General features: G+C 46.4%; 6 protein-coding genes, 1 long non-coding RNA gene, 2 other non-coding genes and 4 pseudogenes across 10 annotated transcripts in view; 4 read left to right on the top strand and 9 right to left on the bottom strand.

The window, feature by feature from the left end:
* The first annotated feature begins 14,283 nt into the window (after window positions 1-14,283).
* LOC124675125 lies at window positions 14,284-15,377 on the top strand (annotated as a pseudogene).
* A 5,329-nt stretch (window positions 15,378-20,706) lies between these two features.
* LOC124675119 (cytosolic sulfotransferase 5-like) lies at window positions 20,707-21,747 on the top strand. Its single transcript, XM_047211192.1, has one exon. The coding sequence runs from the start codon at window positions 20,707-20,709 to the stop codon at window positions 21,745-21,747; it is 1,041 nt and encodes a 346-aa protein (XP_047067148.1).
* A 46-nt stretch (window positions 21,748-21,793) lies between these two features.
* Window positions 21,794-22,411, bottom strand: LOC124675132 (annotated as a pseudogene).
* A 6,812-nt stretch (window positions 22,412-29,223) lies between these two features.
* On the bottom strand, window positions 29,224-29,912 carry LOC124675141 (16.0 kDa heat shock protein, peroxisomal-like). Its single transcript, XM_047211210.1, has one exon. It carries the CDS (start codon window positions 29,767-29,769, stop codon window positions 29,368-29,370), a length of 402 nt encoding a protein of 133 aa, XP_047067166.1. The 5' UTR covers window positions 29,770-29,912; the 3' UTR covers window positions 29,224-29,367.
* A 1,358-nt stretch (window positions 29,913-31,270) lies between these two features.
* Window positions 31,271-31,663, top strand: LOC124646635 (cytosolic sulfotransferase 1-like). Its single transcript, XM_047186731.1, has one exon. The coding sequence runs from the start codon at window positions 31,271-31,273 to the stop codon at window positions 31,661-31,663; it is 393 nt and encodes a 130-aa protein (XP_047042687.1).
* Window positions 31,664-39,731: 8,068 nt separating this feature from the next.
* On the bottom strand, window positions 39,732-39,823 carry LOC124685526. Its single transcript, XR_006997513.1, has one exon. It is a non-coding gene; the product is annotated as a small nucleolar RNA Z266 (small nucleolar RNA).
* A 149-nt stretch (window positions 39,824-39,972) lies between these two features.
* LOC124685525 lies at window positions 39,973-40,064 on the bottom strand. Its single transcript, XR_006997512.1, has one exon. It is a non-coding gene; the product is annotated as a small nucleolar RNA Z266 (small nucleolar RNA).
* Window positions 40,065-40,236: 172 nt separating this feature from the next.
* LOC124685507 lies at window positions 40,237-40,376 on the bottom strand (annotated as a pseudogene).
* A 5,313-nt stretch (window positions 40,377-45,689) lies between these two features.
* Window positions 45,690-49,059, bottom strand: LOC124680803. Of its 2 annotated transcripts, XR_006996337.1 has the most exons (5): window positions 48,985-49,059; window positions 48,495-48,758; window positions 47,376-47,522; window positions 46,709-46,981; window positions 45,690-45,946 (listed from the first exon to the last, which is right to left on the bottom strand). It is a non-coding gene; the product is annotated as an uncharacterized LOC124680803 (long non-coding RNA). The 2 variants fall into 2 exon arrangements; XR_006996490.1 differs by lacking the exons at window positions 48,495-48,758; window positions 48,985-49,059 and adding an exon at window positions 48,043-48,104 and having other exon boundaries at window positions 45,695-45,946.
* A 5,712-nt stretch (window positions 49,060-54,771) lies between these two features.
* On the bottom strand, window positions 54,772-55,287 carry LOC124675107 (16.0 kDa heat shock protein, peroxisomal-like). The gene has a single exon (XM_047211181.1). It carries the CDS (start codon window positions 55,171-55,173, stop codon window positions 54,772-54,774), a length of 402 nt encoding a protein of 133 aa, XP_047067137.1. The 5' UTR covers window positions 55,174-55,287.
* Window positions 55,288-57,191: 1,904 nt separating this feature from the next.
* LOC124675097 lies at window positions 57,192-57,904 on the top strand (annotated as a pseudogene).
* A 67-nt stretch (window positions 57,905-57,971) lies between these two features.
* On the bottom strand, window positions 57,972-58,585 carry LOC124675087 (16.0 kDa heat shock protein, peroxisomal-like). The gene has a single exon (XM_047211161.1). It carries the CDS (start codon window positions 58,423-58,425, stop codon window positions 58,015-58,017), a length of 411 nt encoding a protein of 136 aa, XP_047067117.1. The 5' UTR covers window positions 58,426-58,585; the 3' UTR covers window positions 57,972-58,014.
* An 11,232-nt stretch (window positions 58,586-69,817) lies between these two features.
* LOC124675079 (plasmodesmata-located protein 6-like) overlaps window positions 69,818-70,889 on the bottom strand; it is a 2,883-nt gene continuing 1,811 nt past the window's right edge. The window contains exons 2-3 of the mRNA XM_047211148.1: window positions 70,164-70,265; window positions 69,818-70,061 (exon numbers count right to left, since the gene is read on the bottom strand). Coding sequence (XP_047067104.1) covers window positions 70,051-70,061; window positions 70,164-70,265 — 113 coding nt within the window. The 3' untranslated portion in view covers window positions 69,818-70,050. The remainder of the gene's footprint in view (window positions 70,062-70,163; window positions 70,266-70,889) is intronic.

Genomic DNA, 70,889 nt, shown 5'->3' with positions numbered 1-70,889 from the left:
CTATATTAACGCAACTGGTGAAACATATGAATGAAAAACAATATTATTGCAACCCAATTAATTTAAATAGTGTACATCCAAATAAACAACATAGTCCACATGAAATTTACTTCACCAAATAAACAATATAGCCCACAATAAAACAAAAACAAACAAAAGGTGGTGACATGACTACTCTTGGCCTGCCAATAACCATGGATGCTCAATCAGATCAGTTCGAAGTTGATGTGAATGTGGCAATCACGGTGCTCATGATGCATATGAAGGAACTCCTCAAACAATGATGCACCAAGCTACGACTCAACCAACTCACCTTGAAACTGTCATCCTTGATCATGGAGGCCTTCATCGTGTTCATCATCAACGATAATGTTTTGCATGACCACACAAGTGCTCATCACGTTCGACATGGTCTCAACGATCCATGTTCTAGCAGGGTGACGAACGATAGCCCATCAAGATTAGAACATACCAAATGTTTACTCACATATTTTCTACAAGCCTCTTGGTGTTTGGCAAGCCTCTTCTTGTTCTCTTCTTCAGGTGCACAGATTGTCTTCATAGGTGTCGACACGACGTTCTTGTAAAAAAACTCGATCGATTTGCCGAGGTCCATCCATTCACAACATGGATGTGTCAATGCCCAATATCTTTGGCGCAAATGGCCGAAAATGTACATGTTTGTACCTCAAAATCGGCTGCACAAATGGCCGAACAGGTCCCGGGCGTCCATCCTTGTAGGCGGTGTCGAGGCGACAGGCGACGTACATGGACCATGGGTCGTTGTCAGCAAGTGCGCGCGAGGATGCCAGTAGAGGAATTGTGGCCTTCGGCGAGCAGTGCTCGAAAAGGTGGCACCAACAATGCGACCGGGGTGGCAAGTAGCTTGCGTACCACTTGCGAGCGGCCCCCCAGGAGTACAAGAGGGGCACACACGCAGTCTGCGCTGTGTCCGCTGATGCATCTAAAATGCATCTATGGTCTTTGTAGTTTATTGTGCTAGATTTCATCATATGTGCATCATATATAAGGTTTATAATAATGTTTTAGAATGATTTTGGGGATTTCCATATGAGATCCCTAGAAGTGCAAAGTCTCCTCTTAGAGTTATGTGTGTTTGATACTTTGATAACAATAATAGAATATAATTTTACCATGTGCATAGTTGTGTTGACTACATGTACGTGCACAAGACGGTTGTTGGCCCTCCAAAAGCAGAAAGATCAAAGACCAAAGTCTTAGTCTAGGCTATGACCTAGGTGATAGTTTTTTTTGGTTCTTTTGGTGCGTGTCTTGAGGCTTTGGTTGGAGAGGATTTGAAATTTTATATGATGCAATATATGATGGAATATAGTAAAATAAACTACAAAGAACGTAGATGCATTTTTTATGCATCAGCATCCCCAAGCTTAAACTATGCTCGTCCTCGAGCATAAATGTGGTAATTAGATGGGATTTATAGTTCATTATCAAAAGATACAGATTATATAATTCATGATTATTACTATTTAAAGTATAATGATTAATTAAAAATTAAATGACATCAAACAATCATCATATGAAGTAGGAGTAAACATAATAAAAATCAACTATACATGAGAGTAAAGAAATATTGCGTGATATATAGTAAATGAACAAGTACTATGGACCAATAAGCAAACTTGTATGCAAGATTAAATGATTCATAAGCAAGCTTATGCATTGAGAAGTGATCCTAACATTTGGTCATAGAATAGAACTTTTAATAACTTCATTTCTTTGAATCATAAAGAAGTAGAATGTAGAAATTTGAAAGTCCCTTCGTAGAGTGAAGCAGAGATTAACACATGTAAAACAATGCAGCTTCCAAACCACATTACATAAGGGAATTCATAACAAATATTTTCAATCAGCAAAGGAAAATAATCAACTTTCATGCTAACTTTGTTTAGAGTTTTGAGAGTGGCTCCCATATTTAGGGTCCGTCCCCTTTTTAGGTCCTTAGACATCTTGAGGAGTAGTTCACCTATTCATTTCTTCATTACTTTGGGGTTAGCACCCCGTTGCCAACTCTCTTGAAATTTTAGTATTAAGCACATTATGCATGCTCATCATCTTGAGCATGCAGGGGAAACTTATTCAGCATGAAAGATAAAGACTCAACTCACCACTTCCCCATGTAAACATAGACAATAGAACTAAAGTGTGGAATCAAAATAAATAGCGTATGATAAATTTACTTGGAATGGCTTTGTTAGCCACATATAGGCAGATATAAGGAACACAACTGGAATATAACTTTGCTCAAGGTGATTGGATGCACAAATACTTCATCATGTTCAATACGTTAAAGGCTATCAATAGGGAGAAATTTGACCACTAAGAATAAGCATGCAAAAGTGTCCATAGTACTGCTCATCTCCTAACAATGAATGATGCACTTAAAGTTAAACATAAAAGAGGTGAGTACTATTAATACATATGACACTTGCAAGATATCATAAACCAAAGAACAAATCATCACACAAAGTTTAGAAAAAATCATAAGTTTCTCATACGTAACTATCCATCCCTTTACCTTTGTTGTATAGCACAAACATTTACTTGATTTTCTTCTAGTATTCACATGATAAACAATCAGCACATGTTACAGTGGTGATATTTTTTATTCAATATAAATATTGCATGACAAAATAAAAAATGAAAACTAAATTACTAGATGCTCCAATCTTTAACGACAATCATATGTTGCTAAAAAATGAAGTTAAGACGTTCGCAAACAAAAAGTGTGTTTTCTCCAGTGGGTGCCTTAGGCATCACAAGCTTATGGTTTTCATCATTGTTGGATTTCTCCTCTTTAGTTGTTCCTCCTTTTTCTACCAAAAACTTAAAAACAAAAAAAAAATTCCCATTTTACTACGGGGTGACATTAGTGACACAAAGATATACAGCAAGATGCAATACAAACTCCAAATAAATTTTGATATTGTATGTTCATGGAGTTTCTTAAGTTTCTAACATCCCAAATATTCAAAATTACTCAGAAAGAATCCAAAATAAACTCAAAAGAGCCACCCTTACATCATAGGACAGAATCTGTCCAAAAAAACAACTGCCGAAAGTTGATTTTTAAAACGCAAATTGACTGATTCAGAAAAATTTATAAAAACTATGTGCATGAAGGGGATGAAAGTTTCCATTGCGATGAAGAGTATATACCATTTTAATCTACGTGAATTTCTGCAGAAATTTCCTGGTGAAAGTGTCAAAAATAAAACTGCAACTCAAGTATTTGCATGCAACCTTTAAAAATCCATATGGGTAAAACTTAGTACTTTATTTAGAACTCCAGACAAAACTAAATGAAAAAATTCATTGCTACAATAGTTAGTCAAAACAAAAGATCAAAAGAAAAACAACCGCACTGCCTTCCATAAAGCACTTTCTTTGTACCCATATATCTAGGTTGCATACCTTGTTTTTCAAGAGGGATGGAATTGATGGTGCTCCACCTTGGCCGCCTCCTTTTTTCTTGAAAAGTGATCCATGCATTTCTGGTATGGGAAATACAATTTCACATTGCCCTCCTCTGCACGAATGATAGCACTCTCATATCCATGCACTTCTAAAAATGTTCTACTAAGAATTATAGAACTAGTGGAATTGGTTCTCATATCCATTATAATGTAATCAGCAGGCACATCAGCCATATGTAACTCAACCATTAGATTATTCACTCTATCTAATCATGCTTGGTAGAGGTATCAACAAGTAAGAGATTAATACCACACTTTTCCATGGAACCTATAACTAGTTGATTATAAAGTTCTTCAGAAAGAGCGCTAGCTCTAGAACCCAAATCTGCAAATAGCATATCAAGTTACTTTTCCAATAGTTGTTTGTATTTTTGGGATCCATAGATCGCCAAGATTAGGTGGGATCATGGCTTAACAATATAAGAACAAAAACTTGCTTCATGCACATTAATAGAAGGGTCATTAGTAAATTTATGTAAGATAGATATTAGTTCATGGAAGATACATTTATCAAGATCAAGCAAATGATCCCTAAAGAGGAAAGAGGAGCACAATTCTCTCCGTAGTTTCCCTAAGATTTTGATATAAACCTCCGAGTCACCTTTGTGGAGAAAAGGCTCTTGCTACATCACTTTGCACTTGGAGTCACAACAAATTGGTATCCATTTAAAGTTTGGGGCCACCATGTGCAGCGACGCATTTAATGACCAAATTTGGGCTACAAATTGGTCTCCGCAGACACGTCGGTCCCTGGCGTTAGCTGGCGTTTTTGTGTCCTCCTTTCCTCACGGATCAAAATGAAAAGCCACTGCATGTTTGGGTCGGGTTGTTGGAGATGCCCCTAGCCCGTCTGAAATGATCCACGGGCCAAAATTAGCACTTTGTTTGATGGCCTAGGCTGCATTCATGGGTACCCAAGTGCCACTTTATTTGTATGGAAAATCCTTTGTCAGTTGAGCTGAGTCACTACACAAATGTTTGGTTGCCACTTTGTTGCTATTTCGGGATCACAAAAATGGTATGTGCTAACCGCTTTCCAATATGGTAAGGTTACCATAGCACACATCATACACAACAAAGAGGGGAACAAAAACATATTGCACATCATATTGTCATCTAACAGGGTTCTTTGTACCTAACTACATGCATTAGAGAAGTCCTTGAGCCTATTAATTACACTATGGGCAGACGCCACTGAGACAAAAGACATGGTCTTAAGCCTCTAAACACCAACATTAACAACACGTTATCAAAAATGGGATGTTCTAAGTCTCTACATGCCAACATTATAACACAACATCATCAGCCGAGAAAAAGCAACACCAGTACTTTCACTAAAAAAACTTTGAAAAAGCATTAGGACACCCCTACTAGTGGTGTATCATTAGAACAACACACCACTAGGGAGACAGATAGGCGTGCTCTATCAAAGGGGGTTGGTGGGATGAAATAGGCAGTCACGTGTACACGCATGCCGACTCAACCAATATGTGAGGTTTTAGTGGTGCGCTCGCATTTTTCATGCCACTTATAACCAGATCATGTCTCATAATTGGATCCGAAAATACTAGCGGCATGCTCATTTGGCCAACACACCACTAGTAATGTGTTATTAGTGGCGTGTGCAGTTTTAGCATGCCAATGGTATTACTAGTGGCGTTTCACTATACTCGGACACCACGAATAATGATCGCCTGTAAGCATTTTGCACTAGTGTTATCCTTGTTTTCATTTCCCTTCTCTTTCTCTCTCTTCTCCTTCTTCCTTGAGAGTCTTTTGTTTGTCCACCTCCCCATCCCTGCTAGCTTATCCTTCGTCTACGCCGCTAGCCGAAGTAAGGATGGCTGAGGAGGGTAGCTCCTCTCAGTACATGGTAGAGGTAGGGCTAGTGGCAAACCTAGGCATCTCTGTGGTACACTCGAGCAACAACACATGGTCGTCGGCGAGGTCCTCATGTAACCCTCAATGGCAGAGTTAGAAGAGGAAGGTGGATCCAAAGAGAGATTCCTCAATAAGCTTGGTGGAGCTCAATTTCCTCTAGATCCGGCGTATCACATTCTTCTCCTTACCTTCTCAACGACGGGAATGAGAGATATTGATGGATTCACTCTGCCTAGGTATAGAGTTATTTGTGGAATCTTTGAAGCTGCACAAGCAAATTGGAGCTCATCCTGACCGGTTAGAAACAAGATGTAGTTGTTATGTCGTTGTATTCCTCTGGCTAAAAGCAACAGCTCAATGTTTTAACACCTCTGCTTCATCTGCTTGTCAACTGTCCCCACCTGGCTACATTAGAGACCTTTCATCTAGTTTAACATGGAGTTTCTGTTTTGCACTATCCCAAGTTACGAAGTCGCGGCCAAATGCAGCACGGTAGACCATGATGGAAGATCTAGCTCAAGTAGGCTAGAGAAGGATACAATGGTAGCTGTATCTTCTAATTGGAGTCCCTTTTGTAAATTTACACACAACTTCTTATTTTATTGTTCTTTTGAGGTCCTTCTTATACTTTGTAATCCCACCGCTCGTAATTAAAGCAATTTTTAGGCACGATGCCAGTCTTTTTATAGTATTTAGACGTTTTAAACTAAAAAAATCCTAGATATAGATAATGTTCTACATTACAACCTTTTTATACACTACAACCTTTTGAGAGCTTTGAAATTTTGCAGTTTCCACCATTTTAGACGTCAGATTTTTTCATTTATTTTAAGCCACAGACATAAGGTATTTTGAGTTAAGGTTTTACATGTTGCTAATGTACAACATAATAGACATTTAAACATATTCTTTGATTTTCTTTTTAATTCAATTTTTAAAAAGGAGATCCATGGAGCCCGAGCTGCATTTGTCACCCTTTTTTTTACGAAACACAGTACAAACAAGACGCTCACACATACGCACATACACTCACACCTATAAACGCACACACACACCCTATCCCTATGAATACCTCCGAAGAAACTTCGGGTCTTGAGATAGACAAATCACCACATACGTATCATTGTGGACGAAAATGTCGCCTCCAACTGAAAAGTATTACGCCTTTTTATGAAACACCTAAAAGTGTCAAACCTAGTATTTGAACCCTCATAGGCTGAGAATGCAATAATCCTAGAGCTATAGAAAGATTCTCACGGGAAAGACATTCGGGATTAGGTGTAAATCTGCTTCTCTTCAGTGAATTAAAACTCTTTCGGGAAAGACTCGTGGCCTTGCCCTTAAACAGAGTTTGGGGGTCCGAGAAACTCGACGGCAGTCCCGTATTAAAACTGGCCGCGAAGGGGAGTTCGGTTTCCAAAACCTACTCCCCTCCGCCGCCAGCACCCACCTTCTCCGACAGGCAATCCACCGCGTTGAAGCGCCGCTTCGCACTAGCTACGCCAGCCGATGGCCTCGCGCGGTAGCTCTGCAAGGGGTGGCGCAGGTTGCGCCGGCGAGGACTCGCCGCCGTGGCCTCCCGTGTTCCGCACGGAGGCGGGACAGAGGAAGTTCAACTGCTCGGAGGGCGCGCGCAAGCGCAGCGCCCGCTGGTGGACAAACTGGGGGATAACGCCCCATGCAAGCTCGTGAAATACGCGAACAACGACGGCGAGGGCTCCTCCTCCGGCGGTTCGAGCTGCCCCTGTGCTCTGATGTCTACGCACGCTTCTATTCCTGTAGACAGTGTTGGGCCTCCAAGAGCAGAGGTTTGTAGAACAGCAGCAAGTTTCCCTTAAGTGAATCACCCAAGCTTTATCGAACTCAGGGAGGTAGAGGTCAAAGATATCCCTCTCAAGCAACCCTGCAATTACGATACAAGAAGTCTCTTGTGTCCCCAACACACCTAATACACTTGTCAGATGTATAGGTGCACTAGTTCGGCGAAGAGATAGTAAGATGCAAGTGATATGGATGAATATGAGTGGTAATAACAATCTGAAATAAATATGGCAGCAAGTAAACATGCAGTAGAACAGTAAGTAAACGGTGATTCGATATTTGGAAACAAGGCCTAGAGATCATACTTTCACTAGTGGACACTCTCAACAATGATCACATAAATAAATAACTTCTCTTCTCTTGTGCTACTTTCTAACACTCTCTTGTTGGATAATAAACACCATTCATTGTGTAGGGCTATAAAAGCACACCTCAAGCCGGAGTAAACAAGCTCCACAACGTCATAAAGGAAACACACACGATGCACACACTGTCATCATCACACCGTGGAGAGTGAGTCCGGAGTTCATATTAAAGTAACCTCTAGAGTGCATAGTAATAGTTAACTTCATAATCTACAAGAGATCACAATCATAACCTACGCCAAGTACTACATGATGCACACACTGTCAACATTACATCATGAAGGAGGAATAGACTACTTTAATAACATCACTAGAGTAGCACATAGTAATAGTGATACAAAGCTCATGATCACATAAAGATCACATGGGAGAGAGATGAACCACATAGCTACCGGTAGAACCCTTAGCCTCGGGGGAGAACTACTCCCTCCTCATCATGGGAGACAGCAGCGGCGATGGAGATGGCGGTGGTGTCGATGGAGATGGATTCCGGGGACAATTCCCCGTCCCGGCGGCGTGCCAGAACAGAGATTCTGTCCCCCGAACTTGGCTTCGAGATGGCGGCGGCTGCGTAACTTTTCTCGTATCGTGGCTTATCTTTTTAGGGTTTTCGCGACGGAGAGACTTTATAGGCGGAAGGGCAGCCTCGGAGGGGTCCTGAGGGACCCACACCATAGGGGGCGCCCCCCCTTGGCCGCGCCGCCATGTGGGGTGGGGCCCCCTTGGCTCCCCTCTGGTCCCTCTTCGGTGCTCTGGAACGTTCCGTGGAAAATAGGAAGTATGGCTTTTATTTCGTCCAATTCCGAGAATATTTCCTGTGTAAGATTTCTGGAACCAAAAACAGCAGAAAACAGGAATTGGCACTTCTGCATCTCGTTAATAGGTTAGTTCCGGAAAATGCATCAAAACGATATAAAGTGTGAACAAAACATGTAGGTATTGTCATAAAACTAGCATGGAACATCAGAAATTATAGATACGTTGGAGACGTATCAAGCATCCCCAAGCTTAGTTCCTACTCGCCCTCGAGTAGGTAAACGATAACAAGAATAATTTCTGAAGTGACATGCTACTATCATAATCTTGATCATACTATTGTAAAGCATATGAGATGAATGAAGTGATTCAAAGCAATGTTAAAGATAATGACTAAACAACTGAATCATATAGCAAAGACTTTTCATGAATAGTACTTTCAAGACAAGCATCAATAAGACTTGCATAGGAGTTAACTCATAAAGCAATAAATTCTTAGTAGAAGGTTTTGAAGCAACACAAAGGAAGATATAAGTTTCAGCAGTTGCTTTCAACTTCAACATGTATATCTCATGGATAATTGTCAACACAAAGTAATATGATGAATGCAAATAAGCAAGTATGTAGGAATCAATGCACACAGTTGACACAAATGTTTGCTTCTACGATAGAAAGAAATAGGTAAACTGACTCAACATAAAGTAAAAGAATGGCCCTTCGCAGAGGGAATCATGGATTACTATTTTTGTGCTAGAGCTTTTCATTTTGAAAACATAGAAACAATTTTGTCAACGGTAGTAATAATTCATATGTGTTATGCATAAGACATCCTATAAGTTGCAAGCCTCATGCATAGAATACCAATAGTGCTCGCACCTTGTCCTAATTAGCTTGGATTTACATAAATTATCATTGCATAACATATGTTTCAACCAAGTGTCACAAAGGGGTACCTCTATGCCGCCTGTACAAAGGTCCAAGGAGATAGATCGCATTTGATTTCTCGTTTTTGATAGATCTCAACTAAGGACATCCATACGGGACAACATAGAAAACAAATAATGGACTCCTCTTTAATGCATAAGCATTCAACAACAGATAATATACTCATAAGAGATTGAGGATTAATGTCCAAACTGAAACTTCCACCATGATTCATGGCTTTACTTAGCGGCCCAATGTTCTTCTCTAATAATATGCATCCTCAAACCATTTAATCATGATAAATCACCCTTACTTCAGACAAGACGAACATGCATAGCAACTCACATGATATTCAACAAAGGTGTAATAGTTGATGGCGTCCCCAGAAACATGGTTACCGCTCAACAAGTAAATTATAAGAAATAAGATACATAAGCAACATATTCAATACCACAATAGTTTTTAAGCTATTTTCCCATGAGCTATGTATTGCAAAGACAAGGAATGAAATTTTAAAGGTAGCACTCAAGTAATTTACTTTGGAATGGCAGAGAAATACCATGTAGTAGGTAGGTATGGTGGACACAAATGGCATAGTTTTTGGCTCAAGGATTTGGATGCACGAGAAGAATTCCCTCTCAGTACAAGGCTTTGGCTAGCAAGGTTGTTTGAAGCAAATACAAGTATGAACCGGTACAACAAAACTTACATAAGAACATATTGCAAGCATTATATGACTCTACACTGTCTCCTTGTTGTTCAAACACTTCACCAGAAAATATCTAGACTTTAGAGAGACCAATCATGCAAACCAAATTTCAACAAGCTCTATGGTAGTTCTTCATTAATAGGTGCAAAGTACATGATGCAAGAGCTTAAACATGATCTATTTGAGCACAACAATTGCCAAGTATCGAATTATTCAAGACAATATACCAATTACCACATGAAGCATTTTCTGTTTCCAACCAAATAACAATGAACAAAGAAGTTTCAACCTTCGCCATGAACATTAAAAGTAAAGCTAAGAACACCAGTGTTCATATGAACGAGAGGAGCGTGTCTCTCTCCCACACAAGGAATGCTAGGATCCGATTTTATTCAAACACAAACAAAAATAAAAACATACAGACGCTCCAAGTAAAGCACATAAGATGTGACAGAATAAAAATATAGTTTCACTAGAGGTGACCTGATAAGTTGTCGATGAAGAAGGAGATGCCTTGGGCATCCCCAAGCTTAGATGCTTGAGTCTTCTTGAAATATGCAGGGATGAACCACGGGGGGATCCCCAAGCTTAGACTTTTCACTCTTCTTGATCATATTGTATCATCCACCTCTCTTGACCCTTGAAAACTTCCTCCACACCAAACTCAAAACAAACTCATTAGAGGGTTAGTGCCTAATCAAAAATTCACATATTCAGAGGTGACATAATCATTCTTAACACTTCTGGACATTGCACAAAGCTACTGAAAGTTAATGGAACAAAGAAATCCATTCAACATAGCAAAAGAGGCAATGCGAAATAAAAGGCAGAATCTGTCAAAATAGAACAGTCCGTAAAGACGAATTTTTTAGAGGCACTTAACTTGCTCAGATGAAAAAGCTAAAATTGAATGAAAGTTGCGTACATATCTGAGGATCACTCATGAAAATTGGCAGATTTTTCTGAGTTACCTACAGAGAGGCCTACTCAAATTCGTGACAGCAAGAAATCTGTTTCTGCGCAGTAATCCAAATCTAGTATCAACCTTACTATCAAAGAATTTACTTGGCACAACAATGCAATAAAATAAAGATAAGGAGAGGTTGCTACAGTAGTAACAACTTCCAAGACACAACAAAGCAGTAGCAAAATAAAACATGGATTATCTCCCAAGAAGTGCTTTCTTTATAGCCATTAAGATGGGCTCAGTAATTTTAATGATGCTCTCGCAAGAAATAAGTGTTGAAGCAAAAGAGAACATCAAAAAGCAAGTATGAAACAAATTTAAGCCTAACCCACTTCCTATGAAAAGGAATCTTGTAAATAAACAAGTCATGTAAGCATAATGCAACAAGCATAGAAAGGCAACACAAGCGCAACTTCAAGATTCTCAACATAAAGAGGGGAAACTTAATATTATTAAGATGCATATAACCATGTTTCCCTCTCTCATAATAACTTTCAGTAGCATCATGAACAAACTCAACAATATAACTATCACATAAAGCATTCTTATTCACATAAGCATAATTAATTTTATTAGTAATAGTGGGAGTAAAACTATCACACCATCATTGTAATCATCATAAATTGCAGGCATGGTATAATCATAATAAACTTTATCCTCCATAGTAGGTGACACCAAAATACCACTATCATTATAATCATCATAAATGGAGGCAAAGTATCATCAAAGAAAATTTTCTCCTCAAAACTTGGGGGACTAAAAATGTCACAACCAGCTTCCCCAAGCTTAAATTCTTCCATAGCATTAGCAATAATAGTATTCAAAGAGTTCATGCTAATAACATTGCTACAACTATTTTGCAAACAAAGTTCCATGGGTTTTTTAATTCTCTCTTCAAACACATCATGTCCTAATTCAATATAAAGTTCATAAAGATCTCTAATTTTTTTGTTGTTTTCCATTAAGCCTAACTAGTGAAAATAAAAACAAGAAACAAAAAGATGCAATTGCAGGATCTAAAGGAAATAGCTTCGAGCACTCACACACCGGCAACAGTGCTAGGAAATAGCTTAGTAGTCGGAGGATGTGAATACCTTTTACCTTACCTCCCCGGCAACGGCGCCAGAAAATAGCTTGATGTCTACGCACGCTTCTTTTCCTGTAGACAGTGTTGGGCCTCCAAGAGCAGAGGTTTGTAGAACAGCAGCAAGTTTCCCTTAAGTGAATCATCCAAGGTTTATCGAACTCAGGGAGGTAGAGGTCAAAGATATCCCTCTCAAGCAACCCTGCAATTACGATACAAGAAGTCTCTTGTGTTCCCAACACACCTAATACACTTGTCAGATGTATAAGTGCACTAGTTCGGCGAAGAGATAGTAAGATGCAAGTGATATGGATGAATATGAGTGGTAATAACAATCTGAAATAAATATGGCAGCAAGTAAACATGCAGTAGAACAGTAAGTAAACGGTGATTCGATATTTGGAAAGAAGGCCTAGGGATCATACTTTCACTAGTGGACACTCTCAACAATGATCACATAAATAAATAACTTCTCTTCTCTTGTGCTACTTTCTAACACTCTCTTGTTGGATAATAAACACCATTCATTGTGTAGGGCTATAAAAGCACACCTCAAGCCGGAGTAAACAAGCTCCACAACGTCATAAAGGAAACACACACAATGCACACACTGTCACCATCACACCGTGGAGAGTGAATCCGGAGTTCATATTAAAGCAACCTCTAGAGTGCATAGTAATAGTTAACTTCATAATCTACAAGAGATCACAATCATAACCTACGCCAAGTACTACATGATGCACACACTGTCAACATTACATCATGAAGGAGGAATAGACTAATTTAATAACATCACTAGAGTAGCACATAGTAATAGTGATACAAAGCTCATGATCACATAAAGATCACATGGGAGAGAGAGATGAACCACATAGCTACCGGTAGAACCCTTAGCCTCGGGGGAGAACTACTCCCTCCTCATCATGGGAGACAGCAGCGGCGATGGAGATGGCGGTGGTGTCGATGGAGATGGATTCCGGGGGCAATTCCCCGTCCCGGCGGCGTGTCGGAACAGAGATTCTGTCCCCCGAACTTGGCTTCGCTATGGCAGCAGCTGCGTAACTTTTCTCGTATCGTGGCTTATCTTTTTAGGGTTTTCGCGACGGAGAGACTTTATAGGCGGAAGGGCAGCCTCGGAGGGGTCCTGAGGGACCCACACCATAGGGGGCGCACCCCCCTTGGCCGCGCCGCCATGTTGGGTGGGGCCCCCTTGGCTCCCCTCTGGTCCCTCTTCGGTGCTCTGGAACCTTCCGTGGAAAATAGGAAGTTTGGCTTTTATTTTGTCTAATTCCAAGAATATTTCATGTGTAAGATTTCTGGAACAAAAAACAGCAGAAAACAGGAACTGGCACTTCGGCATCTCGTTAATAGGTTAGTTCCGGAAAATGCATCAAAACGATATAAAGTGTGAACAAAACATGTAGGTATTGTCATAAAACTAGCATGGAACATCGAAATTATAGATACGTTGGAGACGTATCATGCTCCGAGGTGGAAGACGCCGTCGTCGCGCGCGAACCAACATTCTCCGACGAGGATTACGTCCACGTCTCCGAGAGGACGCTGTGATCGCGCAGGTGGCGGCGATCACGGAGGCGGAGGCCCACGCTCGCTGGCGCCGGGAGGAGGCCGACGCCGTATGCCAAGTGCGGGAGTACGAGGCGGCGCGCCGGGAGGTGTGCGTCCGCCGCATCAAGCTCGAGATCGTCGAGCTTGACTCCGAGTAGGAGCTCCTCACCGTCCTTCATGTCGACGCCCTCCTCCACCACCACCGGCACTGCCGTGCGCACATGCCATCGGGGCCTCATTTTGGCCGGGATTAGCTTGTGCGGTTAGGGCTACTACTTAATTTAGGTTTAGGGTTCATATTATGTAAATTTTGATGCTCTATCGAATCATCAAAGTATCATCTATAGAACTCTCCCGTGACATTTTTATTTCATTTTTTAGTTCGTGTGTTACGATTTCTGTTCTGCGCGAGTTGTGAAATCATCCTAAGCGACGTTTTCGAGACACTGAATCCAGCTTCTTTTTTCGGTTAATGTTAGTGATGCTCTAATATGCCGGTAGATGTAGCATTGCTGCTGGGAATGCTACTAACCTCTTAACAATCCAACCGCATGTTAGTGACATATTTTAATTAAGCATGATCCGCGCACGAAATATTGCGCGCGGCTTCGGTGAAACGCACCCATCAATTGCCACAGTGGCGGAGCCACCAGTTCAGCACTCAACGAAGCGCATCCCCACTACGGTCACACGCGTACGCACCACCATCGGACGTCCACTCTGCATAGCACTTCGCCAGTCCAGCCCATGGCGACCAACGCAGCAAGTGTTCCGGCGCCGGCAGGCCCCGTCCCGTTCAAGGACGTCGAGAACAAGATGGACCTGCAGGTCACCACCGTGCCAGCGGAGAGATCTCCAGAAGAGCACGATGACGCCATGCTGGTATCCTCGCTGCCGATCAAGCAGGCAGCCGGCACCAAGCTCAAGCTCCGCTGCTACCAGGGCTTCTGGCTGCCGGAGCGCTTCGTCCCGGCGGCCGTCGCCATGCAGCGCCGCCTCGTTCCCCGTCCCGACGACGTCGTCATCGCCAGCCTGCCCAAGTGCGGCACCACGTGGCTCAACGCCCTCGCCTTCGCCACGATGGCCCGACGGTCCTACCCGCCCGCCGGCGCCGACCACCCGCTCCTCCGCCTCAACCCGCACGAGTGCGTCCCTTTCCTGGACGCCCTCTTCGCCGAAGGCGGCGGTGAGGCCAGCCTCGCCGCGCTCCCGTCCCCGCGCCTCATGTACACGCACATGCCGCACGCCGTGCTGCCGCGCGGCTTGAACAAGGTCGTGTACATCTGCAGGGAGCCCAAGGACACGGCGGTCTCGCTGTGCTGCGTTCCGCCGGAGCGCGCACCCGGAGCTCCCGTTCGGCGATACCTTCGAGTCCGTCTGCGACGGCGGCAGCACGTACGGCCCGTTCTGGGACCACGTCCTCGGGTACTGGCGCGCGAGCGCGGCGTGTCCCGAGCAGGTGCTCTTCCTGAGGTACGAGGAGCTGCTGCGCGACCCCGCCGAGAACGTGAGGAGGCTGGCGCGGTTCGTCGGCGTGCCGTTCTCCGAGGCGGAGGAGGAGGCCGGCGTCGTCCACGGCATCGTGGAGCTCTGCAGCCTCGGGAGCCTGAGGAACATGGAGGTGAACAGGACGGGGCTCATGGACGGCCTCGGGTTCCCGCGCAAGGCGCTGTTCAGGAAGGGGGTGGCCGGCGACTGGGCGAACCACATGACGCCGGAGATGGCGCGCCGCATGGACGAGGTCGTCGCCCACAAGTTCCGCGGCACGGGGCTTGCTTTCCAGTGAACCCAGAGAAATCTCCCTGTGTAATCGACCATTGATTCAGTTGTATGCTGCTTCGATGTTCATGGTACCACAAATAAAGATTCACTGTTACATTACATTGGCCACCTCATAAACAGCGCAACTTTCTTTTACGAAAATATACAGAGCAACTAAAGCTTTCCACCACCGCGCACACGGCACACAGAGAGTCCGGCGGGACGTTGATCTTGATGATGTGGGAGGTCGGGGTCTCCACCCAGTCCATGGCTGCCGTGGCCGAGGCGTACGGGCGGGCGTAGAGGAGCCGCCGGAAGGGGCTACCGAGGAAGAGGTCCGCCATTTCTTGGTTTCGGATCCGCATCCGCCGCATCGATCGCTAGCTTTCCCAAAAATCTCTAATCTTGTTTGTTGCCAAAAATCAGATTGGTTTGGTTTTGGGATCTAGCTATCCATCCAGCTGACTCGCGATGATGCACCCTTAATCGCGTCATCTCCGGCCGGCCCCCTCAACCAAAACCAAACGACGGCAAAACAAAAGACCTGGCTGGGCAGCACGAAATGAAACAGATCCAAATGGAGAAGAAAAATAAGAGCGAGCTAGCTAGCTCATCAACAGGAAACATATCCAAACCGAGAAGGACTAAACACGTGTTGCTTCGATTGAATTGGGCTGAAGAGCTCCGCATGCTGACCGGCCGACCTTCTCTTCGATCATAGGCGGCAGGGACTGCGCTCCTCGCCTCGCCTCGCCAAAATCCAAAGTCACAAGTCACGCGATAGCCGACGCGCGGCTGTGTAGCCATGACTTTCTACTTATAGAGCTAAATGTGAAGAGATGGGGTGCTAATGTTTGGATTCTCAGGTGGGAAAGATGGGGCGATCCGAGTGAGACGTTGCACGGACGGCTGGGATGCAACATGCACATGGATGGCTGGCATGGCTTGGGAAAACGAAACCAGACCGTAAAACGAGGCGTCGGTGTTGATTAACTTGTCTCATTTCCCGATGGGTCATCTGTATTCATTCTCTGACCAAGTATTCATTTTCCTTCCTAGTCCTTACTCCCTAGTAGTAGCACAGTCCATAGAATAATAGAAGTATAGAACCATCCGCATTTGCATGGACCTGATGGACCAACTATTCATTTTCCTTTCCAGCCCTTACTCCCTAGTAGTAGCACAGTTCATAAAATCATCCGCATCTCTGCATGGACAGAGATTATGTCCCCCGAATTTGGCTTTGCGATGGCGGCGGCTGCGTAACTTTTCTCGTATCGTGGCTTATCTTTTTAGGGTTTTCGCGACGGAGAGACTTTATAGGCGGAAGGGCAGCCTCGGAGGGGTCCTAAGGGACCCACACCATAGGGGGGCGCACCCCCCCTTGGCCGCACCGCCATGTGGGGTGGGGCCCCTTGGCTCCCCTCTGGTCCCTCTTCGGTGCTCTGGAACCTTCCGTGGAAAATAGGAAGTTTGGCTTTTATTTCGTCAAATTCCGAGAATATTTCCTCTGTAAGATTTCTGGAACCAAAAACAGCAGAAAACGAGAGCGGCACTTCGGCATCTCGTTAATAGGTTAGTTCCGAAAAATGCATCAAAACGATATAAAGTGTGAACAAAACATGTAGGTATTGTCATAAAACTAGCATGGAACATCAGAAATTATAGATACGTTGGAGACGTATCATGCTCCGAGGTGGAAGACGCCGTCGTCGCGCGCGAACCAACATTCTCCGACGAGGATTACGTCCACGTCTCCGAGAGGACGCTGTGATCGCGCAGGTGGCGGCGATCACGGAGGCGGAGGCCCACGCTCGCTGGCGCCGGGAGGAGGCCGACGCCATATGCCAAGTGCGGGAGTACGAGGCGGCGCGCCGGGAGGTGTGCGTCCGCCGCATCAAGCTCGAGATCGTCGAGCTTGACTCCGAGTAGGAGCTCCTCACCGTCCTTCGTGTCGACGCCCTCCTCCACCTCGACGCCTTCCTCCACCACCACCGGCACTGCCGTGCGCACAGGCCATCGGGGCCTCATTTTGGCCGGGATTAGCTTGCGCGGTTAGGGCTACTACTTAATTTAGGTTTAGGGTTCATATTATGTAAATTTTGATGCTCAATCAAATCATCAAAGTATCATCTATAGAATTCTCCCGTGACATTTTTATTTCATTTTTGTTCTGCGTGAGTTGTGAAATCATCCTAAGCGAAGTTTTCAAGACACTGAATCCAGCTTCTTTTTTCGGTTAATGTTAGTGATGCTCTAATATGCCGGTAGATGTAGCATTGCTGCTGGGAATGCTACTAACCTCTTAACAATCCAACCGCATGTTAATTCTCAGCATCTGTGGATACCGTAGTGACATATTTTAATTAGGGCATTGCTACAGAGTGCGCGGGCACGTTTAGACTTCCACGGTGCCCCTCCCCAAAACAGAAAGAAGCATGCCACCCTGTCCCACGCGATCCAAAAATAGAAAAGTCATGTTCCCACTTGCTCATCCGGTATTTCTAGTAGTAGTTTGCATCCCTACTTTGTCGTCACTTGAAAGGCACGATAAGCAGAACCGAAGCTCAACCTTGGAGCCTGGTCCCAGGTCCCAGGTCGTGCTCTCCTTCTCCGTCTCCCAGGTCGCAGCTTTTAAGTATCCCTCTCCCACGCCTTCCTTCGTCCACCTTTTTTCTTTCCACAAAAAGTTCGGAGTGAGATCAGGTGACATGCACCTTTTGCATGTCACCGTGTGACATGCGGTCTAAAATCAAATTTAAACTTTGCGAAAAAATCTGAAAAAATCATGTATGTTCACGGTACATATTAAGATAATCTCTAAAAAATTTAGATCAAAATTCGAAACATACATCGTGAAACAAAAAAGAGAAACTCAGATATGAATAGTGTACATAGAAACTCAGATTTGAATTCGGGAACTATTCATGACAGATTTCTCTTTTTTGTTTCTCGATGTATGTTTCGAATTTTGATCTAAAAATTTTAGGGGTTGTCTTAATATATGTTGTGAACATGCATGATTTTTTTCAAATTTTTTCGCAAAATTTAAATTTAGCTTTAGGCCGCATGTCACACGGTGATATGCAAAAGGTGCATGTCACCTGATCTCACTCCAAAAAGTTCATGCCCGAAAAAATAGAACAAGTTCAACCTCAACGTAAAAGCACATCTAAATGAATCTACCTCCTCTTTGTTTTCCAGTAAAATATCTCAGTAGTACACACAAAATAATAGTGTTTCACTTTAAAGACTTCCATCATTCAATCATTCTTGATGTAAGCTACAAAACTTCCATCCAGTAAAAAATAGTTTTTTTTAAGCTCCAGTAGGAATAGTTACATCTGGAATGAACGAAAATATATGAGAGTTACATCGTTTTATTGTTCTAGATGTAAAATATTTAAGAGAAAAACTTACATACAGATAACAAAACTGTTTTAGAAGTTCCACAAAAAAGATAATATTTTACATAATCGGAAAATACATCCAGAAACATAATTACTTAGTTTTTTGGAGATGTTAATTAGAAATTACATAAAAGAGGCAAGATATTACATGGAACTGCAAAAAGTTACATCTAGGGATCAGAATTGTTTTAGAAGTTTCTCGAGAGCAATAAAAGAAAAAGTACATCCCCCGATATGTCAGCAGACCTAGAAATCATACCCCATCTCCATCAAGTACAATTGGAAACAGGCTCTCATTTGGGACAGAATATGAGGTTGCCAACGTCAAATAGCAGAAAATCAGTGTATTATGTCCAATACTAATGATTTTACGTGTTACATCCATAAATAACTTTGAAAAAACTAACGTCCTACCATATGGAAAGTTTTGAGTAGAGAAATACATCCTACGAGCAGGAAATCACTACAGCCACTTTAACAGGATGTATTTATTGTTCAAAAACTACATCCTACGATAATACAGTACCCCCATTGTATAATAATATGACCAAAAACTTTAGGTATAAAATACATACATCCTGTGTATAGAAAATTACATATATATTCATGAATTTATCGGTTTGTTTCATCCATAAGCAAATTTCCAAGCATAAAATACAGCGCATGAGTACAAAGCACATTTCTTGATGAAAAATATACATGCGGCTGAGGTATGGAAACATTTGTGAGCCTGGTTTCTTCTCTTACAAACAAGCACCACCGTGACCAAACGGGAGATAAATCAAATTAGTGGTGGATCGCAGCTCAACCTTGGAGCCTGGGCAACACTGGCAAGCTGCGACTGCTGCGAGTGAATTTCAATAAAACTGGAGGTAGAACACTCATGCCGTCATGCGATTGTAGAATCAACAGAGTATTTGTCGGTGGAGCCCGGGCTGCCCAGGCTAGCTAGCGGGGCTGTGTCTCCGCGACTAAATCAAAAGCTCGTCGAGGCAAAACACGGAAGCAACAAGGGCGGGGAAGCGCCTGAGATCAAATCACTCACCAGCAAAGAAATCGACAGAAGTGCGCTACGGTTCGGACGCAGCACCACGCCGCCGACGCTCTCTCGCCGACACCTCCCAGCCCGGCCACCCGTCTCAGATCTTCACGGTAAGCAGGATCACTAAAAATGAGATCACCCAGCCTGATTCGTTAATTCTTCTGCCCGTTGCAGCTCTATCCAAACATACACCACAAGTCCACAACGCATCAAGGAAAAATAGGGAGGAGTGGTGAGAAAAATCGACCTTCTGTGGCTGACCGGAAGAAGCGCCACCAGCTCTTCCTCCCCGAACGCGAGCTTCTCTCGCCGGACGTGTTCACCAGTATTGGTCTCGGCCACCGTTGCGGCGCCCTTTCTCGGCCATAAGGGACCGCACGTGTCGCCTCCCCTGCCCTCGTATGTGGGGTACCCAACCCAATCACCACGAAGAAGGGGAGGCTGAGGAGGGGCGGCGGATATGCCAGCTCGGGATTGCGTTGGTCGCCGGGGCATGGCTGCGCCGCGCCGCCGGCCACTATCGATTGGAGACGAGGGGGCCGAACGAGAATGGGGAAATTTCGGAGCTATCTGTCTTTCTCTCCACTCGCACGTGCGCGCTGGACCCCAAAATCTGTCGGAACTCACCGCCGCTTCCATTCCACCACCCGTTTCTGATCGGACGATGCACACGCGTGAGCACCAGGGAAGACAACAAAGTGCCCAGGCAATTATTAGATTTCGCGTTTTAATTAAGCATGATCCGCGCACGAAATATTGTGCGCGGCTTCGGTGAAACGCACCCATCAATTGCCACAGTGGCGGAGCCACCAGTTCAGCACTCAACGAAGCGCATCCCCACTACGGTCACACGCGTACGCACCACCATCGTCCATCGGACGTCCACTCTGCCAGTCCAGCCCATGGCGACCAACGCAGGCAGTGTTCCGGCGCCGGCAGGCCCCGTCCCGTTCAAGGACGTCGAGAACAAGATGGACCTGCAGGTCACCACCGTGCCATCGGAGAAATCTCCAGAGGAGCACGATGACGCCATGCTGCTGGTATCCGCGCTGCCGATCAAGCTCGCAGCCGGCACCAAACTCAAGCTCCGGTGCTACCAGGGCTTCTGGCTGCCGGAGCGCTTCGTCCCGGCGGCGGTCGCCATGCAGCGCAGCCTCGTTCCCCGCCCCGACGACGTCGTCATCGCTAGCCTGCCCAAGTGCGGCACCACGTGGCTGAACGCCCTCGCGTTCGCCACGATGGCGCGCCGCTCCTACCCGCCCGCCGGCGCCGACCACCCGCTCCTCCGCCTCAACCCGCACGAATGCGTCCCTTTCCTGGACGCCCTCTTCGCCGAAGGCGGCGGTGAGGCCCGCCTTGCCGCGCTCCCGTCCCCGCGCCTCATGTACACGCACATGCCGCACGCCATGCTGCCGCGCGGCTTGAACAAGGTCGTGTACATCTGCAGGGAGCCCAAGGACACGGCGGTCTCGCTGTGGCAGTTCCGCCGGAGCGCGCACCCGGAGATCCCGTTCGGCGACACCTTCGACTCCGTCTGCGACGGTGGCAGCACGTACGGCCCGTTCTGGGACCACGTCCTCGGGTACTGGCGCGCGAGCTTGGAGTGTCCGGAGCAGGTGCTCTTCCTGAGGTACGAGGAGCTGCTGCGCGACCCCGCAGAGAACGTCAGGAGGCTGGCGCGGTTCGTGGGCGCGCCGTTCTCCGAGGCGGAGGAGGATGCCGGCGTCGTCCGCGGCATCGTGGAGCTCTGCAGCCTTGGGAGCCTGAGGAACATGGAGGTGAACAGGACGGGGCTCATGGCCGGCCTAGGGTTCCCGCGCAAGGCGCTGTTCCGGAAGGGCGTGGCCGGCGACTGGGCGAACCACATGACGCCCGAGATGGCGCGCCGCATGGACGAGGTGGTCGCCGACAAGTTCCGCGGCACGGGGCTCACGTTCCAGTGAACCCAGAGAAATCTCCCTGTGGTAATCGACCATTGATTCAGTTGTATGCTTCTTCGATGTTCATCGTACCACAAATAAAGATTCACTGTTACATTACATTGGCCACCTCATAAACAGCGAACATTTTTTTTTACCAAAATATACAGAGCAACTAAAGCTTTCCACCACCGCGCACACGGCACACAGAGAGTCCGGCGGTCTCAGAGCTTGCTGGAGACGGCGATGGGCCTGGTCCTGCGCCGGGCGGGCGCGGGCTCCTTGGGCACGACGACGGTGAGCACGCCGTTCTCCACGCCGGCCCTGATCTGCTCCACCTTCACGTGCTCCGGCAGGCGGCAGCGCCACCTCCCGCGCCAACTCCGGCTTCCCGCGCTCCGCCACGTGCCACACGGTCTCCTCCTACGATTTCTCCTTCGCCGCTGCCCTGACGGTCAGCACGTTGCCGTCCTCCACCTGCACCTTGACGTCGTCCTTGCCCAGCCCCGGGACGTTGATCTTGATGATGTGGGAGGTCCGGGTCTCCACCCAGTCCATGGCGGCCGTGGCCGAGGCGTACGGGCGGGCGTAGACGAGGCGCCGGAAGGGGCTACCGAGGAAGAGGTCCGCCATTTCTTGGATTCGTAGAGCTTGGGATTGGAGTGTCGATCGGCGTTGGCGAGTTTTTTTGGGAAGGCGAAGTAACTATAGGAAATTGGCGCAAATAAATTGGGAAGTGTTCGCGGCGTCGACGTCGGGAGATGATTCGAGAGACACGGAGAGACTGGATGATTGTGGATAATAATGGTGTAGAGCGGAGAAGGTTCTGGAGTGTGGTTTGTTGACGTCTGCACTCTTCTGGATCATTTTTCAGTTGTTTGCTACCGGTGTTTCGATTGTCCTTTCCCATCAACTGATCCAGCGTAATTCCGAGTTCCTTCCAGACCATTACGGTTCAGTGCAGTCTGCCTTCATAACCAAATTATATGTTCCAGACTGTTGCAAATGCTGAATAATGCATCACATGGTTAAGCTTTTTTCTGGACAGATGGTCCTAGCCAGGCCTTAAATTAATACATACAAATCGGTTGACGATAAAAAAATGTTAAACCAACTTATAAAAACAAACAAAGCCCCACACACTTACACACGGGATCAAGCCAAAATTTTCTACAAAGACTAATGAAGGCAGAACAAAACAGGCTGAATCTTTGCCGCAAAGACCATTTGACCCACTGAAATGCCACAAAGGACTTGTAAGCGGATTTGCTAAAAGTACAGCGGCGGCACGACAGTCAACCGATGTCGTGGGGATTGAACCTGAATGAATCTCAGAAAATCTGAGTGAAATGTACGTGGGAGAATAACATTTCTCTGGTTCCACAAATACAAAACCAGAACAAATATTGTAGCAGTTTGAAGAAGAAAGGGTGCACCCCCAACCCACTAAAGTTCAAACCCCAGGTTTGACATCTGTGTGTCTCATAAAGGCGGAATATTCATTCAGTGGGAGGGACGTTCGCGTCGACAGCGAGACGCCTATGATGACTTCGTCAATTTCAAGATCCAATCCGCTGACTCAGTCTTCCGAAGATGTTCATAGGAGTAGGGTGTGCGTGTCTGCGTTAGTAGGGATAAATGTATACGTCTGTATATGAGCGTCTGCGTTTGTACTGTATTTCTAAAAAAAAAAAAACCTCATAGTAGAAAGAAAATCTTTGCAACCAAGATCGTAGCGCTCCCTTCGGGTTTGTTTGGTAGGGGAGTATTTACGGGGATACCCACAAAAGCTCATCTCATACAATCCCTAAACCACACTGCTAAAGACAGCTCTTTAGATTTGGTTGGCAGGGATCGTTGCACGGATTGGTACATGACGGCAAATCAACAAACCTTGGCAAAGATTCAATTTTTAGGTGAAATCTCACTTAGTAGTACATGTATGTGAAACATAGGCCACACAACAGTATATATATTGTTAGAATATGTAATAGGTTTTGTTTTTTCATGTTTCTACTCTCAATATGTATGTGTATTGGAGTCCCTCTCTTGGACAACTCGATCCATGTTTGGCCCTATACTTAACACGTAACTGAGGGAAGACGAATCCACTCGTTCCAAACCTAGTCTACCGACATGGTATCACAGCTCTGGTCTCCCTCGGCAACCTGGCTGTTGCCGCCGCCATTGACCTTCAGCTGCCGCCGCCGCCAAGAAACCTTGCCACCGATGCAGTTCATCTGTTGCCGTCGCGATACATCTCAAAACCGGCCATTGTCGTCGTTAGTCTTTTAGCCACCACCACCACCATACAATCAAGATTCGGCTGCTGCCATATCCCTTCTGGTGTCGCCGTCTACAACACCTAGAAAACCTCAACCCGTCTACAACCTACACAACAATCCTGAAAACCCAATCCTCAGCCGCCATACACCAGCTCAACACCCAAAACCCTAGATCGATATGCTCTTCATCACTCCGGGCTGACTGCTGCCGTCGGTGCCCCACCCCTCCGCGCAGCAGCTAACTTGTGGAAATTTTTTGCTATGGAAGGCCCTAGTGTTCCTGCCGTTTCTCGGTGCCAACGTCATGGCACTGCTTGAAGGCACCGATGTTGCTCCTGCCAAGACCGTCGAAATTTAAGACTCAGAGAAGAAGAAGAAGATTCAAGTTGAGAATCCTACCTACATCATGTAGCTTGCTCGCGATCAGTAGCTCCTTCGGTTCCTTCTAAACACGCTGTCAGCAGACATCCTGTCGCATCTCCTTGATGTGAGTTCCACAGCTGGGGCATGGTCGGCCATCAACGCCATGTTCAAGACGGCCTCACGTACCAAAGCCCAGCACCTTTGTGCGAAACTCTACGACACAAATAAGCTCTCCATGACAGTCGTCACCTACTACACCAAGATGAAAGGTTTTGCCTCGGAACTTTCAGCTCTTGGTAAACCGGTTGAAGATGATGAGATGCTTGGTTATTTGCTGGATGGTCTAGACAAGGGTGAATATAATGCCTTAATTACTTCTGTGAATGGCAATTCTGGTACTACTCCTGATGATTTTTATGAGCAGCTGTGTTCTTATGATATGTGCAATGCATGGAGTTGAAGAAAGCGGAGAATTTGTGTCCTCCGCAAACCTTGCTCGCCATGGAGCAGGACGTGATCAACGTCCACATGGCCGCACTCTGCCGCCTAGTGGTCACACTCCACCTCCACCCCATATGTGAACACTGATTGTGATCGTCATCACTCCGATGGTGATGGTCGTCGTTTTGATTGCACCCCCACCCCATATGTGAACAATGATTGTCAGATATGCACTAAGCATGGCCATCCTGCTAGCAAGTGCTGGTGGCGCTACTCAAATGACAAGAAGAATAAAGATGATGGTGAAAAGGGTGCACACCTTGCATCATATGGTGTTGATACAAACTGGTACACTCACACAGGGGCAACCGACCAGATCACTAGCGAGCTGAACAAACTTCTCATGGCCAACAAGTACCATGGGCAAGACAGTGTTCGCACTGCTGAAGGTACAGGTATGAACATTAGTCACATTGGCAGTTCAATTTTGCGCACTCCTCATGGTTCCTTTGATCTCAAAAATATCCTTCATGTTCCTAGTGCTTCCAAAAATCTATTATATGGTCATAGCTTTACTCTTGATAATCATTTCTTTATTGAGTTTCATCATTTCTTATTTTTAATCAAGGACCAAGCAACACGAAGAGTTCTGTTTAGAGGCTCTTGCGGTGGTCTCTATCCCTTGGTGCCCATGTTCCATGAGTGCCAAGCATGCCTTCATCTCAATAAATCCATCATCCTCCACATGGCATCGCCGCTTAGGACATCCATCTTCATTTGTGGTTCAGTAAGTTCTTGGAAGAAATAAAATAGCTTACTCCCCAGAGAGTACTCCATATGTTTGTGACTCTTGTCAGTTGGCCAAGAGAAACCAGTTACCATACCCCATATCTTCTAGTGTCTCTACTGTTCCTTTGGAGCTGGTATTCTTTGATGCATGGGGTCCTGCCCCCTCTCTCTATGGGAAACATGCATACTATGTAAGCTTTATCGATGATTTTAGTAAATTCACATGGATTTATTTGCTTAAAAAGCGTTCTGATGTTTATCAAGCTTTTCTCAATTATCAGCAATATGTTGAACGCAAGTTTGATAGGAAAATTATTACTATGCAAATTGACTGGGGAGGTGAGAAAAAATGAATGGATTCTTCCAAAAGGTTGGCATCACACATCACGTCTCTTGTCCCCATGCCCATCAACAAAATGGTTCAGCTGAAAGAAAACACCGTCATATAAATGAAGTTGGTCTTGCCTTGCTTGCTAATGCTTCCATGACTCTCAAATTTTGGGATGAAGCTTTTGTCACTGCCACTTTTCTCATATATCTTCTTCCTAGCAATGTTCTTAAGTATGAAACACTCACTGAACGTGTACTTCATGTAACACGAAATTATGATGCTCTTAGAACTTTTGGTTGTGCTTGTTGGCTTAACCTTCGTCCCTACAATAAATGAAAACTCGCTTTTCGGTCAAAAAGGTGTGTGTTTCTTGGATATAGTCCACTTCACAAAGGTGTTAAATGTCTAGACATATCTACAGGACGTGTGTACATCTCTCGTGATGTTGTTTTTGATGAAAATGTCTTTCCCTTTGCCTCCCTTCATCCAAAGTCGGTGCTCTTCTCAAGAAAGAAATTTCGCTTCTTCCATCTTCCACCTCCAACTCCCATGAGAGTGTCCATAATTGCAATGAACATATTGTGCCTATTGTCGCTGGTACTAATGTGCAACAGGAAGATGCAGCTACAGAAGAAAATCTCACTGAAAACAGTGAAGAAAATGATGCAGAAAATGATGTTGAAGATGATTCAGAAACGGACGAAACGGGCGCTGGACACGAGGAAGATTTGGAGGAACATTCCCTTGGCCGAAAAGATCCTGAGGCGCGGCGGTCCGAGGCAGATCCTCCCACCCAGTCGCCCGCCCCGTCATCACATGTGCGCAGTCGGTCCCCCCGCGCAGCGAATCGCCTGCTGTTGCCACGCGTGGTGGCCACGCGCCCGATGGGGACCACGCCCATCCACCCAGTGCCTCGCCGCCACCAGGCGCTCACGGACGGAGGCCGCATGCGCATGTCCTTCCATCTAGGCTGTTGTCGCCTGCATCACAGGGATCCCCGGGAGGGTCATTTGTAGCCGGTGCCGGTGGGGGTGAGCCTGCCACAAGCTCTGAAAATTTAACCTTTTCACATTCTGAAAATTCTGATGTTGAAGCCTCTTCGCCGCCATCACCACCTGGTGTTCGTACTCGGCTGCAGAAAGGTATATGTCATCCAAAGCAATACAATGATGGTACCATTAGATATGGTATGCTCTCCTCTACAGGTGAACCATATACTCTTACAGAAGCGTTGAATGATTCAAAATTGGCGACAAGCTATAGAGGAGGAATATAATGCACTTATTGAGAACAAGACTTGGCATCTTGTTCCTCCAAGCAGTAACAAAAACTTGATTGATTGCAAATGGGTATGTCGTATAAAGAAGAAGGAAGACGGTTCTATTGATAGATACAAGGCACGACTGGTTGCAAAAGGTTTCAAGCCAAGGTATGGCATTGATTATGAAGACACTTTCAGCCCTTTGGTAAAGATTGCTACTATCAGAATTGTTTTATCTCTTTCCGTCTCTCGTGGATGGAGTCTACGGCAGCTAGATGTCAAGAACGTGTTTTTACATGGTGTTTTGGAAGAGGAGGTTTATATGAAACAATCCCCAGGTTTTGAAAATCCTCACGCTCCGCATTATAGTTGCAAACTTGAAAAAGCTCTGTATGGATTAAAACCAGCCCCTCGAGCCTGGTATTCTAGGCTGAGTTCCAAGCTGTGTGAGCCTGGATTTACACCATCAAAGGCTGATACTTCATTATTTCTCTTCAACAAGTCAGGTATTACTATGTTTGTTCTGATTTATGTTGATGACATCATAGTTACTGGTTCTTCTGATCATGCCATTACTGCTCTTCTTCGAGATTTGAATAAAAACTTTGCTATCAAAGATCTAGGTGATTTTTATTACTGCATTGGAATTGAGGTAAAGAAGGTACACAATGGTATACTTCTTACACAGGAAAAATATGCTACAGATTTACTTGACAGAGTTGGAATGCGCAGTTGTAAGTCTACCCCTACACCTCTGTCTTCCCTGAACAATTGTCTCTGACAGATGATATACCTCTTTGTTCTGAGGATAGCACTCAATGCAGAAGTATTGTTGGAGCTCTTCAGGCCTAGACATTGACACGCCCTGATTTAGCCTTCTCAGTAAACAAGGTTTGTCAGTACCTGTGGTGACCCAGCGTACCACTGCATGGTGTAGTACACAAGTCGCTGACATAACACAAGTGAAACACCGTTTCACCCATATTACATCTCTCAGAGTGGTACAACATAAACATATGCGAGTCCAAGGTATGTCTATAGAAGGATACACAATCTGTTTACATAAGCTGTTATCTGCGCTGCCGATCAAGCTCGCAGCCGGCACCAAGCTCAAGCTCCGCTGCTACCAGGGCTTCTGGCTGCCGGAGCGCTTCGTCCCGGCGGCAGTCGCCATGCAGCGCCGCCTCGTTCCCCGCCCCGACGACGTCGTCATCGCCAGCCTACCCAAGTGCGGCACCACGTGGCTCAACGCCCTCGCGTTCGCCACGATGGCGCGCCGCTCCTACCCGCCCGCCGGCGCCGACCACCCGCTCCTCCGCCTCAACCCGCACGAGTGCGTGCCTTTCCTCGACGCCCTCCTCGCCGAAGGCGGCAGCAGGGAGGCCCGCCTCGCCGCGCTCCCGTCCCCGCGCCTCATGTACACGCACATGCCGCACGCCATGCTGCCGCGCGGCTTGAACAAGGTCGTGTACATCTGCAGGGAGCCCAAGGACACGGCTGTCTCGCTGTGGCAGTTCCGCCGGAGCGCGCACCCGGAGACCCCGTTCGGCGACACCCTCGACTCCATCTGCGACGGCGGCAGCACGTACGGCCCGTTCTGGGACCACGTCCTCGGGTACTGGAGCGCGAGCGCGGCGTGTCCGGAGCAGGTGCTCTTCCTGAGGTACGAGGAGCTGCTGCGCGACCCCGCCGCGAACGTGAGGAGGCTGGCGCGGTTCGTCGGCGTGCCGTTCTCCGAGGCGGAGGAGGAGGCCGGCGCCGTCCGCGGCATCGTCGAGCTCTGCAGCCTCGGCAGTCTGAGGAACGTGGAGGTGAACAGGACGGGGCTCATGGACGGCCTCGGGTTCCCGCGCAAGGCGCTGTTCAGGAAGGGCGTGGCCGGCGACTGGGCGAACCACATGACGCCGGAGATGGCGCGCCGCATGGACGAGGTCGTGGCCGACAAGTTCCGCGGCACGGGGCTTACTTTCCAGTGAACCCAGAGAAATCTTGCTGTGTAATCGACCATTGATTCAGTTGTATTCCTCGCTGCTTCGATGTTCACATACTCAAAAATAAAGATTCACTGTTACATTGTCCACCTCATAAACAGCGCAACTTTCTTTTACGAAAATATACGGAGCAACTAAAGCTTTCCACCACCGCGCACACGGCACACAGAGAGTCCGGCGGTCTCAGAGCTTGCTGGAGACGGCGATGGGCCTGGTCCTGGGGCGGGCGGGCGCGGGCTCCTTGGGCACGACGACGGTGAGCACGCCGTTCTCCACGCCGGCCCTGATCTGCTCCACCTTCACGTGCTCCGGCAGCGCCACCTCGCGCGCGAACTCCGGCTTCCCGCGCTCCGCCACGTGCCACACGGTCTCCTCCTCCGATTTCTCCTTGGCCGCGCCCCTGACGCTCAGCACGTTGCCGTCCTCCACCTGCACCTTGACGTCGTCCTTGCCCAGCCCCGGGACGTTGATCTTGATGATGTGGGAGGTCGGAGTCTCCACCCAGTCCATGGCGGCCGTGGCCGAGGCGTACGGGCGGGCGTAGAGCAGGCGCCTGAAGGGGCTGCCGAGGAAGAGGTCCGCCATTTCTTGGATTCCGAGAGCTCGGGATTGGAGTGTCGATCGGCGTTGGCGAGTTTGGGAAGGCCAAGGAACTGGGAGATTGGCGCAAATAAATTGGCAAGTGTTCGCGGCGTCGACGTCGGGAGATGATTCGAGAGACACGGAGAGACTGGATGATAGTGGATAATAATGGTGTAGAGCGGAGAAGGTTCTGGAGTGTGGTTCGTTGACGTCTGCACTCTTCTGGCTCATTTTTCAGTTGTTTGCTACCGGTGTCTCGATTGTCCTTTCCCATCAACTGATCGAGCATAATGCAATGGTCCGAGTTCCTTCCACACCAGTAAGGTTCACTGCAGTCTGCCTTCGTAACCAAATTATATGTTCCAGACTGTTGCAAATGCTGAATCATGCACCACATGCCTAAATTAATACATACAAATCGGTTGAAGAGAAAAAATGTTAAACCAACTTACAAAAACAAACAAAGCCCCACACACTTACACACGGGATCAAGCCAAAATTTTCTACAAAGACTAATAAAGGCAGAACAAAACAGGCTGAATCTTTGCCGCAAAGACCATTTGACACACTGAAATGCCACAAAGGACTTTTTTTTTTTTGAACAGGGATAGGCCCAAGAGGGCCTAGAAGCTTCATTTATCAGCAGTGGAGATACACTTTACATCAGGGTACAACAAGATAAAGGAAATTACAACAAACCCCACCCTTTTTGCATTTTGGACCCTAGATGAAGACTGAAAAACGCAATCGGGTCCTGCTTCTTCTCCACCTCGCCAGAGCTTCTCACCATAGTCAACCGAAACATCACCGGGGACGGAACCACTTGGGATGAGCCGGCGGAAGCAAACTATGGTGAAGCAGAAGAGCCTCCTTGTTGGCAAATCAGCCTGGAGGTTGAACAACGCCATCGTCCGCCGGCCGGAAAGAACCGATGCCGACGAGCATGGTGGGAGCGGTCGCCCTACGACCATCTGCAGCGACAGCAAGCTCGGTGCTGGCGCGGATGAACTCCCGGATGCAGCTTCAGTACTCCCCAGATGCAAATCCGCCACGAAGCAATCTTGAAATTGCAGATTGTCCAACTCGAGCTCACCACGAGCAGAGAAAGAAATCTCCAGATCAAGAGCACCTGCAACGAATCTGCGAGATAAAGGCCTTTTATTTGCGGAGACTCCAGGCCCCCTTTCCATCGACTTCGGCTCCGCCCACCGGAGCACCACGACGAGCAAGAGAACCATCAGAGGGCACCAGATCCCGGCCGCAAGATCCAGCAGCCACCGCCTACCGGCATAACGCCAACGACTGGCAACTCGCCAAAGCAACCTAGATCTACAGCTATTATGTACAGCCCTATTTCCGGCGCCTTCCCTAGTCCATCTCCGGCCGGCAGCGCCGGTGGGGAGGACGTCAGGTCGGCCCGGTGGCCAACAGCAGACTCTCAAGAAAAAAGGAGTTTCCGGGGAGGAGGAAGAGAAAGGGGAACCGGTGGTGAGACAGCAGTTTGATGCGGCGCCACAAAGGACTTGTAAGTGGATTTGCTAAAAGTACAGTGGCGGCGTGTCCGGAGCGCGTGCTCTTCCTGAGGTACGAGGAGCTGCTGCGGGACCCCGCGGAGAATGTGAGGAGGCTGGCGCGGTTCGTCGGCGCGCCGTTCTCAGAGGCGGAGGAGGAGGCCGGCGTCGTCCGCGGCATCGTCGAGCTCTGCAGCCTCGGGAGCCTGAGGAACATGGAGGTGAACAGGACGGGGCTCATGGACGGCCTCGGGTTCCCGCGCAAGGCGCTGTTCAGGAAGGGGGTGGCCGGCGACTGGGCGAACCACATGACGCCGGAGATGGCGCGCCGCATGGACGAGGTCGTCGCCGACAAGTTCCGCGGCACCGGGCTTACTTTCCAGTGATTTAACCCAGAGAAATCTTTCTGTAATCGACCATTGATTCAGTTGTATTCCTCGCTGCTTCGATGTTCACATGCTCAAAGATAAAGATTCGCTGTTACAATAATGGGCTGTGGCACGGTGCTGACTGGTGAGACTCGACGCGACGACTGGAGAGTGGTTCCGCATCCGCCGCATCGATCGATCGCTATCGCTAGCTTTCCCAAAAATCTCTAATCTTGTTTGTTGCCAAAAATCAGATTGGTTTGGTTTTGGGATCTAGCTATCCATCCAGCTGACTCGCGATGATGCACCCTTAATCGCGTCATCTCCGGCCGGCCCCCTCAACCAAAACCAAACGACGGCAAAACAAAAGACCTGGCTGGGCAGCACGAAATGAAACAGATCCAAATGGAGAAGAAAAATAAGAGCGAGCTAGCTAGCTCATCAACAGGAAACATATCCAAACCGAGAAGGACTAAACACCTGTTGCTTCGATTGAATTGGGCTGAAGAGCTCCGCATGCTGACGGGCCGACCTTCTCTTCGATCATGGACGGCAGGGACTGCGCTCCTCGCCTCGCCTCGCCAAAGTCCAAAGTCACAAGTCACGCGATAGCCGACGCGCGGCTGTGTAGCCATGGCTTTCTACTTATAGAGCTAGATGTGAAGAGATGGGGTGTGCTAATGTTTGGATTCTCAGGTGGGAAAGATGGGGCGATCGCACGGCTGGGATGCAACATGCACGGATGGCTGGCATGGTTGGGAAAACGAAACCAAACCGTAAAACGAGGTGTCAGTGTTAATTAACTTGTCTCATTTCTCGATGGGTCATCTGTATTCATTCTCTGACCAAGTATTCATTTTCCTTCCCACTCCTTACTCCCTAGTAGTAGCACAGTCCATAGAATGATAGAAGTATAGAACCATCCGCATTTGCATGGACCTGATGGACCAACTATTCATTTTCCTTTCCAGCCCTTACTCCATAGTAGTAGCACAGTTCATAAAATCATCCGCATCTCTGCATGGACATGATGGATGTGTTTGTCTGTACTCTCTCGGAGAGAAAGCTACATTGTCCATTCCTTCTAGCTTACGCTTACGCCACGCTCACGACACACAACACATATTTACAAGGTTGTACATGTACCATAACTATCCATTATTTGTAATACTTCCTCCGATCCATAATACTTACCGTTGAATCACATATATATAATACACATTCTAGTGTGCCCTCTTCACTCGTTTCCGCAATAAGTATTATGGACCAAAGGGAGTAATGGTTTTCACTGATAACATGTAAATGTACCATTATTTTATTATACAGGTGAATTGAGTTCTCATGATAAGTTCTTTTGATCTTTATTCACAAAACATAGCTCTTGATGATTCGTGGGAGTAAAATGCCACGTCTATTCAAGCATCATGCAAGAAAATATTTATTGATTGTCACAGTTTACATTTGGGCGTCAAAATATTCTGCACCAACGTCGCACAGCAGAACACTTGAATTGTTCAAATCAACAGCAGGCCATATGCTGCACCGATCCAACATGCATGCTCATTTTTCAAGACAAAGGCAAATATATATCTCCACTTCAAAAAACCAACCAACAGATAGGGAGCAGCAATTCATGTAACCTGGTGTTGTGTTTCAAAAAAAATGAATGAATAAATCACCTAGACAATACAGCCCTATGTATGCATGTCCATGCTCAGGTTTTCTACTTGACTACCATGCAGCTTGCATGTCCGCACCAAGTTCCTCTCTCACAACAACACAAGCAAGTTCTCGATAAGTTATAGACCGGCCAACTCTCTATAAGTTGCAGACTGGCCAGCTCATCTCCAGGCTCGTCCTTGCTCATGCGCCACCGCCTGATCCTCCTACTACCCAAATGCCGTCTGCTGGCAGGTTCCTGGATTAGAGTGGTGCCACTGACCAAATACCATATGCCGAGCCGCTTGGCATCCGTCATCTATCAGCCACAGCAGCTACATGCAAACATCAAAGGAATGAATGCACAGTGAATACATAAGAAAAAGGAATCCTAATTCAGAAGGTAATGCCTGGATGGCTGTTTTAAACCATCTTGTGGTGACTTCCCTGTACAACACAATCTGCACGCACAGAATCCTTTTCTTTGCAGAGAAAGACCAAGTGGCCATTGACCAGAGCCATGCCCCCTCATCCTCAACACGCCAACCTCCCCAGCACTAGACCAACCCTGCAAATAACAAAGAGGAAGTTATAGTTACAGGAGGCAGGGCACAGTAATATGATCAAGTAACTTAAGCAAAGAGCTGAAACTGTTTTCTGCAACATGTACAGCTGATACATGAATAATCTCATACAAATGGCAGCACGACAAATACAATGTGGCTAATTTCCAGCATATCAAACCAGTCACGTCATCACTCCTCAATCATGTAGTACAAAATTAACACAACAATCTGAACCATCAAGGAAACTAATCTCCTGGAGTAGCGCGATACATACAAGGAGGTCCATAGCTAGCTAACTGGTGTTTTCATATAGCAGATGTCCAGATACTATCTATCAGTAACCAAATGAAAAGAGGTTCACTTCCAAGACAACAAAAAATTAAGAAACTATTATGATTATGTACTAACCCACATGACATGGCGGCACCAGTGCATCTACATGTAAGCAAGTATTCTCAAAAAAAGTGGCACCTATGTGGAATTACTTTGCATGTAAACATCATGGTTTGTTCTCTATCGGGAAACTAAATCTGGGTAAATTTCCTTTTTAGAAACCAAATCTGGGTAAATTTCCTTTTTACAAACCAAATCTCGGTAAATTTCCTTTTTAGAAACCCGAAAACCAGGGTCTTCACCAACCAACATGAAAAGGCAAATCCGGCTTTTGTCCAACAAAGAGAGAAACTTGGCCAGGTACTAATAAAGTACATCTATAGTCACTGCCAAACCCCATGAAAGTAGTAGCAACGCGCAAGTGCATATCAAGTCAGTGAACTAAGTCACATGAAACAATGCAAACAAAAAAATTACGCATAATCATTCAATTGTCCAAGCTATAGATTCTCAAAACACAACCAGTCCACAAGCTCCGGAAACATTGCTACTACGGCAGTGAACAACAAAACAGTTGTTCTCCATGCATAAGTTGGTAAACAAATCTGGGAAGCAAATCACTTCAGTAATAGATAATAAATTTTATCAATGGACTAACCAATAATAGAAGAGAAAAAGTTATATGAAACTTCTTATCAAGAGTATGATTCCACAGAGATGGCAGATCCACTAGCACATTGTCCAATTATGAATAAGCAAGGCACTGTGGTCATGATATCACACAGCACATAAGAGGACATAAAGGCAGAAGCAGATAACCATGCAGAACACTATTATTATTAGATAACAATGGTATAAGAAAAATCTCAACAGGCAAGTATACTATCAGGCACACTGTGTGTACGCAAAGGAAAAAAAATGTAAGTAAAAGTTCATGCATCATGCTTCTTCATCAAAAAAGTTATTTCTTGCAAGATGTACAAGCTAATGAAAATCAGGAGCATCCTTCAAAGAGAATGACACAACAAGAAATTTCCACTGCTGCATCTATAATGCATACTCCTGCAACCCTTATGCAATCATCCAACCCTAACCCTATCAAGCTCGCAATCTAACACTTAAAACCACATGCACTACATCTTTCAATACCTCAGCATAAATACACTCGATTTCTTGAATGCACAGCTGTGCATGCAGGTTGCTCCATTCTAAATCGGGAACTTCAATAAACCATAAAGTCGGAGCTAAGAAGAGGAAGAGGAGGACTTTACCTGCGAGAAGGTCAACATCACAGGGGTGGACACCATTGCCATTGCCACAGGAATTCTCGACACACCCCAGGACCGGAATCCACTTCTTGATATACCCAAGGACCACTTGACATGTAAAAAATAATAGATTAAAGTATACCAATTTATGAAAGCTCCATCAATTACATTCATTTAATCAACAAGGCAAGATGTTGCATTCCATGATTCAAGTGATATAGTAGAAGCAATATTATTGCATCTATGTCTGTATTGTGTCATCAACTAGTCTATTACTTGTTTAATACGATCATCCACATGTCCCTATTTTCTCCAGTAGCGCCTTTTCCAGAACATGAGAGATAAATTATATACTCCTCGTGGTATTGCTTCTCTAGCAACTATGTCTGAAAGCATCATCTTGTAACTTCATGAAATAGTTACAACAACCTTACTACAAACCTTAGACATAAGTATGTGACGTACCATAGCTGAAGAAACCATATTATGTTTAACCTGAACAACTGCAAACATACAGATAGGTTGTCTACAGGACATTGGGCACCAAATCAGGAAAAAACAGAAACATCCATTTCTATTTTTTTTTTTTTTGTAATTACTACCAACAGGATCAGTTCATTGTAATCCCCTAACTGAAAGTAAGCATCATATGCCAGCAATCATAAAATGCATTTGACATCCTGCACAACTAGGATCAAAGAAGATGCAATCAAAATATCTATGTTTCAGCTAAATGCATACCACATTTTTTTTCGAGAAAACGCAATGACATTGCGTTTCTTTTCATTGCAAAGAAGAAGATTAGTTTGTTACAAGGTCACCCTCCATGGAGGGTGAAGAACACCCAGCTACTAACAAAAAACTAGGGTACATCCTAGTCTACAGGTAAGACGGCGCGAAGGCCAAGGGCTCCAGCTCTGGCCCAAAGCGCCGCCTCAGTCTTGATCCTGTCATTCACGCTCTGGATGGACGGTTGCTCACCATCGAAGACACAGGAGTTTCGGTGCTTCCAAATCAACCAGGGCACAAGCAGCGTGGCGGTTGCAAGGCCTTTTCGCATAGGCTTCGGCGTGTGCTGTCTCACAGTGGTCCACCAATCGTGGAGGGTAGGCTCGTTGTCAGGTGGTCGACAAGGGAGCCGTAGCCAGGACAGAGTGTCGTACCAAACCTGCCTAGAGAAAGGGCAAGCCAAGGTGAGGTGATGCATGGACTCGGGCTCTTGGTCGCATAACAGGCACCGAGGATGGTGCTGCAGCCCTCGCCGACGTAGTCGCTCCGCTGTCCTTGTTAGCCAGCCAGTGGAAGAATTTGACGCGCGGAGGCGCCCATGTTTTCCACAGCAGCTTCCAGGCCGGGCAGGCCCTGGAACCCTGGAAAGTGCTCCGGTAGCAGGACTTTGCCGTGTAGACACCGTTTGCGCTCCATCGCCAGACGAGCTGATCAGGTTGGTCTGTGAGGACAGTCGCCTCCACCTGTGTCCAGACATTAAGGTACTGGCCCAGCTCTTGGAGTCCAAGCACGCCGTGGATGTCGCGCGCCCATCTGTGGTCGATCAGCCCATCTCTGATGGAGGTTGCCTTCCGACGTCTTTTAGGGATATAAGCGTAGAGCTCAGGGGCGATTTGGCTGAAAGAGCGACCGGCAATCCATCTGTCTTCCCAGAATCTGCCAAGGCGTCCGTCGCCAGCGATCATATGCGTCGAGGCAAAGAACAGGCTCTCTTCCTGGCGCGAAAATTGCAGCTCTAGCCCTGTCCATGCTCTGTCCTGATCCGTTCTGCTGTACCAAAGCCACCGCATCCGAAGCGCAAGCCCAGCCCTCTCCAAGTCCTGAACCCCAAGGCCTCCAAGGGATAGAGGCCTGCACACCGCACGCCAGTTGACGTGGCAGTGCCCGCCGTTGGCCTCCGCGCGGCCGTCCCAAAGGAAGCCTCTCTGAATCTTCTCGAGGAGCTTTAGGATGCACTTTGGCGGCTGCAGCACTAGGATCTGATGTAGGGGGATCGCTGCCAGTACAGACTTGACAAGGACGAGCCTCCCAGAGCGGTCCATGAGCCTAGACTTCCAGGTGGGAAGCTTGGCCGCGGTTTTGTTGACCAGCGGTTGCATCTGTGCGCGGGTAGGGCGGCGGAGCGTGAGCGGAATGCCAAGGTAGGTCAGTGGCAGCTCCGCAAGCTGGCATCCCAGAGTTGCCGTGGTCACCGCGCTGTCGTCAGGCTCACAGTTGACCATAGTGGCGGAGCTTTTGCCATAGTTTACCAGGAGCCCGGATGCTCGGCCAAACAGGTGCAAGATCGCCCTCACGGCGCCGGTATCCTCCCTAGTTGGATGACAAAACATCACCACATCGTCGGCATAGAGGGAAATCACCGGGATCGTCTTAGTCGGGTGTAGCGCTTGCAGAATTCCTGCGTCGACAGCTCGCATAATCAGCCGCCCAAGGGTGTCAACGGCCAGGACAAACAGCTACGGCGACAGAGGGTCGCCTTGCCGCAGCCCCCGGCGATGCCAGATTGGTGGCCCAGGGCATCCATTGACCAACACTCGCGTGCTCGCAGAGGAAAGGAGCACCGCTAGCCAGTCCAAGAACTTGGCGCCGAACCCGTACCTCCGGAGGACGTCGAACAGGAAGGCCCAAGAGATGGTGTTGAATGCTTTGGCAAGATCGAGCTTTTGCAGCACCCTCGGCGCCCGCAACTGGTGCAGTTGTCGCATAGACTGTCGGACAAGAACGAAGTTGTCATGGAGACTACGTCCGCCAATGAATGCAATCTGGTTCTTGCTGACAAGGCGATCAAGCTTTGGGGCCAAGCGCAGCGACAACACGTTCGCCGCAACCTTGCCGATGAGGTGCACGAGGCTGATGGGGCGGTAGTCGCCGAGAGTCTCGGCATCCGGGAGTTTCGGCAGCAAGGTAAGCAGGGCCTGGTTGAGCTTATGGAAGCCTCTGCCTCGGAGCTCGTTCAGCTGCTGGAAGACAGCCAGTATGTCGTGCTTGACCAGGGGCCAGCAGGCCTGAAGGAATTCAGCGGTGAATCCATCAGGACCTGGCGCCTTGCGTGCAGGAAGGCGCTTGACAGCAGCCCATATCTCATCGTCCGTGAACGGCTCGTCGAGCTCAGCAAGGTCCGCGGCGGGGTCGATCAGGTGCTCCAGGTTTAGGGTGCAGTCGCGGTCAGCCGTCGAGCCAATGAGGGCGTCGAAATGGGCAAAAGCCGCCTCTGCCTTCTCTGCCGGCTGGTCAATCACCCGGTCTCCCACCATGAAGCTGTGAATGCGATTCTTTTGACGACGGTAGGAGCATTGTTGGTGGAAAAACGCCGTATTCGCGTCGCCGTCCCTAAGATTGGCAATCCTAGCCCTTTGCCTAGCAATCGTGCGCTCGAGGGAAGCATACCCAAGGTGTGATAGCTTCAGCACCTTGTGCAGCCATATCTCATGCGGCGTGAGTGTCCGGTCCTCGCGGGCTTTGTCGAATCGCAAGATAAGCTCTCTGCAAATGGCCAGCTTGTGGCGCACATTCCCCACCAGCTTGGCGGCCCAACTTGTGAGCTTGCTGGCTGTCGCCTGGAGGCGCAGCATGAGCCGCTCATAGGGGTCAGCGCTGCCCACCGAGGCCCAGGCCTCAGCAACCACTTCCTGAAAGCCCTGAAGGCGAATCCAAAACTCCTCGAAATGGAAGCGGCGATGTACCGGCGGTGTGGGTGAGCAGTCAAGCAGCAGGGGGCTGTGGTCGGAGACTACAGATGCGAGGCAGCGAAGGCTGCACTCACCAGCAAGCTCTTCCCAGTCAGAGCTGCACAACACCCGGTCAAGGAGGACGAGCGTCGGAGGGTCCTGCCCGTTGGTCCAAGTGTATCGCCGGCCGCTAAGGTAAATTTCCTTCAAAGCGAGGTCGTTGATGCAGCGCCTAAAGCGACCCATCATGCGCCTATCCAGGTGGTCAACTTGTCCTAGAAGAGGAGTAGAACACAGAAGATATGAGGTTCTCGAGCACGCACCGGTGCCGGGGCTGGAGCAGCGGAGGACAAGCAGAAAGGCATTGTTGTAGAAGAGCATGGAAGTGTACCTGACGCTGGCCGTTGCAAGTACTCCATGTAGAAGTACCAGACTGTTCACCTAATTACTGTGGACACACTTCTTCTTGCGACAGTTGACACTTGACAGCCCTCGGATGGCAGGAGTATATAGCAGTTGAATTGAAGAGAAAATTAGAACGAAACAAGCAATGCAACTTGGGGTGAAATAGTATTGATTAGAAGATTGGCTGGGTAAGACAGAATACATGCCTCAAAATGTTTTAGCTCGCAAAGTGACCTCATACATCTAATTGGTTCATCATTCCAGCCAATACATTATGTGTCAAAAACATACAAAAGCGTAAATAACTACATGCAACTTGAAGAAACAAAGAACGGATTAGCTACTGACAGTAGAGAAATGTATATTGAGTGCGTGCTTACAGATATGGCCACTGAACATATACTCTGCAAATGAAGGAAGATTGGCTTGGTCAGACAGAATATATGCCTCAGAAAGTTTCAGCTCACAAGGTGACTTCGTGCATTTAATTGGTTCATCATTCAAGCCAATCAACGATGTTCCAAAACTATACTCACAAAAATAACTACATGCAAATAGGAGGAAACAGGCCAAGATCGGCTAATGACAGTAGGTAAATGTTTATATGGGAATGTGTATCTTGGTACTGTTGTCGCAGAACATAACAACAGCAAAAACAAGCAACAAAAACTTCTGGAGATTGTGATGTAGCAGATTGTTCGAGGCCGTCACAGCAGAGTATATATGTGTGGCACGACTGCATATTGTTATCGCCAACCTTCAATGCAAATAATTCACTTCAAAAAAATGCAAATAATCACCACTACACCAGACCACTTTGCTCTGCAAATTGGCTATCTGTTTCCACATAGATGAAAGGATACCAGTTTATGGAAATGCAAATGTTAAGCAAGGCCTAATAAGAATTTTGACACCAGAAATGGATATCGGCAGTTTTTGCGCATAAATTTTTGGAATATATTCTTTTGCATGATATTTGGAAGTGAACTCAGGACTTGAAGAGTGCATATGGGTACCTGTCAGTAATTCTGGAAGTGGTGCTTGTCTTCGGTGTAAATGCATGCCTTCCATTCTCCATTTCTACAAGTGTATACCAAATTGCATTCAGTTATAGTTAGCTCCAGCCAAGAGAAGAAATAGTCACGATACACGCAAGTACCTGAACAACCAAGAAAATCCCATTTCCAGTTCCTATGAAGAACACCTATGTATGTTGTTTAACTCTGACAAACTTGTTGCCCCCAGTATACATGCATTACTTAACAACACATCCATTATGTATTACCAATTTACAGTTTTACATAACAGCAGAAATGCAAAATCAGATTTATTCCCTCGAATTAACATGAATGCATCCATATTTCCTGAGAAAATCATGAATCCTAGCATCAACTACCAAAACATTTTAGACTCAACGTTTTGATCCGCCGTGACGCAAAAGAGGTTATTAGCATAAGAATAACAATATTCTATTCTTATCATCGTATTCTTAAGCCTAAACCAAGTAAGGAAAATAAGCAAGACGTCCATAAAAGTGTCCCCTACTCATAATGAAATAATCAGGAGTAAACAAGCAGACTAATAACAACTAGACAATGCATCTGGTGGGAATTTAAGCAAAACCAGAAGCAAAAATTGAGTTAAGCTAGATAGATAAGAGGAACCCCGCACAAAGGCGAGGCACAGAATCTCCATGGCTCCAGGCCGTGGTACCACAGAAAAGAGGCGGAAGGAGGTAACCTGAAGAGCTCACCGGAGTGGGGTGTTGCTGAAGCTGAATGTCATCACCACCACCGCGGCCGCACGGCGGCAAGAGGAAAGGAGGTAGTGGCCGGTTGGAAAGCCGAGCATAGCATCCACCCCACTGGAATCTGTGGCCTGCACACCGATTTTGCTTTGAACCTGAAAATACATAGGGTTCAGCACTGCCTATGCATAATTAAGCAAGACACAACTGGGGAAAAAAAGCTTCCTAAAAGTCCACTTGCATTGACAAATGTAGCTCTGTTTTATTAATTAAGTGAGAAAAGACAAACATTTGAAGATAGTTGCAACAAAGCTCAGTATGCAGCCACCAAACAAGCAAGAGGCAAACCGAGCTTACATGAATATACAGATAATTTTGATTCCTGGAACTATATACTACATCGTTGGATTGGGTCATATATAAAAGAGCTACATGATGTAGCTATCTAACAAATTTTGGATAGATGAGAAGATGGCAAATCTGACATGAAAACAAGGTCTGGTGCTACAGAGATTATACTAAACATGGTCAGAAGATGAACACAAAATAGTTTAAACTACGACCACATCAAATACTTCGAGGTCTTCAGATCCAATGGGCAATGATGCAACATCTAAATTACAGAAGGGAAAGCCTAAACAAGAACATACATTCATTTCTGCATATCGCTTCGAACCGCACATCATAAACAAAAGATTACACACCAGTCAACAAGCAGCACACACAGATTCAGAGCTCATCAGCAAGTAAAAGGAGAATGAAGATTTGGGGAGTGAAGTTACCCAGAAGCGCTTGGAGAGGACAAAGGGCGTGATCAGCTTTGGGAAACTCGGCAATGAGCTTGTCGTGGTGTTGTTCACCTTCTCCTTTTGCTTCCCGTTGCTCCAATTCTGCAACCCCAGCCAATACAAACTCCATGAGAAGACAACACTAAGAGTCAAATCAAACAAGCAGGGAAAGGGGCCAGGGTGGGATTAAACCTTCCTCTGCTTAGCGATCAATGCTGAGATGGATTCTTGGGTCATTCTGTCTTAGTAAGCAGGTCCTTGACGATGGCAACGACCCTAGCCTTATCGAGCGTCCATGCCACATAGGTCGGTCAACACGTTTTCCAAGTTGAACCTGCAACGCCAGTTTGTTTTATGCAAACAGCAAAGTGGTCAGCACCAATCTCTGAATGATGAAATCCGAGAATTAAGAGGACCAGCAAAAGTGCTGGTCAACATGTGGACTTGTAAATTTTACTCCAGCAATTTAAGAATGGTAAAGAGATTCAGCATAGTTTGAATAGGACCAGGGAATCAAGGATCGTCAACTATTAGTCTTTTGCCTTCCAAAGGAAAGACTTGAGGGGTCAGCTACTACTAGTAACCATCCTTCTCAGTAAAAAAAAGATTCAGAACGAGAACAAGATCAATAAACTACACGAGAAAAAAATCTATGTAATTTTTATTGCGCCATGGTCACACGTCGCCAAACAGATGATTGCTATAGATGGACAGGAATAGATTCAGTTGAGCAAGAATAATAGCATGCAGCTATCTTCAGAATCAAATCACAGGAAATAAACGTATTATTCCCCCTAAATAAAATTTGATCAAGATTACACAACACCAGTCCAGTAACAACAAGAAGATGACTCCAACAGAAAATTCATGAATTACATAGCCCTGGACCTCAAGTCACCAGACCTTCGTAGTAGTTAAAACCTAGCAACCACATATCTATATAGTCATTGTATCGCCACAAACCCATATGGGGGGTCATCGGACAGAACAGATGCTACCACAAAGCACTTAGAGGAGAAGGAAGGGAAAAATCGATGCTCACCAGAGGGCAATTGTATACAAGGCCAAGACTTCACCGCCCTAGTGGTTGTGACACGGTGAACTCGTCGCCATCACACTAGAAGTCATGTCCATCCAGGACTGAGCAGCATGACAGAGCATGGCAGCAAGGCCGGAGGTAAGGAGTCAAAGCCGCGGGTATATTGTGCATATATATCTGGCTGTCACTCACAAGACTATTCACCCTCTTGTTGTCAGATATCTACATGCAAAAAAGAAGTGTTAACACAATAATCAAACTCAGAAAGGAAGAATGTAAGTAATCTAGCTACTTGACCATGATTTCAAAAGCTGGAACCTAATACAGTAAAGTTCCACCTGTAGCTCTCATTAAACTCCAACAAAAATAACGATGCTTGATGTCACATGCATCTAGTGATCTAAGGTGCCAAGTAACATAACAGTGCATCTAGTGACACAAAGAAAGTAACCCATAACGGAGGGGCGTCATGTTGGTGTGCTATATGTTTAAAGTTGAACCCCAATCAGAGTCCATCTTGACCTTTTCATGCCCGGTGCTAAACATGGCAATTGAGCAATAATTAAATGGGGCAGTTTTTTCTTATAACAAGCACGTGTAAGGAAGTAAACTAATGTTAAAGAACTGATATGAACCATTTGAAGGAATGAATTACAAAAACATGTTTTCTGCTCTATTTTTGCCACCAACATTTTGCGACACAAGCCATCTATTTTTTTTTTTGACCCAACACAACCACAAATACAAGTTGGCCTTGCATGTTGTTGTCCATTTCAGCAAGTACAAAACAGGAAGAAATTGGATAGCATGGCAGCAAAATAGATTCTAGCGCAAGAATATATTTTTTGACCTTTTGGTGTCGATGTCAACGTGTTAGAAATGGTGTTAGTAACGCTGCCACGGTTGGGCTTGGGCCTCGTGAAGGACAGCCTCCCTGCAGCAGCAGCACCACCAAAACCAGAACGGGCGGGTCACCCAAAACCAAAGCAGCTAGCCGTGCCTTCTGTAACATACTCAGTTGATGGAGTGTTGGTAATGATCACTAATGACCACAACAAACTACATTATCCCCTAACTTTCTTCCCTCAAAACATATTCCGTCCATACAAGGAAGGAACCATGAACTCAAAGACAATGGTAAAGGACATAACAGGAACACAAAGTACATTACAAAGCATGAAAGAGGGGAAAATCTCTTGCCCGGGTATCATGAAAAAGATCAATACACTACGCGGCAACAAAAATATGTATTTTTAATACACCAAACAGATGAGTATTATACACGGAAATGAATAGATTCAATGAAGCAAGAATAATAGCATGCAGTTATCATCAGAATCAAACCACAGAAAATAAACGTGATATTGTCCCACAAAATTTTATCAAGATTACACAACACCAGCCAAGTAACAAGAAAATGACTTTAATAGAAAGTTCATGAATTACATATCCCTAGAACTCGTATCACCAAATCTTCTTTGTAGTAAAAACCTAGCAATAAAATAGTCAAATAGTCATCCTATCCTATCACCACAAACCAATATGGGGCGTCATCGGCTAAATGAACAGAGCAAATACTACAACAGAGTAGGTAGAGGAGATGGAATACATCAGAGCTCACCAAAGGGCAATTGGATCCAAGGTCGAGACATCACCGGCCCCTGGTTGTGGCACGGTGAACCACCACCATCCCACCAGTAGTCATGTCCGTCCACTGCCGAGCAGCGGGATGGGAGTACAGCAGCAAGGGCGGAGGTAAGTAGTTCAGGCCAAGCATAGTGTACATCTATCTATATCTGGCTGTCACTCACAAGACTTTTCACCCTCTTGGTGTCAGATATGTACACGCAAAAAAGAAATGTGAACACAGTAATCAAATTCAAAAAGTTCATGCTTGGAAGAATGCAAGTAATCTAGCTACTTGACCAATATGATTTCCAAAACTGGAACCTAATACAAGAAAGCTCCACTTGTAGCTCTCATTAAACTCCCACAGAAATGACAACGCTTGATGGCAAGTGCATCTAGTGATGTAAGATGCCAATGCAACATAACAGTGCATCTAGTGAGACAGAAGAAAGTGACTCATAACAACATAGGCGCTTCATGCTGGCTCAGTCGTATGTTTTAAGTTGAACCCCAATGGATGATATTAGTGGCTTCATTTGAATATAAAGTTGGCTCGGACTTATGCTTTTTTCCTAAAATCGAGGACTTGGCATTTGAATGCCTGGTGCTAAACATGGCAATTGAGCGACAAGTAAATGTGGTAGTTTTTACCTTCTAACAATATGGGTAAGGGAAAAAACTAATGTTACAGAACTGATATGAACCATTTTGCAGTTTTTGAAATACACAAATGTGTTTCAGGCTCTATTTTGCCACCAACATTTTGCAACAAGCCATCATTCATTTTTCTGACTCAACACAGACACAAATACCAGTTGCCCTTGTGTGCTGGTGCACATTTCAGCAAGTACAAAAATAGGAGGATATTGAATAGCATGGAAGCAATCGATCCGAGCTTAAGCAAATAAAAAAAATTGACCTTCTGGTGCCAATGTCAACGTGTTCTGAATGGCAGCGGTGAGATAGCCGTGGTTGGGCTTTGGGCCAAGCAGCTTGACCTTGTGCAGAACGGCCTCTCTGCAGCAGAACCGCCAGAGCAGGAATGGGTTGGTCACACCAGACCGAAGGAGCTAGAGGCAAGCCATGCCGCGTGTAACATGTTCTGTTGATTGAGAGTTGGTAATGACCATTGATGACCACATCAAATTACATTGTCCCCTGACTTTCTTCCCTCAAAACAAATTCAGTCCCTACAAGAAAGGAACCCACAAGTCAAACACAATGGCAAAGGACATAAGAGGAACACTAAGTGGTCAGTACCAATCTCCGAATGATGAAACACGACAAATAGAAGGAATAATGATGGTCAATGAATTTCATAATATCACATGTGGACTTGTAAATTTTACTCCGGAAATTTAATAATGGTAAAGAGATTCAGCATACTGTGAGGAGGACCAAAGAATCAAAGGATCAGCAACTATTAGTCTTTTTCCAGCCAAAGACATGAGGGGTCAGCTACTACTAGTAACCATCATGCCAGTAAAAAAAGATTCAGGGCATGAACAAGATCAATAAACTACGCAAAAAAAGGATATGCATTTTCATTACACCACGGTCACACGTCGCAAAATAGATGATTATTATACACGGACAGGAATTGATTCAGTGAAGCAAGAACAATACCATGAACCTATCATCAGAATCAAACCACGGGAAATAAACGGGCTACTGTCCCTACACAAAATTTGATCAAGATTACACAACACCAGTCCAGTAACAGCAAGAAAATGACTTTTAACAGAAAATTCATGAATTACATAGTCCTGGACCTCGAATCACCAAACAGTTTTAGTAGTTAAGACTTAAGATCTACCAACTAAATAGCCAGATAAGCATCCTACCACAACAAACCAATATGGGGCGGTGGGGCGGGGGTCGTCGGCTCGATGGACAGAGCAGATGCCAGCAAAAAACACTTAGAGGAGATGGAAGGGATGAATTGGACTCACCAGAGGGCAATTGCAGCCGAGGATGAGACATCACCACCCCCGTGGTTGTGGCACGGTGAACTCGCTGCCATCACAAGAGTAGTGATGTTCGTCCACGGCCAAGCAGCATGACACGAGGACGGTGGCGAGGGCAGAGGTAAGCAGTTGAAGCCGTGGGCATATTGTGCGCCTACATGTGGCTCACTCACAAGACTCAGCCAAAGCCACAGGCATATTGTGCGCCCATATCTGGCTGTCACTCACAAGACTATTCACCCTCTTGGTGTCAGATATCTACACGGAAAAACAAAATGTTAACACGATAATCAAACTCAGAATGTTCATGCTTGGAAGAATGCAAGTAACCTAGCTACTTGACTAATACGATTTCTAAATCTGGAAACAAATACAGAAAATGTCCGCTTGTAGCTCTCATCGCAAATAATACATATGTGAAAATCCCAGTTATTCTACACAAACTGCCGATCATACCAGAGAAGTGAAAAAGAAGTAAATATAGCAGTTATACAAACATTATTGAGGGCATCAGAGCCAAAAGGCAGAAGAATCAAATGTTATTGCAAGCCCCTTGGTACCAAAACATCCAGCCTTTCCAACATGTGGAGGTGAATATGTTACCCAGATATAATAGCACCAACCACGAATAGTAGGGCAAAGTTATAATTACCCTGTGCAAGTATGTACATCAGCATAATTATGTATGTCATAGTTTATGACATTATTGACATGCTAAATATCAATTCCCCAGCCAACTAAATATGTAGCCACAAGAGTCTTCTTGTGACCTTCCTTGAAGTTCTTGTACTGGCACAACCTATACAAGCACCACTATTAGATATGAAAAATGGCTAAAAACTGAGCAATAAAGCAGATGTACATAGTACTACCAATGTTTTACAACTCATAAAGTCAAGTGAGTTGCCAGGGGTACAAACTCAAAGACTAGTATATTTAAGTATGCGTTACTAGTCAGATCCATGTTGCTAGGTAGTAGCTAAAATACGCAGGAAGAGCTTCATTCTATCCAACCGGACATCGCCTAATAACTAGGCATACTAAATCACACAGCTTGGTAACAGCTCGCGATAGATGATAACAAAGACTAGATCAAGTAGTTAGTAGTTCATATCAGTCGAACAAGTAAAAAACAGTTTTCATACAGAAGCTTGGTTCTGGACATGAAAAGAACTCAAAAAGTTATTTTCCCGACTCAACAGCCACAAATAAAAGTTGCCCGCGCATGCTGGTGCCCATTTCAGCAAGTACGAAAACGGGAAGAAATTGGATAGCATCGGAGGAATCAATTCAAGCGCGGACAAGGAAAAAAATTTGACCTTTTGGTGCCGATGTCGACATGTTCTAAACGGAGGCGTCGAGCTCACCGCAATTGGGCTTGCCAGGGGTACCAACTCCAAGACTAGTATATTTAAGTATATGCTACTAGTCTGATCCATGTTTCTAGTTAATAGATAAACTACGCAAGAAGAGCTTCATTCTATCCAATCGGACATTGATAACATCATGGTAACAACTCGCGATAATTGATAACAAAGATTAGATCTAGTAGTTACTAGTTCCTACCAGTAGAACAAGTAAAAAAAGGTTTTCATACAGAAGCTTGGTTGTTGACATGAAAAGAACACAAAAATTTATTTTTCCGACTCAACAACCACAAATAGAAGTTGCCCTGGCATGCTGGTGCCCATTTCAGCAAATACGAAAATGGGAAGAAATTGCATAGCATCGGAGGAATCAATTCAAGCGCGGGCGAGGAACAAAGTTTGACCTTTTGGTGCCGATGTTGACATGTTCTAAACGGAGGCGTCGAGCTCCCGCAATTGGGCTTGGGGCCTAGCAGCTTGACCTCGTGCAGGATGGCCTCCTTGCAGCAGCAGCAGCGGCAGCATCACCAGCAGCTAGACCGAAGCATCTAGAGGCAAACTGTGCCACGTGTAACATATGTAGTTGATGGAGTATTGGTAGCGATCATCAATCACCATAGAAAACTACACTGTCCCCTCACTTTCTTCCCGCAAAACATATTCAATCCCTACAAAAAAGAAACCTGGAAGTCAACCACAATGGCAAAGGGCATAAGAGGAGCACAAAGTATAAAACAGGGAAAACGCTCTTGCCACATCATCCACCAAAAAAATAGTGTGACCATCTTCTTCATGGGTATTTTATTTGGTAATAGTAACTAGAAATGTTATTTCAACATTATCAGAAGCTATTATAAGTGAAAATCAAAACCAGAACATTCAATATTTATAGACCTTGGTGTGGCAGGGAAGAACCGTGAGCTCCTCGGAGCCATGGGGAGAACACCATCATCATACCGCTGCTTTGGTGGCCTGGTCTCACCTCCCTGGTGAGAGCCATGGCACGAAAATTCATTACTGGATACAAGGAACAGGGTGGGATACAACTCTGAACAATAGCAAAACAATAAAAGGGCCATCTAACCCCGTACCAGAGCTAAATGTACCCCAAAATAGTTTAAGAAGAGTATTTGACAATTGAGGATCTAAAAGGTTCTCAACTTTTCCACATACAAGCATTACTGGCTCATTGCAAGATAATGAATGGCAACATCGACCCAGAGCAAAGAAATGTCGCCAAAATTAGCATGACGTTCAAGATTTCTTTTTTCTTTTTTTGAGAACACAGTACAACGCAGACGCTCACAAACACGCACGTACAAACACCCCTATGAACGCACGCACGCACACCCTACCGCTGTTGACGGGCACGTCACCTACCACTGAAAGCGTAGCGCCGGTTAAATCCTGGAATAAATCCAGGTAAATGCAAACACCCATGTCAAGTCTAGGACTTGAACGTGGGTGGGCTGGTTTCACCACAAGGAACCTAACCACCGAGCCAAGCTCTGTTTGCGACGTTCAAGATTTATTTAGTCTTAAAAACACACAAAGTACATCCCTTTCTCCTGATCCGCAAAGTGATGGCATATTGCAGCATTGTGTGTGCATAGTGAAACTACGAGTAACCTACTATGAAGGTAGAATTTGATGCAAAGCCCGATAAGGAGAACTGAAATATTGTTTTTCATACGAAGCTTGGTTCTGGACATGAAAAGAACTCGAGTACTTATCTTTCTAACTCAACGGAACCTCAAATACAGGTCGCCCTAGCATACTGGTGCCCATTTTCAGAAACTACGAAAATAGGAAGAAATTGGATAGCATAGCACGCATGGCAGCAATCAATTCGAGCGCGAGCAAAGACAAAATTCGACCTTTTATGAGAGTATCGACGTATTCTGAACGGAGGTGTCGAGGTCGCGGCGGTTGGGCTTGGGGGCATGTAGCTTGACCTCATGCAGGACGGCCTCCCTGCAGCGGCAGCGCCAACGGCTGGGTCACAAACCGCAATAGGAGAGCCGTGCTGCGTGTAGAAAAGCTCTTGCACCATGAGCTACTCGTCGCTGCTCTTGGACCCACGAGGAGCACACATCGATGTCCATCATCTTTCCACAGCTTCACTCCAGCAAGACTAATTTTTGTCTAAATTAGCTCACATTGTCACGAAGCGAGAGGAAAACATGCCACACTTGGTAAGAAAAACATTCAAGCCTAGAGATTGTCAACCGAAATGGCTCGCGAAGGTGCTACCGGCCGCTTAAACAGAAGCCAGCAAGCGCAACGCCACGGAAGACCCGAGGCGGCCTGGGGTTAGCCTTGGGCTGCGTGAGTCGTTGTTTCAGTTCAGATTGGATTTTATTTTTGGATTGCGGCAGTAGCAAGGAGGAATTCAGACGACGCAAAGGAGTAAGAGGAACTGACTGCTCGAAGGCTAGCAATGTTTCTGACGGAATTATATACTGTATTACTCTTCCGTTAAGCTAATAATCCCTGGCATTTGGGTTACATAATAATGCATGAAGCAGCTGATGTATGTACCATCTGCAGGTGGAGGAAGCTAGTTCTTGTGGGCGGCGCCCTCTCGCTTGGGTGACAGGCAGGACAGGGGTTGCGGCAGGTCGTGGCGTGAGAGGGCGCAGCCAGCCGTGGTGACCTGAAAAGACAGCAGGCAAGCAGATGAGTTGAGGATAGGGAGGGAACAAGGCCGCATGCCGCCCAGCCCATGGCAGGGGAAATTAATTAGCGGAAGGAAAGGCGGCCCCTTGCCAAACCATACCTATCAGGTCGTTGCCGAGTTGGACGGCGTCGTGGTTGGCGCTGGCTCGGTAGACGGAGGACCGGCGCCGGTCCGCGGGAGTTGGTTGCGCCTCCGAACCCTAGCAGGTGGGGCGGGAGTAGTGGTGGGGGACACCACGGAGGTCCATGGCGGCGTGTACGGGGTGGATTGGAAGGCGGAGGGCGGCGGTGGAGGTTGGAGGTGGTGCGAGAGAAGAGGGGCGGCGTTGGGTAGGCGGCGGCGCTGGTACTGAATGGTTAGAGAAGGAGAAAGGGTGGGTGCGGCGTGGAAGGAAGGGGGAATAGGGCGGGCGTCGACGCCGGCGAGGGGCGCGGTCTAGGTCTAGGTTGGCTGGCCCCGGCCCGGCGAGCGAGGAGGAGCATCAGCGAGCGGCGGCGCGGCGTTGTCTTGTTTTTCTCGGCCTCCTTGCAGCAGCAGCAGCATCACCAGAGCCAGAAATTTTGTGTTACGCTAGACCGAAGCATCTAGAGGCAAACTGTGGCACGTGTAACATATGTAGTTGATGGAGTATTGGTAGCGATCATCAATCACCATAGAAAACTACACTGTCCCCTCACTTTCTTCCCGCAAAACATATTCAATCCCTACAAAAAAGAAACCTGGAAGTCAACCACAATGGCAAAGGGCATAAGAGGAGCACAAAGTATAAAACAGGGAAAACGCTCTTGCCACATCATCCACCAAAAAAATAGTGTGACCATCTTCTTCATGGGTATTTTATTTGGTAATAGTAACTAGACATGTTATTTCAACATTATCAGAAGCTATTATAAGTGAAAATCAAAACCAGAACATTCAATATTTATAGACCTTGGTGTGGCAGGGAAAAACCGTGAGCTCCTCGGAGCCACGGGGAGAACACCATCATCATACCGCTGCTTTGGTGGCCTGGTCTCACCTCCCTGGTGAGAGCCATGGCACCAAAATTCATTACTGGATACAAGGAACAGGGTGGGATACAACTCTGAACAATAGCAAAACAATAAAAGGGGCATCTAACCCCGTACCAGAGCTAAATGTACCCCAAAATAGTTTAAGAAGAGTATTTGACAACTGAGGATCTAAAAGGTTCTCAACTTTTCACATACAAGCATTACTGGCTCATTGCAAGATAATGAATGGCAACATCGACCCAGAGCAAAGAAATGTCGCCAAAATTAGCATGACGTTCAAGATTTTTTTTTTTCTTTTTTTGAGAACACAGTACAACGCAGACGCTCACAAACACGCACGTACAAACACCCCTATGAACGCACGCACGCACACCCTACCCCTATGAGCACCTCCGAGGAACTGAGCCGGCATATCTTGAGATTGACGAAGTCACCACTGGCGCCTCGCTGTTGACGGGCACGTCACCTACCACTGAAAGCATAGCGCCGGTTAAATCCTGGAATAAATCCAGGTAAATGCAAACACCCATGTCAAGTCTAGGACTTGAACCTGGGTGGGCTGGTTCCACCACAAGGGACCTAACCACCAGAGCCAAGCTCTGTTTGCGACGTTCAAGATTTATTTAGTCTTAAAAACACACAAAGTACATCCCTTTCTCCTGATCTGCAAAGTGATGGCATATTGCAGCATTGTGTGTGCATAGTGAAACTACAGTAACCTACTATGAAGGTAGAATTTGATGCAAAGCCCGATAAGGAGAACTGAAATATTGTTTTTCATACAGAAGCTTGGTTCTGGACATGAAAAGAACTCGAGTACTTATCTTTCTAACTCAACAGAACCTCAAATACAGGTCGCCCTAGCATACTGGTGCCCATTTTCAGAAACTACGAAAATAGGAAGAAATTGGATAGCATAGCACGCATGGCAGCAATCAATTCGAGCGCGAGCAAAGACAAAATTCGACCTTTTATGAGAGTATCGACGTATTCTGAACGGAGGTGTCGAGGTCGCGGCGGTTGGGCTTGGGGGCATGTAGCTTGACCTCATGCAGGACGGCCTCCCTGCAGCAGCAGCGCCAACGGCTGGGTCACAAACCGCAATAGGAGAGCCGTGCTGCGTGTAGAAAAGCTCTTGCACCATGAGCTACTCGTCGCTGCTCTTGGACCCACGAGGAGCACACATCGATGTCCATCATCTTTCCACAGCTTCACTCCAGCAAGACTAATTTTTGTCTAAATTAGCTCACATTGTCACAGAGCAGAGGAAAACATGCCACACTTGGTAAGAAAAACATTCAAGCCTAGAGATTGTCAACCGAAATGGCTCGCGAAGGTGCTACCGGCCGCTTAAACAGAAGCCAGCAAGCGCAACGCCACGGAAGACCCGAGGCGGCCTGGGGTTAGCCTTGGGCTGCGTGAGTCGTTGTTTCAGTTCAGATTGGATTTTATTTTTGGATTGCGGCAGTAGCAAGGAGGAATTCAGACGACGCAAAGGAGTAAGAGGAACTGACTGCTCGAAGGCTAGCAATGTTTCTGACGGAATTATATACTGTATTACTCTTCCGTTAAGCTAATAATCCCTGGCATTTGGGTTACATAATAATGCATGAAGCAGCTGATGTATGTACCATCTGCAGGTGGAGGAAGCTAGTTCTTGTGGGCGGCGCCCTCTCGCTTGGGTGACAGGCAGGACAGGGGTTGCGGCAGGTCGTGGCGTGAGAGGGCGCAGCCAGCCGTGGTGACCTGAAAAGACAGCAGGCAAGCAGATGAGTTGAGGATAGGGAGGGAACAAGGCCGCATGCCGCCCAGCCCATGGCAGGGGAAATTAATTAGCGGAAGGAAAGGCGGCCCCTTGCCAAACCATACCTATCAGGTCGTTGCCGAGTTGGACGGCGTCGTGGTAGCCGCTCGTTGGCGTTGGCTCGGTAGACGGAGGACCGGCGCGGCTCGGCGGGAGTTGGTTGCGCCCCCGAACCCTAGCAGGTGGGGCGGGAGTAGTGGTGGGGGACACCGCGGAGGTCCATGGTGGCGTGTACGGGGTGGATTGGGGCGGCGGTGGAGGGTGGAGGTGGTTGGGGCGAGAGAAGAGGGCCGGCGTTGGAGGGTAGGCGGCGGCGCTGGTACTGAACTGAATGGTTAGAGAAGGAGAAAGGGTGGGTGCGGCGTGGAAGGAAGGGGGAATAGGGCGGGCGTCGACGCCGGCGAGGGGCGCGGTCTAGGTCTAGGTTGGCTGGCCCTGGCCCGGCGAGCGAGGAGGAGCATCAGCGAGCGGCGGCGCGGCGTTGTCTTGTTTTTCTCGGCCTCGACCTCGACCTCGAGGGGATGAAATGAAAGTGGAAGGAGGAGGCGTTTGGTTTGGGTGGGGGATTTCCTCTGACTTGGATTTCTCGGGAGGATGGATTTTTTGGTTCACGCTTTTACTACTACCGTGCGGTATTCATTCATCAATGGCACACGCATTGATGAATACATGCGCCGCGCCGCGCCGCCACCCCGGGGAACCCGATCGACACACGCATTGCTGCGACGCATTAAAATTAAAATTACTCCGGATGGGACCTCTGTTGCGGTCTCTTTGGATCGCCTCGTTTCTTCGGCCATGCCTATCCCGACGACTACAGCTACTCGAGACGCCTGATGTGCCATACTCGACACGGCTCGTCTGCTCAACGGCCACATGAGGTTGCTGGCCGACTGGGCGAACCACATGACGCCGGAGATGGCGCGCCGCATGGACGAGGTCGTCGCCGACAAGTTCCGCGGCACGGGGCTCACGTTCCAGTGAACCCAGAGAAATCTTCCTGTGTAATCGACCATTGATTCAGCTGTATTCCTCGCTGCTTCGATGTTCACATACTCAAAAATAAAGATTCAATGTTACATTGGCCACCTCATATAAACAGCGCAACTTTCTTTTACCAAAATATACAGAGCAACTAAAGCTTTCCACCACCACGCACACGGCACGCAGACAGTCCGGCGGTCTCAGAGCTTGCTGGAGACGGCGATGGGCCTGGTCCTGGGGCGGGCGGGCGCGGGCTCCTTGGGCACGACGACGGTGAGCACGCCGTTCTCCACGCCGGCCCTGATCTGCTCCACCTTCACGTGCTCCGGCAGCGCCACCTCGCGCGCGAACTCCGGCTTCCCGCGCTCCGCCACGTGCCACACGGTCTCCTCCTCCGATTTCTCCTTGGCCGCGCCCCTGACGCTCAGCACGTTGCCGTCCTCCACCTGCACCTTGACGTCGTCCTTGCCCAGCCCCGGGACGTTGATCTTGATGATGTGGGAGGTCGGGGTCTCCACCCAGTCCATGGCGGCCGTGGCCGAGGCGTACGGGCGGGCGTAGAGCAGGCGCCGGAAGGGGCTGCCGAGGAGGAGGTCCGCCATTTCTTGGATTCGGAGAGCTTGGGATTGGAGTGTCGATCGGCGTTGGCGAGTTTGGGAAGGCGAAGGAACTGGGAGATTGGCGCAAATAAATTGGCAAGTGTTCGCGGCGTCCACGTCGGGAGAGATGATTCGAGAGACACGGAGAGACTGGATGATACTGGTGTAGAGCGGAGAAGGTTCTGGAGTGTGGTTTGTTGACGTCTGCACTCTTCTGGCTCATTTTTCAGTTGTTTGCTACCGGTGTCTCGATTGTCCCTTTCCCATCAACTGATCGAGCATAATGCAATGATCCGAGTTCCTTCCAGACCAGTACGGTTCAGTGCAGTCCCTTCACAACCAAATTATATGTTCCAGACTGTTGCAAATGCTGAGTAATGCACCACATGGTTAAGCTTTTTTCTGGACAGATGGTCTTAGCCAGGCCTTAAAATAATATATAAAAACAAATCGGTTGAAGAAAAAAAAAAGATAAACCAACTTATAAAAACAAACAAAGCCCCACACACTTACACACGGGATCAAGCCAAAATTTCTACAAGGACTAATGAAGGCAGAACAAAAGAGGATGAATCTTTGCCGCTAAGACTTTTTTAGATAAAAAGCATCATAATACCTGACTTTAAATTAATAAAACCCTTAGGTTCACACATAGTTTGATACATGCTGCGGTACACGGCTTAACCAACAAAATAACGGAAATGCCACAAAAGACTTGTATAAATGGCGGCGACGAGCTTCTGCGGCGGCGAGCTACTCCGGCGACCTACTCATCCTCCTCCTCCACCGACGGCCACGACGTCCTCCGACCTCCTCCACCACCTCCAGCCTCCTCGACGTCCTCCGGCCTCCTCCAACATCTCCGGCCTCCCCCATCACCGTCGGCCACCTCCACCACCTCCGGCATCCTCCACCTCCTCCGGGCTCCTCCACCTCCGGCCTACTCCTCCTCCTCTGGCCTACTCCACCTCCGGCCTACTCCTCCTCCTCTGGCCTACTCCTCCTCCTCCTCCTACACCGGCCCGCCAATCTTGGGAGCTTCCAGCATCCTCATGCACCTCATGCACCTCCTACACTGGCGCATAGAGGACAACCACGGTTGACTAGCTAGATCTAGATCTAGATCTGGATCTAGATTTGAATTTTTTTTGTTTTCTTGTATAACTTACCGCCGGCGAACTAGACAGGTGCGCCGGGGATAACGCGAGATACCGCCATACAATCAAGATTCGGCTGCTGCCATATCCCTTCTGGTGTCACCGTCTACAACACCTAGAAAACCTCAACCCGTTTACAACCTACACAACAATCCCGAAAACCCAATCCTCAGCCGCCATACACCACCTCAACACCCAAAACCCTAGATTTTCATCACTCCGGGCTGACTGCTACCCTCGGTGCCCCCCCCCCCCCACGCAGCAGCTAACTCGTGGAAATTTTCAGCTATGGAAGGCCCTAGTGTTCCTGGCATTTCTCGGTGCCAACGTCATGGCACTGCTTGAAGGCACCGATGTTGCTCCTGCCAAGACCGTCGAAATTGAAGACTTGGAGAAGAAGAATATTCAAGTTGAGAATCCTACCGATCAGTAGCTCCTTCGGTTCCTTCTCAACACGCTGTCACCAGGCATCCTGTCGCATCTCCTTGATGTGAGTTCCACTGCTGGGGCATGGTTGGCCATCAACGCCATGTTCAAGACGGCCTCACGTACCAAAGCTCAATGACACAAATAAGCTCTCCATGACAGTCGTCACCTACTACACCAAGATGAAAGATTTTGCCTCTGAACTTTCAGCTCTTGGTAAACCGGTTGAAGATGATGACATGCTTGGTGATGTCTACGGGTGCTTCTATTCTTGTAGACAGTGTTGGGCCTCCAAGAGCAGAGGTTTGTAGAACAGCAACAAGTTTCCCTTAAGTGAATCACCCAAGGTTTATCGAACTCAGGGAGGAAGAGGTCAAAGATATCCCTCTCAAGCAACCCTGCAACCACAAAGCAAGAAGTCTCTTGTGTCCCGCCGCGATGGCGCGCCGCTCCTACCCGCCCGCCGGCGCCGACCACCCGCTCCTCCGCCTCAACCCGCACGAGTGCGTCCCTTTCCTGGACGCCCTCCTCGCCGACGGCGGCGGTCAGGCCCGGCTCGCCGCGCTCCCGTCCCCGCGCCTCATGTACACGCACATGCCGCACGCCATGCTGCCGCGCGGCTTGAACAAGGTCGTGTACATCTGCAGGGAGCCCAAGGACACGGCGGTCTCGCTGTGGCAGTTCCGCCGGAGCGCGCACCCGGAGATCCCGTTCGGCGACACCTTCGACTCCGTCTGCGACGGCGGCAGCACGTACGGCCCGTTCCTGGCGCGCGAGCGCGGCGTGTCCCGACTCCCGAGCAGGTGCTATTCCTGAGGTACGAGTAGCTGCTGCGCGACCCCGCCGCGAACGTGCGCAGGCTGGCGCGGTTCGTCGGCGTGCCCTTCTCCGAGGCGGAGGAGGAGGCCGGCGTCGTCCGCGGCATCGTGGAGCTCTGCAGCCTCGGGAGCCTGAGGAACGTGGAGGTGAACAGAACGGGGCTCATGGACGGCCTCGGGTTCCCGCGCAAGGCGCTGTTCCGGAAGGGCGTGGCCGGCGACTGGGCGAACCACATGACGCCGGAGATGGCGCGCCGCATGGACGAGGTCGTCGCCGACAAGTTCCGCGGCACCGGGCTCACGTTCCAGTGAACTCAGTCAGAGAGATTGTTGATTCAGTTGTATACCGCAAATAAAGATTCACTGTTACATTGCCGCCTCATAAACAGAGCAACTAAAGCTTTCCACCACCACGCACACGGCACACAGAGAGTCCGGCGGTCTCAGAGCTTGCTGGAGACGGCGATGGGCCTGGTCCTGGGCCGGGCGGGCGCGGGCTCCTTGGGCACGATGACGGTCAGCACGCCGTTCTCCACGCCGGCCCTGATCTGCTCCACCTTCACGTGCTCCGGCAGCACCACCTCCCGCGCGAACTCCGGCTTCCCGCGCTCCGCCACGTGCCACACGGTCTCTTCGTTTTCCTCCTTTCCATTTTCCCTCGCCGCGGCCCTGACGCTCAGCACGTTGCCGTCCTCCACCTGCACCTTCACGTCGTCCTTGCCCAGCCCCGGGACGTTGATCTTGATGATGTGGGAGGTCGGGGTCTCCACCCAGTCCATGGCGGCCGTGGCCGAGGCGTACGGGCGGGCGTAGAGCAGGCGCCTGAAGGGGCTGCCGAGGAAGAGGTCCGCCATTTCTTGGATTCGGAGAGCTCGGAAGGGATCAGCTGGTCGGCAATTTGGATACTGGAATTGGAGTGTCGATTGGTGTTGGAGAGTTGGGGAAGGCGAAGGAACTAGGAGAATGGCGCAAATAAATTGAGAAGTTTTCGCGGCGTCGACGTCGGGAGATGATTCGAGAGACACGGAGAGACTGGATAGTGTGGATAATGGTGTAGAGCGGAGAAGGTTCTGGAGTGTGGTTTGTTGACATCTGCACTCTTCTGGCTCATTTTTCAGTTGTTTGCTACCGGTGTCTCGATTGTCCCTTTCCCATCCAACTCATCCAGCATAATGCAATGGTCCAGACCAGTACGGTTCAGTGCAGTCTGCCTTCGTAACCAAATTATGTTCCAAACTGTTGCAAATGCTGAATAATGCACCACATGGTTAAGCGAAAATGCTGAACAGATGGTCCTAGCCAGGCCTTAAATTAATACATACAAATCGGTTGAACATAAAAAAAAATGTTAAACCAACTATAAAAACAAACAAAGCCCCACACACTTACACACGGGATCAAGCCAAAATTTTCTACAAAGACTAATGAAGGCAAAACAAAACAGGCTGAATCTTTGCCGCAAAGACCATTCCATTCGACCAACTGAAATGCCACAAAGGACTTGTAAGCGGATTTGCTAAAAGTAACGTGGTGGCACAACAGTCAACCGATGTCGTGGGGATTGAACTGAATGAATCTCAGAAAATCTGAGTGAAATGTACATGGGAGAATAACATTTTTCTGGTCCCACAAATACAAAACCAGAACAAATATTGTAGCAGTTTGAAGAAGAAAGGGCCTCGTAGTGGAAAGAAAATCGTGTACAACCAAGGTCGTACGCTCTCTTCGGATTTGTTTGGTAGGGGAGTATTTGTAGGGATACCCACAAAAGCTCATCTCATACAATCCCTAAACCACACTGCTAAAGACAGCTCTTTAGATTTGGTTGGCACGGATGTTGCACGGATTGGTGCATGACAGGAAATCAACAAACCTTAGCAAAGATTTAATTTTTAGGTGAAATGTCACTTGGTAGTACATGTACGTGAAACATAGGCCACACAACAGTATATATATTGTTAGAATATGTAATAGGTTTTGTTTTTTCGTGTTTCTACTCTCAATACGTATGTGTATGGGAGTCCCTCTCTTGTATAACTCGGTCCATGTTTGGCCCTATACTTAACACGTAACTGAGGGAAGACGAATCCACTCGTTCCAAACCTAGTCTACTGACATGGTATCACAGCTCTACTCTCCCTCGACAACCTAGTTGTTGCCGCCGTCGTTGACCTTCAGCCGCCGCTGCCGCCAAGAAACCTTGCCACTGATGCAGTTCATCTGTTGTCGTCGCGATACATCTCAAAACCGGCCGACGTCGTCGCTGGTCTTTCAACCGCCACCACCACCATACAATCAAGATTCGGCTGCTGCCATACCCCTTCTGGTGTCTCCGTCTACAACACCTAGAAAACCTCAACCCGTCTACAACCTACACAACAATCCCGAAAACCCAATCCTCAGCCGCCATACACCACCTAAACAGCCAAAACCCTAGATCGATATGCTCTTCATCACTCCGCGCTGACTGCTGCCCTCGGTGCCCCCCCATCCCCGCGCAGCAGCTAACTCGTGGATTTTTTTTGCTATGGAAGGCCCTAGTGTTCCTGGCGTTTCTCGGTGCCAACGTCATGGCACTGCTTGAAGGCACCGATGTTTCTCTTGCCAAGACCGTCGAAATTGAAGACTTGGAGAAGAAGAATATTCAAGTTGAGAATCCTACCGATCAGTAGCTCCTTCGGTTCCTTCTCAACACGCTGTCACCAGACATCCTGTCGCATCTCCTTGATGTGAGTTCCACTGCTGGGGCATGGTTGGCCATCAACGCCATGTTCAAGACGGCCTCACGTACCAAAGCTCAGCACCTTCGTGCGAAACTCAACAACACAAATAAGCTCTCCATGACAGTCGTCACCTACTACACCAAGATGAAAGGTTTTTCCTCGGAACTTTCAGCTCTTGGTAAACCGGTTGAAGATGATGAGATGCTTGGTTATTTGTTGGATGGTCTAGACAAGGGTGAATATAATGCCTTAATTACTTCTGTGAATGGCAATCCTGGTACTACTCCTGATGATTTTTATGAGCAGCTGTGTTCTTATGATATGTGCAATGCATTGAGTTGAAGAAAACGGAGAATTTGTGTCCTCCGCAAACCTTGATCGCCATGGAGCAGGACGTGATCAACGTCCACATGGACGCACTCTGCCGCCTAGTGGTCACACTCCACCTCCACCCCATATGTGAACACTGATAGTGATCGTCATCACTCCGATGGTGGTGGTCGTCGTTTTGATTGCACCCCCACCCCATATGTGAACAATGATTGTCAGATATGCACTAAGCATGGCCATCCGGCTAGCAAGTGCTGGTGGCGCTACTCAAATGACAAGAAGAATAAAGATGATGGTGAAAAGGGTGCACACCTTGCATCATATGGTGTTGATACAAACTGGTACACTCACACATGGGCAACCGACCAGCTCACTAGCGAGCCGAACAAACTTCTCATGGCCAACAAGTACCATGGGCAAGTCAGTGTTCGCCCTGCTGAAGGTACATGTATGAACATTAGTCACATTGGCAGTTCAATTTTGCGCACTCCTCATGGTTCCTTTGATCTCAAAAATATCCTTCATGTTTCTAGTGCTTCCAAAAATCTATTCTATGGTCATCGCTTTACTCTTGATAATCATGTCTTTATTGAGTTTCATAATTTCTTATTTTTAATCAAGGACCAAGCAACACGAAGAGTTCTGTTTAGAGGCTCTTGCGGTGGTCTCTATCCCTTGGTGCCCATGTTCCATGAGTGCCAAGCATGCCTTCATCTCAATAAATCCATCATCCTCCACATGGCATCGCCGCTAGGACATCCATCTTCATTTGTGGTTCAGTAAGTTCTTGGAAGAAATAAAATAGCTTACACCCCAGAGAGTACTCCATATGTTTGTGACTCTTGTCAGTTGGCCAAGAGAAACCAGTTACCATACCCCATATCTTCTAGTGTCTCTGCTGTTCCTTTGGAGCTGGTATTCTTTGATGCATGGGGTCCTGCCCCCCTCTCTCTGTGGGAAACATGCATACTATGTAAGCTTTATCGACGATTTTAGTAAATTCACATGGATTTATTTGCTTAAAAATCGTTCTGCTGTTTATCAAGCTTTTCTCAATTATTAGCAATATGTTGAACGCAAGTTTGATAGGAAAATTATTACTATGCAAACTGACTGGGGAGGTGAGAAAAATTGAATGGTTTCTTGCAAAAGGTTAGCATCACACATCATGTCTCTTGTCCCCATGCCCATCAACAAAATGGTTCAGCTGAAAGAAAACACCGTCATATAAATGAAGTTTGTCTTGCCTTGCTTGCTAATGCTTCCATGGCTCTCAAATTTTGGGATGAAGCTTTTGTCACTGCCACTTTTCTCATATATCTTCTTCCTAGCAATGTTATTAAGTATGAAACACCCACTGAACGTCTACTTCATGTAACACAAAATTATGATGCTCTTAGAACTTTTGGTTGTGCTTGTTGGCCTAACCTTCGTCCCTACAATAAACGAAAACTCGTTTTTCGGTCAAAAAGGTGTTTGTTTCTTGGATATAGTCCACTTCACAAAGGTGTTAAATGTCTAGACGTATCTACAGGACGTGTGTACATATCTCGTGACGTTGTTTTTAATGAAAATGTCTTTCCCTTTGCCTCCCTTCATCCAAAGTCGGTGCTCTTCTCAAGAAAGAAATTTCGCTTCTTCCATCTTCCACCTCCAACTCCCATGAGAGTGTCCATAATTGCAATGAACATATTGTGCCTATTGTCGCTGGTACTAATGTGCAACAGGAAGATGCATCTACAGAATAAAATCTCACTGAAAACAGTGAAGAAAATGATGCAGAAAATGATGTTGAAGATGATTCAGAAACGGATGAAACGGGCGCTGGAGACGAGGAAGATTTGGAGGAACATTCCCTTGCCCGAAAAGATCCTGAGGCGCAGCGGTCCGAGGCAGATCCGCCCACCCAGTCGCCCGTCCCGTCGTCGCATGTGCGCAGTCGGTCCCCCGCGCAGCGAATCGCCTGCTGGCTGCTGCTGCCGCGCGTGGCGGCCACGCGCCCGATGGGGACCACGCCCATCCACCCAGTGCCTCGCCACCACCAGGCGCTCACGTACGGAGGCCGCCTGCGCCTGTCCCTCCATCTAGGCCATTGTCCCCTGCAACACAGGGATTCCCGGGAGGATCCTTTGCAGCCGGTGCCGGTGGGGGTGAGCCTGCCACAAGCTAAGAATATTCAAGCACAAGCTCTGAAAATTTAACCTTTTCACATTCTGAAAATTCTGATGTTGAAGCCTCTTCGCCGCCATCACCACCTGGTGTTCGTACTCGGCTGCAGAAAGGTATATGTCATCCAAAGCAATACAATGATGGTACCATTAGATATGGTATGCTCTCCTCTACAGGTAAACCATATACTCTTACAGAAGCCTTGAATGATTCGAAATTGGCGACAAGCTATAGAGGAGGAATATAATGCACTTATTGAGAACAAGACTTGGCATCTTGTTCCTCCAAGCAGTAACAAAAACTTGATTGATTACAAATGAGTATGCCGTATAAAGAAGAAGAAGGAAGACGGTTCTATTGATAGATACAAGGCACGACTGGTTGCAAAAGGTTTCAAGACAAGATATGACATTGATTATGAAGACACTTTCAGCCCTTTGGTAAAGATTGCTACTATCAGAATTGTTTTATCTCTTTCTGTCTCTCGTGGATGGAGTCTACGGCAGCTAGATGTCAAGAACGTGTTTTTACATGGTGTTCTGGAAGAGGAGGTTTATATGAAACAACCCCCAGGTTTTGAAAATCCTCACGCTCCGCATTATATTTGCAAACTTGAAAAAGCTCTGTATGGATTAAAACCAGCCCCTCGAGCCTGGTATTCTAGGCTGAGTTCCAAGCTGTGTGAGCCTGGATTTACACCATCAAAGGCTGATACTTCATTATTTCTCTTCAACAAGTCAGGTATTACTATGTTTGTTCTGATTTATGTTGATGACATCATAGTTACTGGTTCTTCTGATCATGCCATTACTGCTCTTCTTCGAGATTTGAATAAAAACTTTGTTATCAAAGATCTGGGTGATTTTTATTACTGCATTGGAATTGAGGTAAAGAAGGTACACAATGGTATACTTCTTACACAGGAAAAATATGCTACAGGTTTACTTGACAGAGTTGGAATGCGCAGCTGTAAGTCCCCCCTACACCTCTGTCTTCCTCTGAATAATTGTCTCTGACAGATGGTACACCTCATTGCTATGAGGATAGCACTCAATACAGAAGTATTGTTGGATCTCTTCAGGCCTAGACATTGACACGCCTTGATTTAGCCTTCTCAGTAAACAAGGTTTGTCAGTATCTACATGCTCCAACTACAAAACACTGGACATCTGCAAAACGTATTCTCAGATATGTGAAAGACACACTGCAGCTTGGAATTACTTTCACAAAATCCTCATCCACATTCTTAAGTGCTTTTTCAGATGCAGATTGGGCTGGCTATCTGGATGATAGACGTTCTACATATGGGTTTGCTATATTTGTTGGACCAAATCTGGTTTCTTGGAGTGCTATAAAACAAGCCACAGTGTCTCGATCTAACACTGAGGCAGAGTATAAAGCGTTAGCAAATGTCACAGCTGAATTGATTTGGGTGGAAGCTCTCCTTGTTGAACTTGGAGTTAAGTTAAAGGAAAAAACCAAGTCTTTGGTGTCACAATCTAGGTGTAACCTACTTGTCTGCAAATCCAGTGTTTCATGCTCGTACTACGCACGTTGAAATTGATTTTCACTTCGTTAGAGAAAGAGTTGATAACCAAAGTTTGGCTATTCGGTTTGTCTCAAGCAAAGATCAAGTTGCAGATGGTTTAACAAAGGCGCTTCCAGTCAAAAAGCTTGATGAGTTCAAACGTAATCTCAACCTTTCAAAAGGTTTAGATTAAGGGAGGGTGTTAGAATATGTAATAGGTTTTATTTTCTCATGTTTCTACTCGCAATACATATGTGTATTGGAGCCCCTATCTTGTACAACTCGGCCCATGTTTTATTCAAATAAAAAGCTCTAGCACATGAGTAATTCCTGCTTCCCTCTGCGAAGGGCTTTTATTTTACTTTTATGTTGAGTCTTCATGTTATAACTTTATGCACCAATTAAGAGAGCATAATTGTCATTCTGAGTATAATGTCTATAGTCCCAAGATTTATTATTGATTGATTCATGATTATGTTATTGCTTGTTCTCAAACTATTTATATCTAGTCACCCTTTGAACTTTAAAGGTGTCCTCGCATTTATGTTTTGCTATTCCATGAAGGATAAGCTGAATACCACTTTGCTATGTTTTCTCTATGCTCGAAACAAACACATAGCTTTCAATGCATCATTTTTCATTATCTTTTATTTGTGTTACTTTTCATGTTGTAACATAGTTGCTAACTTACATTGTTAAAATTATATCTATCATGCCTATGTTTAGAGTACTTTGATCTCAGCTTGCAATGCTTTTGCAATAACTTGATCAAGATTGTGTTGGCTGCATGTCACCTCAAAAATTATTTTGTTATCATTTACCTACTCGAGGACGAGCAGGAGTTAAGCTTGGGGATGCTGATACGTTGCAAACGTATCTATAATTTTTGATGCTCCATGCTTATTTTACACCAATTGCTATATGTTTTGTTTACACTTCGTTGCATTTTAATGCATTTTTTGCAACTAACCTATTAACAAGAAGCCACAGTGTCAGTTCCTGTTTTCTGCTGTTTTTGTATTTCAAAAACGTTGTTCTGAAATTATTCTCGAAATTGGACAAAACAAAAGCCGAAGTTCCTATTTTTCTGTCACGAAGACGGAGTCCAAATGGGAGACAGAGAAGAGCCGGGAGGCGGCCACACCACCCATAGGCGCGGGCCCCCTAGCCGCAACTAGGCATGGTGTGGGCCTCCAGGGCGCCCACCGACATCGCCCTATCGCCTATATATTGCTCCCGACGCGAAAATCCTAAATGAATCAGCCTCCATCCACGAAAAGTTGCGTAGCTCCGCCGCCATCGAAGACAAGTTTCGGGGGACAAACATCTCTGTTCCGGCACCCTGCCGGGACGGGGAATTGCCCCCGGAGCCATCTCCATCGACTCCACCACCATCTTCATCGTTGTTGCTGACTCCCATGATGAGGAGGGAGTAGTTCTCCCTCGAGGCTGAGGGCTTTATCGGTAGCTATGTGGTTTATCTCTCTCTCTCCCATGGTGTGATCTTTATGTGATCATGAGTTTTGTAATCTAGTTGAATAAGTGGATGTTACTCTTCATCTATTATGCTACTCAAGTGGTTTTATTAATGTGATCTCCAGAGACACCTTGCCCCACGGTGTGAAGGTGACAGTGTGCGCACCGTTTGTGGCTATTAGGCTAAAGATTACAGAAATACTTATCATGAGTTATAATTTTTGTTGGATGTCTCTATAAAATTGTGGTGTTTGTTAGTACTATATTTGGATGCTCAAAGTGACAGAGTGGGGTGTCCCTAGGTTTGGAACGCGAACTTTAAGGTGTGCTTTTGCAGCCCTACGCGGTGAATTGGTGTTCGTTATCCAACCGGAGAGTGGTTTCGAGTAGCATAATGAAGAGAAGATATTTATGTATTCAATTATGATATCATTGTTGAGAGTGTTCACTAGTGAAAGTAAGATCCCTAGGCATTGTTTCTAAGCATTGAATCACCGCTTACAACCAGTTCTGCTACATGTTTGCTTGCTGCCATTTTTATTTTAGATTACAATTACCACTTATAATCATCCATATTACTTGTATTTCACTATCTCTTCGCCGAACTAGTGCACCTATACACCGGACAAGTGTATTTGTTGGGGACACAAGAGACTTCTTGTATCTTAATTGCAGGGTTGCTTGAGAGGGATATCTTTGACCTCTACCTCCCGGAGTTCGATAAACCTTGGGTGATTCACTTAAGGGAAACTTGCTGCTGTTCTACAAACTTCTACACTTGGAGGCCCAACACTGTCTACAAAAATAGAAGCGTGCGTAGACATCAGCGCGCCACCTGTCTCGTTTGACCCTCGGGCATCGTCTCGGGGCCCCCTTTTATACCAGAGCATCCGTTTCACCCAAAAACCTAAGCCATATTTTCCCGAGATTTGTTGAGGCGGCGACGAAGGCGAAGGTCCTCTCCTACTCCGATAGAGGGCAGGTCCTGCTGCACCGGTGCCTCCGGTGAAGGGGAAATCAATGCCATCGGCATCACCACTCCTCCTTGGCTTGGGGGGAGGCATGTCCATCAGCACCATCATCACCACCATCTCCATCTACGAGATCGACTTCATCCCCCTCATAGTTTGTGTTGAATTGAACCCCGGATATCGTTTTGAGGCTAGTTGCATGTTTGTGATTGGTACTTTATCTTTATTTGGTAGAGATATTATATATTCAGACTGTGTTGTAACCATTATGCCTCTAGTCCATATCATGTTTGACACTGTTGAGTAGTCCCCCACGTTCCCGAGGGCATAGGATGATCTGGCTATGATTCTATATGATATGCAATATGTATTTGGTCAAGTTTTCTATATTTTATGTTATTCTATGATGGTTTTATGTGAATGTCGACTGCATATTACTTCACCTATATCGGCTCATAGGGCTTCACTTTAATGTAATGAATGTTTGTTGGAAGGACGGAATGACAAAAAGTGTTTTCCAATACTATGAGTTGCATTAGAGGGGTTTATGTCGGGACCAGTGATCTTATTACTATGGTGGGACATTTATGTCTTAATGATTCATATACTTGCTCATGAAAATAGCTCTAGGACCCAACATAAGGGTGCACTTGCTTATATTATGGTTGCACCAAATTTAGGCTCCAGCCCTAATTGAATGAAACTTGACAAAATATTTATCATGTTGTGTAGAACTCTGATGCTAGTAAATACATGCCGCCCTTGGGAACATTTGTCTCATATAAGCACACACACACTTGAGCTTGTCCTCTTGCTGCATAGAGGATTGGGCTTTCTCTCATCGAGAGCATTTACATATTGCAATTTACTTTCAGCATTTTACTGCATTGCAACTATATAAACAAAACACCAAAACTACTGCTTTATTATTATTGTTTGCTTTGTCAAAACCGCTAACAAATACCTTCAGCTTCTCGTGGGTTTGACAACCTTTCTCATTGAAAAGTACTACAATTGATTTCCTGCACTTAGGAGCCATCAGCGATAAGACGGGTCGATGGTGTCCCTTCAGCACTGACCATGCCACATGGGCTTTGGGCGGCGATTCACCCTCCCTGCCGGTGGCTTCGTTGGCTACCACCTATGGCACATGCAAACATTTCCCATTTGTAGCGTTTCCTTGTAATATAAAAGGAGGAACCAGTGCTGATAGGATCCCTTGGCTTGAAGGAAGAAGAGGAAAAAGTTGTATTGGAGGCGAGGGATGGGGGAGTGTCAGCTCCCCGTGTAAACTGTTCATCCATCAAGAAGATCAGACAAACAATACGTAGGGGTTTCGCATCTTGCGCCCTGAACTTGGGTAAAAAAACCCGTGTGTGTTTGATCCTGTTTTTAGTGCCCAGTGCCTACCTGCCGAACAAAAAATGAGTGCAAACCTTCGGTGTCCTCCATCTCGTCGACGCTACGATCCAGCTCTATTCATCTCCACCACGGTTAGGCATTCCTCATCTACCAGCAGCGGTCACTTTCTGAATTTTCCATGGGCCAGACGATTTGAATGAATCGCAAAAACCATTGCTGTTGTTGATGCTTCTCCTATTGCTCTGCGTTATATTGTTGATGCCATCGCTGATCGATCCACCCCAATTTGTTACATACTTCTTTCTGTCCGTTTATTATGGTCTGGCTTCAGTCAACATATGGGCAACCCAATCTGCATATCAAGTTGATCAGTTAACAAAGGCTTGCACACAAGTACACTCGACGCAATGCAGTGGGTAAAAATCTCAGGTCAGATGTTATTTATTTTCAAGTTTCTAATTGTCTGATCTTGCTATAATTAAATTACAAAGCAACTAGGTATGCAGCTGCAAAAAAAAAAATCCAATTGGTATGCCAAGTTCATTCTCCAGTGTAAGTATAATAACACGCATCTGTTTATGGAAATTCTGATTTTAGGTCTGCCGCAAGTATTATGCAACTCAGTTTGTCTTTGTGTAATAAATAATGAATGTGTTTTTTTTCCTCTAGGTTTTCTCCTGCTGAACGTATGGACATGTGATTCTCAAGAAGGAAAAAAAACATGATACACCGAATTTTTTGTAGCTATGATTTTAGAGATAAGGTTGTAAAATTCCACATGCTGTGGACTTATGAGAGAAACAATTTCCATTGCTAGCTACTCTAATTTGTGCGATTGTTCTGTAAAATTAGTTACATAAATCTGTCATGCATTCAGATATTTTTTGTCTTTATCTTGAAAGCTATCTTTCTTTCTCAACGGCTTAATTTCGTTCATACTTAAACTCAGTTCTTTTGCTTTTTCATGATTTAGAATGCTTAATTGTTTCTTTACTTTTATGGATATCGGAAGATGCTTCTTTTATCTGTAAAATATCTCAAATGAATTTGTCACAGAATTTTTTTTTACTAGAAAGAAGCTTATCCACAGTAAAATTCAAGATTGTTCTCTTATTATAAGTGACATTTGTAGTCACTCTCAAAGCATATTTGTTACTAACTAAAATCACTATAATACTCTTGAGAGCTCGATGTAATCCTCTTCAAATCAATTTGAGGATTGTTTCAGTTTGTGACATTTGACTTGAGCAAATTCGTATTACAGACACATGTGTGTCGCAGAGTGCCACACAATATTCATGCTCATCATCTTTGTTTTGTTTGTTCACCTATCATGCTGAATTTTCCGCCGCAAAGCGCGGGGTGTTCTCTAGTTTAACTAATTTCTGTGAACGCCTCATGATGAGACCCCTTGCCACTCACAAAAGCTGATCGAAATCATTCAGTTCCACAACCGCATTACGTATTCACCAACTATGTTTACATATCTAAAAGGCAGAACACAAGATTGTAGTAATTAATTACGTCCGAGAAATTAACAAACATTTTATATGAGCCCATGACACCAACCAAACGCAGTGACATTTAAACACTACAATAATGACATGTACATGAATCATATATAAAAAGATCACTTAAACAAATATATATCTTCATATTGTTTGCGTAATATTTTCCTTAGTGGCTAGCATGCAAGTGGAATCTTTGGCTCCCTACTTCGGCACAGTGGCAACCCTGCACCTTCGGTCATCGCAGCATGGGTTCTCTTTGTTTTTTTGGCCCTATGATGACACGACAAAAGAGACCCTAAAAGATGAAAAGTCGAGCACGAGAGATACAAAGCAACGCCGAAACCAAAAGTCACCAACCGATCCAATTCCAATCTGAGCTTAGTTGGTGACCATCGAATTACCCCTAGCCTTAGATTTTGCCTGCATATACATAGTGCACATCAATAAAAGAAGTGGATTCATGAATATGCCATGAACATTATAGGATTACTCCACTATCATCGGCTCAACTCTGAATCTTACCATTCGCTGCGCGAGATCTTCTGAGAAAGACTGCGAAGACAACCACAATGGCGATAGCCGCCACAACGCCGATGATGATGGCGACATTCTTTTCAGATCCATCTGATGAACATAATAGAACAACAGGTAGATTTTAAAATCTTTCACTCCAGGTATGTCATGCATTTGATCCGATGCCACTAACATTACTATATAGTTGTAGCTTGCAAAGTTGCATAGTAAAAGTTTTAAAGCTACCGTGTGCAAAGCAGAAAAAGGATGTGGAGTACTCTGGCACTGTGGGTACCATAGATATATGGAAGATACAAAGGCAGAACCAGGATCATTTTGAATCCACACTTTGTGATGTGCTGGTTCAGAGCAAAGCTTGGTGACAACAGGAAAGTGAATCCACATGAAAGTCTTTCTAAAAGTTCAGATTTAAAATATGTGTGGCAAAAAGTTCTTTTGCATGGTCTCTTTTGATAGTACTACCTTTGCTACAGTTTCAACCCATCATAATTTGCTGGCCATTTCTTAAGTACCATCTAATATGCATGTGTGCATGCATTAGAGAATTCAAACCACTAGTTAGGTGGAACTGTCTATTTGTCTTTGTTAACTAGTTTACACACTGTAATGCTGTAGGGTAAGAAAGATCAATTTGCATATCAGAAAAAGGAAATGATGGAACGTTCTACCAGGCACCCCTGATCATTGATGCCCTAGGCGATAGCCATGCCTAAA

This window comes from Lolium rigidum, chromosome 1 (assembly GCF_022539505.1).
Source record: "Lolium rigidum isolate FL_2022 chromosome 1, APGP_CSIRO_Lrig_0.1, whole genome shotgun sequence".
NCBI lineage: Eukaryota > Viridiplantae > Streptophyta > Magnoliopsida > Poales > Poaceae > Lolium > Lolium rigidum.
This window is presented reverse-complemented; position numbering and strand designations above follow the sequence as displayed.

Bases quoted from the DNA above. Each gene is read 5' to 3' on its own strand.
- LOC124675119 (XM_047211192.1), top strand. From the start codon at position 20,707: ATGGCGACCAACGCAGGCAGTGTTCCGGCGCCGGCAGGCCCCGTCCCG.
- LOC124675141 (XM_047211210.1), bottom strand. From the start codon at position 29,769: ATGGCGGACCTCTTCCTCGGCAGCCCCTTCAGGCGCCTGCTCTACGCC.
- LOC124646635 (XM_047186731.1), top strand. From the start codon at position 31,271: ATGCGGCGCCACAAAGGACTTGTAAGTGGATTTGCTAAAAGTACAGTG.
- LOC124675107 (XM_047211181.1), bottom strand. From the start codon at position 55,173: ATGGCGGACCTCCTCCTCGGCAGCCCCTTCCGGCGCCTGCTCTACGCC.
- LOC124675087 (XM_047211161.1), bottom strand. From the start codon at position 58,425: ATGGCGGACCTCTTCCTCGGCAGCCCCTTCAGGCGCCTGCTCTACGCC.